The sequence below is a fragment of the Bubalus kerabau genome, chromosome 6 (genome assembly GCF_029407905.1).
Source record: "Bubalus kerabau isolate K-KA32 ecotype Philippines breed swamp buffalo chromosome 6, PCC_UOA_SB_1v2, whole genome shotgun sequence".
NCBI classification, from domain to species: Eukaryota; Metazoa; Chordata; class Mammalia; order Artiodactyla; family Bovidae; genus Bubalus; species Bubalus kerabau.
Genome location: NC_073629.1, coordinates 86,408,589 through 86,480,677, shown reverse-complemented (window position 1 = coordinate 86,480,677; position 72,089 = coordinate 86,408,589). Strand labels below are relative to the sequence as shown.

General features: G+C 42.4%; 1 protein-coding gene and 1 pseudogene across 1 annotated transcript; both read right to left on the bottom strand.

Annotated features, from left to right (window-relative positions):
- Positions 1-26,822: 26,822 nt before the first annotated feature.
- Positions 26,823-48,907, bottom strand: LOC129656218 (cytochrome P450 2J2-like). Its single transcript, XM_055586940.1, is given in 10 exon segments — positions 26,823-27,169; positions 31,913-32,051; positions 35,579-35,703; positions 35,706-35,765; positions 36,118-36,259; positions 37,918-38,094; positions 39,845-40,005; positions 40,390-40,539; positions 42,695-42,857; positions 48,680-48,907. Coding segments are annotated over 10 exon segments (1,395 nt in total). The 5' UTR covers positions 48,890-48,907; the 3' UTR covers positions 26,823-27,101.
- A 9,561-nt stretch (positions 48,908-58,468) lies between these two features.
- Positions 58,469-61,946, bottom strand: LOC129656470 (cytochrome P450 2J2-like; annotated as a pseudogene).
- Positions 61,947-72,089: the final 10,143 nt, after the last annotated feature.

The following is a 72,089-nucleotide window of genomic DNA, read 5'->3' as shown; positions in this document are numbered from 1 at the left end:
AAGTTGACTCAAAATGGATCACAGACTTATGTGTAAAATTGAAAACAGAAACTCCTAGGAGATAACATAGGAAAATATTGAGATGACATCCAGCACTTGTCAATGATTTTTGATAAATACCAAATGCATGTTCTATGAAACAAAAAAGTAATTTAGACTTTATTAAGATTTAAAAAATCCTACTTATCTGCAAGTGCAATTTTGAATAGAGAAGGAAGTGTATTCCATATTTCCTTCAGAGCACAACTGTTCAGATAACTGTGGTTAAGAACTCCATTCCCTGTGGTCTATAGGAAGGACAGTAATTGCTCTGTGAACCCAGTGAGGAAGAGATCAAATGGCATAGAAAAAGAAATAACTAGAAATAACTAGAGGCTAAGTCTGAGAAAGTATTCAGTTCAGTTCAGTTTAGTCACTCAGTCGTGTCCGACTCTTTGTGATCCCATGAACTGCAGCATGCCAGGCCTCCCTGTCCATCACCAACTCCCGGAGCTCACTCAAACTCACGTCCATCTAGTCGGTGATGCCATCCAGCCATCTCATCCTCTGTCATCCCCTTCTCCTCCTGCCCCCAATCTCTCCCAGCATCAGAATCTTTTGCAGTGAGTCAACTCTTCCCATGAGGTGGCCAAAGTACTGGAGTTTCAGCTTTAGCATCATTCCTTCCAAAGAAATCCCAGGGCTGATCTCCTTTAGAATGGACTGCTTGGATCTCTTTGCAGTCCAAGGGACTCTCAAGAGTCTTCTCCAACACCACAGTTCAAAACCATCAATTCTTCAGCACTCAGCTCTCTTCACAGTTCGACTCTTATATCCATACATGACCACTGGAAAAACCATAGTCTTGACTAGACAGACCTATTTTGGCAAAGTAATGTCTCTGTTTTTCAATATGCTATCTAAGTTGGTCATAACTTTCCTTCCAAGGAGTAAGCGTCTTTTAATTTCATGGCTGCAATCACCATCTGCAGTGATTTTGGAGCCCCCCAAAATAAAGTCTGACACTGTTTCCACTCTTTCCCCATCTAGTTGCCATGAAGTGATGGGACCAGATGCCATGATCTTCATTTTCTAAATGTTGAGCTTTAAGCCAACTTTTTCACTCTCCTCTTTCATGTTCATCAAGAGGCTCTTTAGTTCCTCTTCACTTTCTGCCATAAGGGTGGTGTATCTGTGTATCTGAGGTTATTGATATTTCTCCTGGCAATCTTGATTCCAGCTTGTGCTTCTTCCAGCCCAGCATTTCTCATGATGTACTCTGCATATAAGTTAAATAAGCAGGGTGACAATATACAGCCTTGATGTACTCCTTTTCCTATTTGGAACCAGTCTGTTGTTCCATGTCCAGTTCTAACTGTTGCTTCCTGACCTGCATATAAGTTTCTCAAGAGGCAGGTCAGGTGGTCTGGTAGAAAGTATTACAGCATTATAATTACACTTTATTTACTTTTTAAATTTATTTATTTATTTATTTTCCCTCTCCATCCCACCCCTTCCGGGTTGATAACAGAGCCCCTGTTCGAGTTTTCTGAGTCATACAGCAAATGACCATTGGCTGTCTATTTTGCATAAGGTAATATAAGCTTCCATGTTACTCTTTCCATACATCTCACCCTCTTCTCCCATCTCCCCATGCCCATAAGTCTATTCTCTATATCTGTTTCTCCATTGCCACCCCGTAAATATATTCTTCAGTACCATTTTTCTAGATTCCGTATATATGTGTTAGAATATGATATTTATCTTTCTCTTTCTGACTCACTTCACTCCGTATAATAGGTTCTAGGTTCATCCACCTCATCAGAACTGACTCAAACGTGTTCCTTTCTATGGCTGAGTAATATTCCATTGTGTATACGTACCACACTTTTTTTATCCATTCATCTGTCAATGGACATCTAGGTGCTTCCATGTTCTAGCTATTGTAAATTATGCTGCAATGAACAATGGGATACAGGTGTCTTTTTCAATTTTGATTTCCTCAAGGTATATGCCTCGGAGTAGGATTTCTGGGTCATGGTGGTTTTACTCCTAGATTTTTTTTTTTTTTTTAAGGAATCTCCACACGGTCTTCCATAGTGGCTATATCAATTTACATTCCCACCAACAATGCAAGAGTGTTCCCTTTTCTCCAAACTCTCTTCAGCAGTTATTGTTTGTAGACCTTTTGTTGATGGCCATTCTGACTGGTGTGAGGTGATATCTCATTGTGGTTTTGATTTGCATTTCTCTAATAATCAGCGATGTTGAGAATCTTTTCATGTGCTTGTTAGCCATCTGTATGTCTTCTTTGGAGAAATGTCTGGTTCGATCTTTTTCCCGCTTTTTGACCGGGTTGTTCGTTTTTCTGGCTTTGAGTTATATGACCTGCTTGTATATTTTGGAAATAAATTACTTGTCAGCTGCTTCATTTGCTATTATTTTCTCCCATTCTGAGGGTTGTATTTTCACCTGGCTTATAGTTTCCTTTGCTGTGCAAAAGTTTTAAATTTAATCAGGTCCCACTTGTTTACTTTTGTTTTTATTTCTGTTACTCTAGGAGGTGGGTCCTAGAGGATCTTGCTTTGATTTATGTCATTGAGTGTTCTGCCTATGTTTTCCTCTAAGAGTTTTATAGTTTCTGGTATTACATTTAGGTCTTTAATCCATTTTGAGTTTATTTTGGTGTGTGGTGTTAGGAACTGTTCTGATTTCATTCTTTTGCACGTAGCTGTCCAGTTTTCCCAGCACCATTTATTGAAGAGGCTATCTTTGCCCCATTGTATATTCTTGCATCTTATGTCAAAAATAAGGTACCCATAGGTGCTTGCATTTATTTCTGGGCTTTCGATCTTGTTGCATTGGTCTATATTTCTGTTTTTGTGCCAGTACCATACTGTCTGGATGACTGTAGATTTGTAGTATAATATGACGTCAGGAAGGTTGATTCCTCCAGCTCCATTCTTCCTTCAGTCTTTCTCAAGAGTGCTTTGGCTATTCGGGGTCTTTTGTGTTTCCATATGAATTGTGAGATTTTTTTGTTCTAGTTCTGTGAAAAATGGCATTGGCAATTTGATAGGGATCCCATTGAATCTGTAGATTGCATTTGGTAGTATAGACATTTTCACAATATTGATTCTTCCTTCCCAGGAAAATGGAATATCTCTCCATCTGTTTATGTCATCTTTGGTTTCTTTCATTAGTGTCTTATAATTTTCTGTGTACAGTTCTTTTGTCTCCTGAGGTAAGTTTATTCCTAGATATTTAATTGTTTTTGTTGCAATGGTGAGTGGCATTGATTCCTTAATTTCTCTTTGATTTTTCATTGTTAGTACATAGAAATGCAAGTGATTTCTGTGTATTGGTTTTGTATCCTGCAACTTTGCTAAATTCGCTGAATAGCTCTAGTAATTTTCTGATACTCTCTATAGGGTTTTCTATGTACAGTATCATGTCATCTGCAAACAGTGAGAGCTTGCCTTCTTTTCCAATCTGGATTCCTTTTATTTCTTCTTCTCTGATTGGTGTAGCTGGGACTTCCAGAACTATGTTGATTAATAGTGGTGGGAGTGGACACCGTTGTCTTGTTCCTGATCTTAGGGGGACTGCTTTCATTTTTTCATCATTGAGAATAATGTTTAATGTAGGCATATTGTATATGGCCTTTACTATGTTGAGGTAGTATGCCTTCTATGCCCATTTTTTGAAGAGTTTTAATCAAATGGGTGCTGAATTTTGTCAAAGGTTTTTTTCTGCATCTTCTGAGATGATCATATGGCTTTTACCTTTCAATTTGTTAATATGGTGTATCACATCAATTGATTTGTGTATATTGGAGAATCTTTGCATTCCTGGAATAAACCCAACTTGATCATGATGTGTGAGCTTTTTGATGTGTTGCTGAATTCTGTTTGCTAAAATTTTGTTGAGGATTTTTGCATCTATGTTCATCAGTGATATTGGCCTGTAGTTTTCTTTTTTTTGTGTTGTCTTTGTCTGGTTTTGGTATCAGGGTGATGGTGGCCTCATAGAATGAGTTTGGAAGTGTTCTTTTCTCTGCAATTTTTTTGAAAGAGTTTTAGAAGGACAGGCATTAGGTCTTCTCTAAATGTTTGATAGAATTCTCCTGTGAAGCCATCTGGTCCTGGGCTTCTGTTTTGGGGGAGATTTTTCATCACAGCTTCAGTTTCAGTGCTTGTAATTGGGTTGTTCTTAATTTCTATTTCTTGCTGGTTTAGTCTTGGAAGATTGAACTTTTCTAAGAATCTGTCCATTTTTTCCAGGTTATCTATTTTATTGCCATAGAGTTGTTCATAATAGTCTCTTCTAATCTTTTGTATTTATGCATTGTCTGTTGTAACCTCTCCTTTTTCATTTCTGATTTTGTTGATTTGATTCTTCTCTTTTTCTTGATGAGTCTGCCTAAAGGTTTGTCAATTTTGTTTATCTTCTCAAATAACCAGCTTTTAGTTTTATTAATCTTTATTATTGTTTCTTTCATTTCTTTTTCATTTATTTCTGCTTGAATTTTTATGATTTCTTTCCTATATTTATTTTTAACTAGATAATTGCGTTATAATGTTGTGTTGGTTTATGTCAGACTACAACATGTATCAGCTATAATTATACATATATCCTCTCCCTCTTGAGCCTCCCTCCTGCACCCCTGCATCTCACTCCTCTAGGGTTGTAACAGAGCACTGGCTGAGCTCCCTGTGCTATACAGCATCTTCCCAGTAACTATCTATTTTACACATGGTAGTGTATATATATCAATGGTACTCTCAGTTTGTTCCACTCTTCCCTTCCTCAACTGCGTCCACAAGTCCATTCAGTACATCTATGTCTCTATTCCTGTCCTGCAAATAGGTTTATCCACACCGTTTTTATAGATTCAATATATATGCATTAATATACAATATTTGTTTTTCTCTTGTGATTTACTGCACTCTGCTTCAGATTCATCCACCTCATTTCAATGGAATCAAATTATTCCTTTTATGGCTGAAAAAAGGAATTAAAAAGCTTCTTGATGAAAGTGAAAGAGGAGAGTGAAAAAGTTGGCTTAAAGCTCAACATTCAGAAAATGAAGATCATGGCATCTGGTCCCATCACTTCATGGCAACTAGATGGGGAAACAGTGGAAACAGTGTCAGACTTTATTTTTGGGGGCTCCAAAATCACTGCAGATGGTGACTGCAGCCATGAAATTAAAAGACACTTACTCCTTGGAAGGAAAGTTATGACCAACCTAGATAGCATATTGAAAAGCAGAGACATTACTTTGCCAACAAAGGTCCATCTAGTCAAGGCTATGGTTTTTCCAGTGGTCATGTATGGCTGTGAGAGTCAGACTATGAAGAAAGCTGAGCGCCAAAGAATTGATGCTTTTGAACTGTGGTGTTGGAGAAGACTCTTGAGAGTCCCTTGGACTGCAAGGAGATCCAAGCAGTCCATTCTGAAGGAGATCAGCCCTGGGCGTTCTTTGGAAGGAATGATGGTGAAGCTGAAACTCCAGTACTTTGGCCACCTCATGCGAAGAGTTGACTCATTGGAAAAGACTCTGATGCTGGGAGGGATTGGGGGCAGGAGGAGAAGGGGACAACAGAGGATGAGATGGCTGGATGGCAGCACCAACTCGATGGATGTGAGTTTGAGTGAACTCCGGGAGTTGGTGATGGACAGGGAGGCCTGGTGTGCTGCGATTCATGGGGTAGCAAAGAGTTGGACACGACTGAGCGACTGAACCGAACTGAACGGAATATTCCATTGTATATATGTACCGCAACTTCTTTACCATTCATCTGTTGATGAACATCTAGATTGTTTCCATGGCCTGGCTATTGTAAATAGTGTTGTAATGAACATTATGGTACATGTGTCTTATTGAATTATGTTTTTTTCAGAGTATATGCCCAGGAGTGGGATTGCTGGGTTATTGTTATTGTTCAGTCGATAAGTCTTGTCTGACTCTTTGCAACCCCATGGACTGCAGCATACCAGGTTTTCCTGTCCTTTGCTATCTCCCAGAATTTTCTCAAACTCATGTCCATTGAGTTGATGATGCCATCCAACCTTCTCATCCTCCTCACCCCCTTCTCCTCCTGCCCACAATCTTTCCCACCACCAGGGTCTTTTCCAATGAATCAGCTCTTAGCATCATGTGGCCAAAGTATTGGAGCTTCAGCTTCATGATCAGTCCTTCCAATGAATATTCAGGATTGATTTCCTTTAGGATTGACTAAAGGAGATCCTTTAGTCAGACTAAAGGAGATCCTTTTTGATCTCCTTGCTGTCCAACGGATTCTCAAGAGTCTTCTCCAGCACTGCAGTCCTAAATAATCAATTCTTCAGTGCTCAGCCTTTTTTATGGTCCAATTCTCAAATCCGTACAGGACTACTGGAAAAAGCATAGCTTTGACTATATGAATATTTGTCAGCAAAATGATGTCTCTGCTTCTTAATATACCATCTAGGTTTATCATAACTTTTCTTCCCAGGAGGAAGCATCTTTTAATTTCATGGCTGCAGTCATTGTCTTCAGTAATTTTGGAGCCCAAGAAAATGAAGTCTGTCACTGTTTCCATTTTCCCCTTGTCTATTTGCCATGAAGTGATGGAACTGGATGCCACGATCTTAGTGTTTCGAATGTTGAGTTTTAAGTCATAATGTAGTTTTATTCCTAGTCCCCGCCCCCACCCCCCTCAAGGAATCCCCATATTGTTCTCCTTAGTGTTTGTATTAATTTACATTCCCGCCAGCAATGCCAGAGGCTTCCCTTTTCTCCACACCCTCTCCAGCATTTATTGTTTGTAGATTTTTTGATGATGGCCCTTCTGACCCGTGTTAGTTGACACCTTATTGTAGTTTTGATTTGCATTTCTCTAGTAATAAGCAATGTTGAGCTTTATTTTCATGTGTTTATTTGCCATTTGTGTGTCTTCTTAGGAGAAATGTCTGCTTAGGTCTTCTGTCCATTTTTTGATTGCATTGTTTGTTTCCCTGATACTGGGTTGCCTGAGTTGCTTGTATATTTTGGAGATTAATCCTTTGTCAGTTGCTTCATTTGTAATCATTTTCTCCCATTCTGAGGGTTATCTTTCATCTTATTTATAACTTCCTTTATTGTGCAAAGGCTTTCAGGTTTAATTAGGTCCATTTGTTTGCTTTTGTTTCTATTTCCATTACTCTTTGAGGTAGGTCAAAAAGGATCTTACTGCTCTTTATGTCAAAGAGTGTTCTATGTTTTCCTCTAGGAATTTCATAGTTTCTGTCCTTACATTTAGATCTTTAATTCACTTTGAATTTATTTTTGTGTATGGTGTTAGTACATGTTCTACTTCCATCCTTTTACATGTAGCTATACAGTTTTACTGGCACCACTTATTGAAGAAGCTGCCTTTTCTTTATTGTATATTCTTGCCTCCTTTGTCAAAGATAAGTTGCCCATAGGTATGTGGGTTTATCTCTGAGCATTCTATCCTGTTCACTGAGGTACATTTCTATTTTCATGCCATAGTATCTTGATGACTGTAGTTTTGTAGGATAGCCTAAAGTCATGGAACCTGATTCCTCCAGCTCAATTTTTCTTTCTCAAAATTGCTTTGGGTATTTGGAGTCTTCTGTGTTTCCACACAAATGGTAAAATTGTATTCTAGTTCTGTGGAAAATGCCATTGGTAATTTGATAGAGATTGCATTGAATCTGTAGATTGCTTTGGGTAGTATAGTCATTTTCACAATATTGATTCTTTCAACCCAAGAACATACTATATCTTTCCATCTGTTTATGTCATCATTAATTTCTGTCATCAATATCTTGTAATTTTCAGCATACAGGTCTTTTTTCTCCTTAGGTTTATTCCTAGGTATTTTATTCTTTTTGTTGACATGGTAATTGGGATTGTTTCCTCAATTTCTCTTTCTGATTTTTCATTTTTAGTGTATAGGAATGCAAGGGATTTCTGTGTGTTAATTTTGTATCCTGCAGTGTTACTAAATTCATTGATTAGTTCTAATAATTTTCTGACGGCATCTTTAGAGTTTTCTTTGTATAGCATCATGTCATCTGCAACCAGTTAGAGTTTTACTTCTTTTTCAATCTGTATTCATTTCATATCTTTTCCTTCTCTGATTCCTATGGCTAGGGCTTCTGAATCTATACTTAATAACAGTGGTGAGAGTGGGCAACCTTGTCTTATTCCTGATCTTAGAGGAAATGCTTTCAGTTTTTCACCTTTGAGAATAATGTTTGTTGTAGGTTTATCGTATAGGGACTTTATTATGTTGAGGTAGGTTCCTTCTATGCCCATATTCTGGAGAGTTTTTCTCATAAGTGAATGCTGAATTTTGTCAAACATATTTTCTGCATCTGTTGAAATTATTATATGGTTTTTATTATTCAGTTTCTTAATATGGTATATCACATTGATTGCTTTTTATATTTTGAAGAATCCTTGCATCTCTGGGATAAACCCCACTTGATCACGGTATATGATCCTTTTAATGTGTTGTTGGATTCTGTTTGCTAGTATTTTATTGAGGATTTTGGACATATGTTTATCAGTGATATTGGCCTTTAATTTTCTTTTTTGGTGGTATCATTGTCTTGTTTTGGTATCAGGGTGATCATGGCCTCATATTAATTGAATGAGTTTGGGAATATTCCTCCCTCTGCAATTTTTTTGGAAGAGTTTGAGCAGAATATATGTTAGCTCTTCTCTAAACATTTGATAGAATTTGCCTGTGAAGCGATCCGGCCTTGGGTTTTTGTTTTCTGGAAGATTTTTGAATGCAGTTTCAATTCCAGTGCTTGTGATTGGTCTCTATATAATTTCTATTTCTTTCTGGTTCATACTTGGTGGGTTGTACGTTTCTAATATTACAATTACACTTTAATGTATTATATGCAAAGTAAACTGTAACTTGATTTAATATAGATATATTACATATATATTTATACCACAAAAATGTTTATATAATATATAATTTAAATCTAATATATATTTTATATATATATAAATATTTAATATATTAAACAAAATATGTTAAATATGAACCATAAGGGGCTCCCTGGAAGACTGACTTGAATCTTTTACAAGAATGAGAGAATTTGCAACATAGTAGTGTCATCTTGCTAAGAAGAGAAAATACATTGGAATTTGGGATGACTGACATGGACCAATGTCCCTGGACACTCATCCTCAGTGTCCTTCTCCTTCCTTCTTGGTAGCTTAGCAATAAGCAAGTTTGAGTTAGATCACAGGGAGAAGAGCTTGTCATGGAGGTAGGCTCTCAGGTTCCCAGGGCAAAGATAGAAACTCACCTAGGACACTGTCCTTGTTTCTTAGGCATCTGCCAGCTCCTGCCTCCTGTCTGTAAACACACAGGGGCGTGGGAAGTGGCTCCTCTGCTAGACCCCCTCCTTGGTGCATGTCCTGCAGTCATGCCTGACCTGAATATGTTTCTATACAACTCAGGATATCCTGAGTGCCCTGCTCCTCATCTACTTATAAAAGGCCAGCCTCCAACCTGACTTTAACACAGAAGCCTGTTCATGTCAGTGTCTCTAAGGGAGGACGAGGGTGAAGGGAATATTCACAGCCTGGGTGCTTTCCAGTAAAATCTGCATCTCATCCACGATGTCACAGAACATGTCAAATGCTGGCATGCTATGTGTCAGATACAGACACAAAGGAAGAGGGAACGATGACCTGGAGCTTCCAAAATAGATGAGGAATAAGAGTTACAAAAGGACAGAAAACAAAATCCTTGTGTAATGCTTTTACAGTAGAGAATTCATATTTTAGGGTTTCCCTCGAAATATGAGCTTTGAGGAAAAAAGGAGACATTGTGCAAGTTCAGAAATTCAGCTACTCCCAGCCCTGTGTCCTGTAGCTTTCTGGTTAATTGTGATCACATGCTACTTGGGTCTGGGTCCCACAGCATCAATTAGGGCAGGATGAGTGTCCATGAGTTTTCCATTGATTCCACAGGGAGTAGGTAAATGCCTGCCCTACCGACTCTAGTAAACATGATTCTAGTAAATCACGGAAAATGCGCAGCAGAGCATGAATGGACCTTGGAGATGATTCAACAGAGTTAATTTAACAGTTGAGACTGAGTAGATAAGGGAAAATATTTTGGCCAATTTTCAGTCTCCTATGAGGATGATCTGACTGCAGAAACAGAGTGGATGACAAGGTCTCAGATACTCAGGAAGTTCAAGGTCTGGTTTGATTGGTTTCATTTCAGAAATGTCATTTAAGGTGTTTTCTAGAGATGCAACTTTTCAAGAGGTTACAAAGAAAGTGCACTCTGGTGGGCAGCTGGGGTTCTCATTTTCTACTCTAGTGCAAATCATCTCCCTGCCCTTCAGGACACGCAACCATTTCTCCCAGACTTACTCTTGACTCGGACAGGCTCAGGCTAGCTCCAGCCAGACGCTCTCACTCCTTCTCTCTTGCCTCCTCTTCCTACTTCTGATTCCCTTTCTAATGGTGCCATGATTTAGCTTTTCTCTAAATCCCAAGCAACAGGGATGAAAAGGCCCATGTCCTAAAGTGTCATTTTGTTCTGAGATATTTATATTTTTTAATTCTAACACTTGAGAAAAATAAACTACAAGGTTTAGTCCAGTTTACCAGGTTTGCTGGTGTTTGTCTGCATGGGGATTGGCATCAAAACCCCATGGACTCTTAGTGGGACATGGCCTTCCCGATGATGCCATTTTTGCCCCTCAGTGACCACACACAGGAGGGCTAACAAGATTCTGTCATTTCTGTTTCCTTCTATACTATACTTTACCAGAGCTCATCAGTTGTGTTTAGGCTGGGAATATTTGTCAGTCAAAAGCTGACAATCAATATATAAGAAAGATCACAACTACCATGTTATTAACACCAATAAGGGGGATGGGAATAAATGCATGAGAGGATTTAAGGTAAGGAGGCACAATATAATGACAAAATATTTCCACGTTTGTTTCTCCATAAATTGATTTCCATGTTTGGTTATATGTAGTGATGTTCTTCTTGGCTCTAGTGTCCAAAGCCAAGGCAGTGTATTCTTAGGTAAACCAGAGAAACTGCTTCTCCATAGAAACCTGTCTATAAATCAAGAATCTCCCTGCCCTATTGATTTCCCAGGGGCCAGTCTGATGCAGAAGCAGGATAAGTTTGCCCAGTGCTGCCAAGTGTGAGGGCCTTCCTGATTGACCTCCATGGCTGCCCCAGGGCCCAACTTCTAACTCTTATCCATCATTTGGCACCTCTTTGACCCAGGCCATCTCAACAGGCCAGAAGCAAATTTCCCTCTCAGGAACGGCATAGAAAAGCAGATCACGATGATAACTTTTATGATGTGCTTTACAATTTACAAACCACTTAAAGTCCATTATTTTCCCTGATCTATTTTGTTTAATGGAGCAAAATTGCTTTACAATGTCATGTTGGTTTCTGCTATACAACATCGTGAATCAGACATAAACACACACACACACACACACACACACACATATATATGGCTTCCCTGGTGGCTCAGATGGTAAAGAATCTGCCTGAAATGTAGGAGGCCTGGGTTTGATCCCTGGGCCAGGAAGATCCCCTGAAGAATGGAATGGCTACCCACTCCAGTTTTCTTGTCCAGGAAGTCCCAAGGATATACATATATCTACTCCCTCTTGAGCCTCAATCCTCCCACCCCATCCCACCCCTCTAGGAGGTCATAGAGCACCAGCTGAGCTCCCTGTGTTATACAGCAGCTTCCCAATATCTGTTTTTCACATGGTAGTGTATATATGGCAATGCTACTTCCTCAATTAGTTCTACCCTCTCTTTCCCCTCCTTTCTCCAAAAGTCTGTTCTCTGCTCCTCTGATCTTAACAGCAGTTTTTTGTTTAGCTAAGGAATTGCTGTCCACTTCAAATCTCCTAGTTGTTGTTATTCGTTGTTCAGTCACTCAGCTGTGTCTGACTCTTTGAGACTCCATGGATTTCAGCACACCAGACTTCCCTGTTGAAGGAAAGTTGCATGGCTCAAGGTAACCTGGAAGTAAAACTCCCCCTCCAGGTCCTCCCCACCTTTCTAGGCAAAAGAAAGAACTCTCTCACCAGAAGGAAAAATAGACATTAGGTTGATTATGCCCAGCTCCAAGCCAGCCCAGCCTCTGGCCGATCTCCAGAACTCCTTGTCCTAGCCGTTTAAGAGATAACTACTCCCAGCAACCTTGGAGAAGAACAGGCCCCCTTAAGACAGTAGCTTTCTACATACATGCCTATATATACTTACTCTTTTCTTAGATAAGTGCAGCAGCTCACTAATCTGACTTCTGCCCCTTCTTGCCTCATTAAAGGTGATCTGTTCCTGTAGAGTGCCAGTCTCATTCTTTTTCCAAACCTCGCCTACTCTAACTCCATACCTTACATTTTGGGTACTGAAACCAGGGAGGTTGAGGTTCCTTCTCCTTCCCCTTGGCCAGCTCTTCGGAGCGTGGAAGCCTGCTGAGCTCACTTTCCTGCCCGGGCTTTCAAGACCTCCTCGAGAGGATGCCCTGTGCCTTTGTGAGCGGTACAAGTCCTGTGTAAGGGCTTTATTGATTTTCCATGTACCCCAAGGGATACTGGCCTCTCTCTCTCTCTCTATTCCTGCTTTCTCTACACTTTCTTTTCTGTGAGACTGACCAACTCCAGGACAGAGGCCTTTTGCCATTTGACCATTTTACATGCAACACTATATTCAAGCCAGCCCCTAAATTAAGATAAGATCCAATCCGGACGGTTTTCTAGAGGTGCCCTAAAACTTAGTCCTCTCCAGGTTCCAGGGACCCCCATCCTAGGGCCATTCTGTAGGCAACAATGGGGGATGCTCCACCTCGACACAGAGCTCTCTTCTCATAACTCCTATTGCGACTACGGGTGATGACTGGAGCTCCCAACAGGAGCCTCTGATTGCCTTTCAATTATGGGGTCTGGCCAATCTGTCCCAAAGGATTCCCCTCTGGCCTGTGTTCTAAAAAATCTCAAGCCACTCTCTCTCACTGAACTCAAAGCTAACCACTTAAAACAACTCTGTATACAGATTTGGCCTCAATACCAATTAGACAGCCAAAACCACTGGCCTGAGTTCAGGACTTTTGATTTCAATATTTTATCAGATCTCACTAACTTCCTCAAACAGAATGGCAAAGGGTCAGAGGTCCTATATGCCCAAGCCTTTTGGGCCCTTGGGAGCAGGCCCTCCCTATGCAAGAACTGCTCTACCCATGAGGTCCTTCTATGCACCTTGCCTCCCCCCCAAAAAGGGCTCTTCTTCAACTAACCGTTGGTCATGACCTTCCGCACCCCCAGAGTTTGACCCAGCGGACGAGCCCCCACACTATCTGCCACCCCGCCAACTCTCGCCTTCCCCCTCATCCAATTCACCTACTGACCCCAAAACCTCTCCTGACTCCCCCTCAACCCTGCTACTCCATCTCCCTGACTCCCCCTCCCCTCTTCCCTCCCCTCTTGCCACAGGGTCACATACCCAATGTATGTTTCCCCTGAGAGAGGTATCGGGGCCAGAGGACCCCACCCGAGTCCATGTGTCATTTTCATTGTCAGATATGAGCCAGACAGAAGAAAAGTTAGGATCATTTTCTGAAAATCCTACCAGATACAGAAAAGAATTTCTGAGACTCTCCCAGGCCTATAACCTCACATGGAGTGACATATATTATATCCTAAATGCCACTTTCACACTTTCACTCTCATGAAAAAGACCATAACTGGCAAGTGGCAAAAGCCCATGCTGATCACTTACATAACCAAGACTGGGATAGCACAATTGCGGATGAGGTGGTGCCTCAATTAGATCCCCACTGGACTTACCAGCCCAATGACCCAGGTATCAAGAGACTCAATCATATGATTATTTGCCTTCTAGAAGGAATGCAGAAAAATACTAATATCCATGTCAATTATGATAAAATCAGAGAAATCACCCAAGGGGCAGATGAAAATCCAGCCTTATTCTTGGCACGCCTCATAGAGGCAGTCCAAAGCCAGATATCACCACCCCTGCTGGGTTACTCTACCTTCATGTTCAATTCATCAGCCAGTCCACCCCTGACATTAGACGCAAGCTTTGACAACTACAGAAGGGCCTTGATACCCCTCAAAGAGACCTTCTAGAAGTAGCCTTCAAGGTGTTCAATAATAGAGAGGAAGAAGCTAAGAGAGAAAAAGACCCTGAGAGAAAAGCTAAATATGCCCTTTTGGTGGCAGCAAATAAGGGAAGAGATCAGCCTGGCCCAAGTCATCCCAGACTGGGACTCAAGAGCCCCCCCCGCCCCGCCCCTGGACCCTGCTTCCGATGCAACCAGTCAGGACACTAAGCAAAGGCATGCCCAAATGCCGGGAGCCGGCATATTGCATATTGAGTGCATATTGCATATTGCATATTGAGTGCAGCACTTTCCACAGCATCATCTTTCAGGATCTGGAATAGCTCAACTGGAATTCTATCACTGCCGGGAGCCAGCGTGAGGAACTCCGCTGTGGCAAAGGTCATGAGGAAGGAGGCTCGGCATATGCAAAGGCGGGATCGAGCCTCAGGAGTCCCTCTGGAAATTCTCGAGCATCTACCCCCAAAACCAGAGTCTGCCTACTTTCTGCTTTGTGCTCTCACCTACACCTCTGACTTTACGGGGGCGGGGCTGTCTCCCACTATCTCTCTCTGAAAAAAGAGTTCACTTATAGCTCCAGTTAATAAAGTTCCTGGGTGTGACAGTGTTTCAACCTACAAACTCCTTTGGAAATCCTCTAGCCTGCCTGAATAGGTTTTTCCAGCCACATGTGATTGTTCAGAGCCTCCCAACTGTGAGAGGCAGGAGATGTTCTAAACTGTCTAAATACAGATTCCTTAGAGCAGTTAAAAGATTGATTAGAAATTGTATTGGTGAAGGGTTTTTCACTTGTTGGGCCAATGTTTGCTGCTAAGTCTCCATATCCCTTACCTGCTGTGTCCCTGGCAGTGTATTGATTAATATAATTGGTGTAAGTAGTAGCTTTAATGTTTGTAACCTTGGACCCTTGAGTTAATTATTTTTTGTTGTAGCCCACCACACCTTTGCCCTATAGGAATGCAGCTTTGTCCAATGCTTTTTGGAGGCTGGCGCCTGACTTTAGAACAATCACCTTTAGAGAAAAATAAGTTTCTTAAAATGTTAACAGGCCTCCAGGCCAGAAAATGATGCAAATCACCTAAACTTTTGCATATGATAAGTTTGCAGAAAGAAAGCCTGGCTTACTGCATGACTCTACCCCTTCCCCCATTATCCTCTATGCATAACTTAAGGTATAAAAACTACTTTGAAAAATAAAGTGCGGGCCTTGTTCACCGAAACTTGGTCTCCCCATGTCGTTCTTTCTCTCACCTTCTGGCTGAATTATTCAGCCTCTTTTCTCTACTGAATTTCCTCACTGAGCTATCCTCATTCTATTACTCTTTATATCTTTGATGAATATTTAAATAAATAGATCGCCGATGCCGTCTCTCCTTTGAATACACTGGATCAGCCAGGGCTGGACCCTGGCACCCAAATCCACAGCCCCCTACAAAAACATGCCTGACCTGTGGCCAGTGGGGACACTGGAAGATGGACTGTCCCCAGGGATGCCCTGACACCCCTGGAGAGGTCCCCACCTCCCAGACCTGGAGAATGGAATGTCCACAGAGACGCCCTGGTGCCCCTGGGGAGATCCCCACTTCTCCCCAAAACCCCAGCCCAACACTACAAGAGTTTGCTCAATGACAGGGCCCAGGTTCCAGGCCCCCAGCCCATGTCCTGGACATGAGCTCGGAACCTAGGGTAGACGGGGTAGTGGCCGGAAAAAAGACCTCCTTTAGAGTAGACACTGGAGCCACTTTCTCTCTCTTTACTTCCTATTCTGGCCTAACTCAAGATTCAGAACTCAAAATCAAGGGGGTCTCTGGAGTTCCCTTAAGGCCAAAAATCAGTCCTCCATTACTTTGTCAATTTAGAAAATCAACCCTCATACACTCATTCCTCATAATGCCTAAGTGCCCAACGGCACTCCTGGGGAGAGATCTATTATCTAAATTGGGAGTCTTTATTACCATTCCCCTCCTCGATACAGTCTCTATATTTGGCATGCAGATGACACCTGGACCATCCCTATCCCTCACCCCTGACCTTCCCTTGGATCTACCCACCTTAGACCCCTAAGTCTGGGACACTGATCACCCATCCATAGCCAAACATCATCCCCCAGTCCACATTACCCTAAAAGACCCCTCGACTATAATCACCCAACAACAGTACTCTCTCACCCCAGAGGCCCACAAGGGACTTAAGCCTATCATAGATCATCTTCTTCAAGCCTCTATCTTAATTCCTACCCATTTACCACACAACACGCCTATTCTGGCAGTAAGAAAGGGACCAAACTCTTGGAGACTGGTCCAGGACCTGAAAAATATCAATGAGGCAATTATGCCAACATTCCCAGTAGTCCCTAATCCTTACACCCTTCTGTCTGCCATACCCAAACTGCAAGCCACTTCACAGTATTAGATCTCAAAGATGCCTTTTCCACTATCTCCCTCCACCCACTCTCCCAGCCCCTTTTCACCTTCACCTGGCAAGACCCCAAGACTCACATTTCCCAACAACTAACATAGACAGTTCTCCCCCAGGGGTTCAGAGACAGCCCCCACATTTTTGGACAGGCTTTACAAAAGGACCTACAGACACTCGACCTAGCCCCAAGTCATCTCCTCCAATATGTAGATGACCTCTTCCTTTGTAGCCCAAACCAAAGACTCTGTCTCCAAAATACTGCCAAACTCCTTGGGGCCCTGGGATCTTGGGGTTATTGGGTGTCCTGATCCAAGGCCCAAGTAGTACAGACAAATGTCACCTACCTGGGGCTCTCCATATCCCACCAACAAAGAACTATTCCCCCAGATAGAATCCAGGCCTTGATTACTGTCCACTTCCAAAAACGAAAAGGGAACTCCTGTCTATCCTCGGCCTCCTCAACTTTTTCCGTATCTGGATCCCTAACTTTTCCGTCCTTGCAAAGCTGCTCTATGAGGCAACTAAAGGATGTCCAGATGAGCCCCTCTTTAATCCCTCCTCACTGGCCAATCCTATTCACCGGCTGACCCAGAGCCTCCCCGAGTGCCAACTCTCCACCTGCCAGATCACACCAGACCATTCTTTCTCTTTGCCCATTCCAACCAAGGACAGGCCCTGGGACTTCTTTGTCAGCAGGCTGGAGACACCTGGTCTCCTATAGCCTATCTGTCAAAACAGCTTGACATGGTGACCAAGGAGTGGCCTCCCTGCATACAGGCCATGGCTGCTATCGCAGCCCTCGTACCCGAAGCAAATAAACTCTCTAGACATGCCCCCTTAACAGTCTGTTCTCCACACACCTTCCGAGACTTACTATCACATCGGGCTTTCCTCTCCCTTCCCCCTTCCAGGGTACAGGTCCTACACGCATTTCTCCTCAACCCTCGGCTCTCATTCTCCCCCTGCTCTCCCCTTAACCCTGTCAGCTTATTGCCCACGTCCTCTACAACAGACTCTCTCCTACGTAGCTACAGCCTAACAGTACATCTTATTATTATTATTATTTTACTTTACAATATTGTATTGGTTTTGCCATACATCAACATGCATCCACCATGGGTGTACACGTGTTCCCAATCCTGAAACCCCCTCCCATCTCCCTCCCGATACCATCCCTCTGGGTCATCCCAGTGCACCAGCCCCAAGCATCCTGTATCCTGCATCAAACCTGGACTGGAGATTCGTTTCATATATGATATTATACATGTTTTAATGCCATTCTCCCAAATCATCTCCCCCCCACACACAGAATCCAAAAGACTGTTCTATACATCTGTGTCTCTTTTGCTGTCTCATATACAGGGTTGTCATTACCATCTTTCTAAATTCCATATATATGCATTAGTATACTGTATTGGTGTTTTTCTTTCTGGCTTACTTCACTCTGTATAATAGGCTCCAGTTTCATCCACTGCCGGGAGCCAGCATGGGAGTCCCCACCCATAACAAGGTTATGTGGGAGAGTTCTGGTGGGCAAGGCGAGCCAGAACTCAAGGGGTGCCCCTCTGGGCCTGCCTGAGCGTCTACCCCAAAACCAGAGTCTGCCTACTTTACTGCTTTGTGCTCTCACTTACACCTCTGACTTTATGGGGAGCTGTCCCCCACCACCATTCTCTTTCTCTGAAAAAGAATTAACTTACAGCTCCAGTTAATAAAGTTCCTGGGTGTGACAAGAGTGTTTTAGTTCACAAACCCCTCAGATGGCTCCCTAACTTGCCTGACAGGTTTACCCAGACTCCTACAGCTATGCATACGATTGTTTACGTTCTCCCAGCCTCCCTGAGAGGCATGGGAAGCTTAAGATATTCAAATAGTATAGAGCCTCTCGGAGAGTTAGAAATTGTCAGAATAGAACTAGTAGAAGATTTCATTGTTGAGCCAATGCTTGCTGCCAAGTTCCCACATCCCCTGTATTGTATCCTTGGAAGTGTATTAATTAATATAGTTGGTATGTAGAAAAAATAAGTAGTGGCCTTGGTGTTAACAACTTTAGACCCTTAAGGTAATAAATTCTTTTCTTTGTTGTAAACCCACTGCACCTTTGCCCTATAGGAATGCAACTTTATCTAACACCTTGGGAGGATGGCACCAAACTAAAATAATTAGAGAAAATAAGTCTTATGGTTGACAAACCTTTATCAGAGTCATAAAATGTTAACAGGCCTTCTGGCCAGAAGATGATGGAAATCACCTAAACCATTTGTATACGATAAATTTGCAGAAAAGAAAGCCTGGTCTCAATAAGGATCAAAGACTGCTGACTTTGCATGATTTCATACCCCCTATTATCCTCTATGTGCAACTTAGGGTATAAAAGCCCCTGTTGAAAATAAAGCTATGGGCCTTGCTCACAGAAGCTTGGTCTCCCCGTGTCATTTTGTTTGTTTGTTTGTTTCCTTTTCCTCCTTTTCTCTTCTGTTCTTCCTTCATGCCAAAATAATTGGAGTGCGGGGGTCCTCTGTGACCACTTATTTGTCTGGGCTTCTAAGACCCACTCGAGAAGGTGCCTAAGGTGGGGCACCTTCCGCTATTCGAGAGGGCACCTGCGACCTCCGTGGTCAGAGCAAGTTTGGTGTTACGAACTTTATTGATTTCCCGCGTAAACCAGTTATTATTGAGCATCTAATAAATCTCTGCTTTGCTATTCTAATCACCAATGCCATCATCCTGAGGGAATCCCTGGATCCAACTGGGGCTGGACCCCGAGAATCCACCTCATTAAAACTGATTCAAATGTATTCTTTTTAATGGCTGAGTAATACTCCATTGTGTATATGTACCACCGCTTTCTTATCCATTCATCTGCTGATGGACATCTAGGTTGCTTCCATGTCCTGGCTATTATAAACAGTGCTGCGATGAACATTGGGGTACACACGTCTCTTTCAATTCTGGTTTCCTCGGTGTGTATGCCCAGCAGGGGGATTGCTGGGTCATATGGCAGTTCTATTTCCAGTTTTTTAAGGACTCTCCACACTGTTCTCCATAGTGGCTGTATTAGTTTGCATTCCCACCAACAGTGTAAGAGGGTTCCCTTTTCTCCACATCCTCTCCAGCATTTATTGCTTGTAGACTTTTGGATTGCAGCCATTCTGACTGGCATGAAATGGTACCTCATTGTGGTTTTGATTTGCATTTCTCTGATAATGAGTGATGTTGAGCATCTTTTCATGTGTTTGTTAGCCATCTGTATGTCTTCTTTGGAGAAATGTCTATTTAGTTCTTTGGCCCATTTTTTTATTAGGTCGTTTATTTTTCTGGAATTGAGCTGCAGGAGTTGCTCATATATTTTTGAGATTAGTTGTTTGTCTGTTGCTTCATTTGCTATTATTTTCTCCCATTCTGAAGGCTGTCTTTTCACCTTGCTTATAGTTTCTTTTGTTGTGCAGAAGCTTTTAATTTGAATTAGATCCCATTTGTTTATTTTTGCTTTTATTTCCAGTATTCTGGGAGGTGGGTCATAGAGGATCCTGCTGTGATGTATGTTGGAGAGTGTTTTGCCTATGTTCTCCTCTAAGACTTTTATAGTTTCTGGTCTTATGTTTAGATCTTTAATCCATTTTGAGTTTATTTTTGTGTATGGTGTTAGAAAGTGTACTAGTTTCATTCTTTTACAAGTGGTTGACCAGTAGATCTTATCCAAAACTCCTTTCAACATTTAACAGCCCATCCTAGACCCAGACACTCCAGACATCAACTGGTTTGTTGATGGCAGCTCTCAAAAATCCGCCCCCCCTTCACAGCAGGATATGCCATTATCCAGGGGGACCTTTGTCACAATTACGAGACCCAGACAATTGAAGCTTCACCTCTGCCACCTCACACCACCTCCCAACAGGCAGAACTGATAGCTCTCACCAGAGCTTTTACTCTGGCTAAAAATCTAAGGGTTAACATCCACACCGACTCCAAATACGCCTATAACATACTTCACTCAAACATCCTAATACGGAGACAGAGGTTTCCAAACCCAAAAGGGATTATTAACTCAGACATGATCCACAAATTCTAGAAGCAGCACTCTTACCAAACAAAGCTGCCATCTTTCACTGTAGGGGACATCAAAAGAGAAGTCTCATATCAGCCTACAACAATGCTGCAGACCAGAAGATAAAAGAGATAGCCCTGTCCCATCCCTCCCTCCAGTCCCCTGTCATCTTAGCTCTGACTCCATCCGACCCTCCCACCACCAAAAAAATCCTCTCTTATCTACACTCACTCTTTCATCCCTCATCCAAGACACTCCAACAGTTCCTCCATAACTACTTCCCCATATTCACTGCTGACCAACAATATTTAGATAACCTTACCTGCTCCTGTCAAACATGTCAACGTATTAATCCCAATTCCAACCTTAAGCCTACCTCCTTTCCAACTCATCAAATGCAAGACAGCCTCCCAGCGCAAGATTGGCAGATAGACTTCACTCATATGTCCCCGGTTCGGCAATTCAGATACCTCCTGGTCCTTGTGGACACTTTTTCGGGATGGGTAGAAACATTTCCCACTACAAACAAAAAAGCCCACACTGTGGCCCAAATCCTCCTCACAAAAATTATCCCCAGGTTTGGCCTGCCTTCATCCCTACAAACTGATAAGGGCCCAAAATGTACGTCCAAGGTCACCCAACAACTTGTCCAATTCTTACAGATACCCTGAAAATTTCACTTTCCATATCGTCCCCAGTCCTCAGGAAAGGTAGAAAGGATGAATAGAATAATCAAAGAAACTCTTACCAAATTAACCCTCGAGGTACATCTGGATTGGAATAAAATTTTTGTCGATTGTTCTCCTCAGAATGCAGGCTTTGCCCAAAAAGCCCCTGGGGCTGAGCCCCTTTGAGGTGATGTATGGAAGGCCCATGCTCCTTCCTGGACTCCCTGCTGAAGCTCCTCCCATACCAAGCTTCCTACACTCCCCTCTGCTGGCAGAACTCCACAATGCCTGGAAATTCATCAACCACAACCTGCCTGCCCCTGACCCCCAAGCCCCCTTGCCCCCTTTACAAATTAGAGACATGGTCTATCTGTCAGATAATCCCCCAGGTGACCTAAACCCAAAGTGGCAGGTGCCAAGGTCCAGCCCCGGCTGATCCAGGGTATTCGAAGGGGAGACGGCTTCGGCGACTATTTAAATATTCATCAGAGCTATAAAGAGTAATAGAATGAGGATAGCTCAGTAGGAAAATTCAGTGGAGAAAAGAGGCTGAGTAGCTTGGTTTACACGGAAAATCAATATAACCTGTGACACCAGGTTAGCTCTGACCATGGAGGCCGCAGGCACCCTCTCGAATAGCGGAAGGTGCCCCACCTTAGACACCTTCTCGAGTGGGTCTTAGAAGCCCAGGCAAACAAATGGTCACAGAGGACCTCCGCACTCCAGATGGAGACTCAGCTAGAAATTGAGAAAAAGAATGACATGGGGAGACCAAGCTTTGGTAAGCAAGGCCCGTAGCTTTATTTTCAACAGGGGCTTTTATACCCTAAGTTACACATAGAGGATAATAGGGGATGCAAAGTCAGCAGTCTTTGATCCTTACCAAAAACTAGGGTTTCTTTCCTGCAAATTTATCGTATACAAATGGTTTAGGTGATTTACATCATTTTCTGGCCAGAAGGACTATTAACATATTATGACTCTTGACAAAGGTTTGTCAACCATAAGACTTATTTTCTCTAAGAGTAATTATTTTAAGGTTTGGCGCCATCTTCCAAAGGTGTTAGATAAAATTGCATTCCTATAGGGCAGATGTGTAATGGGTTTACAACAAAGGAAAGAATTTATTACCTTAAAGGTCTAAAGTTGCTAACACCAAGGCCACTACTTATTTTTTCTACATACCAACTATATTAATTAATACACATTCAAGGATACAATTCAGGGGATGTGGAAACTTGGCAGCAAGCATTGGCTCATCAATAAAATCTTTTACTAGTTTTATTCTGACAGTTTCTAACTCTCTGAGAGGCTCTAAGCTATTTGAATATCTTAAGCTTCCTGTGCCTCTTGAGGCTGGGAGACTGGAAACAATTGTATGCATAGCTGTAGGAGTCCGGGTAAACTTGTCAGGCGAGTTAGAGAGCTATCTGAGGGGTTTAGATTTAAAGACTCCTAATGCCCAGGAACTTTATTAATTGGAGCTGTAAGTTAACTCTTTGTCAGAGAGAGTGAGATGGTGGTGGGGGACAGCCCCCAGTAAAGTCAGAGGTGAGAGCACAAAGCAATAAAGTAGGCAGACTCTGTTTTTGGGGGGTAGATGCTCGAGAATATCCAGGGGGACTCCTGAGGCTCGATCCCACCTTTGCGTATGCCGAACCTCCTTTCTCATGACCTTTGTCATGAGTGGAGTGCCTCTCGCCAGCTCCCAGCAGGCAGGGACCATTCAAAATTATCCTGCTTATCCCAACTGCAGCTAAACTCGAGAAGGTCACTTCCTGGGTACACCTCTGTCGCCTAAAACGGGTCACTTCTGATCCTGCGCTGCCCTCCTTATCTGACCCCTATCAGGCCTCCCTCACAGGACCTACCTCCTTAAAAGTCACCCGCGACAGCCTCTGTCGACCGTCCAAGAAGACAATGAATGACCTGGACTCTCTTCAACCTACAGCTGTTCCTGACCCAACAGCTCCAACCCTGATATAATAGAAACATGCCTTGGCAAAAGCCTATAGTTAACTCTTATCACATTATCGAAACAGACAACCCACTTTGCCTGAGATGTCAGCCTTAGACAGATTAGTACAACTTCAAGCCAAAAAAAAAAAAAGAGGGCAAAGAGATCTTTTAAATCTTAAAGGAGAAAACTGTGAGATCTCTGTGTGCCTGGATACATGTATGTCTCAGTGTATGTCTTTGTCTCTGGATAATATTGCTGAGGTTAATTTATAAATGAGCTAAACAACAGTTCATGGCTTCTGAAAGAAAGATGCATGTTTTCACTAAAAAAGGTATAAGAAATAGAATTACATTTTATTAAGAGAAAAAGGAAGTATGGCTTATAGATTGGCTGTTCTATGAATGGACAAATAAAGTGATGAATACAGAAAGTGTAAAAAAGGTTTGTGGCAAGTAGAAGGAAATGGCAACCCACTCCAGTGTTCTTGCCTGGAGAATCCCAGGGACGGGGGAGCCTGGTGGGCTGCCATCTGTGGAGTTGCACAGAGTCGGACACGACTGAAGCGACTTAGCAGCAGCAGCAGCAAGTAGAAGAGAGTTTTGTGCATGATACAAGTTTCTTAAGACATTAAACTGCCTTTGCCAAAAAAAAAAAACACAAAAGCCCCATATATTTCTATCCCATTACCCACTGGAGTCACCTCCTGGGTAAACCTCTCTCACCTAAAATAGGTCACTTCTGATCCTGTGCTGCCCTCCTTAACTGACCCCTCTCAGGTCTCTCTCACTGGACCTACCTCCTTAAAAATCACCCGGCAACAACCTCTGTCAACCATCCAAGAATACACTGAATAACCTGGACACTCTTTAACCTACAGCTGTTCCTGACCCAACTACTACAAGACCTCTGGACCAGTGCCCTGACAGGAACCTCCTTCGAAGACCTGACCGTGCTAGTATCTCAACTGTGACTTCAGGGAACCTTCTACAACCTGACTCCAGAAGAAACTGATTTCTTTACTCTCATTCTCTACATCATTCTACATCCTAATGAACACTGTTCCTCCTCAGATTCAAGCAACCACCAACTTGGGACCTTCTGCCCCTCGCCCTGACTGGCCTCTTCCCGTCTCTTTCACTATAACTGCACTCTTAATCTTAGTCCTTGCTATAGGCCTAATAACTATCTCCCCTCAGGACTGGTCACTTATCCTTCGTCTTTCTGTTGGTATCGCCTACATTGTTAGCTGTGTTCTACTCATAGGGTATTATTTCCTCTGCACTGCCTAACTAACAGAATCATGGCTTCTCTGTTCCTTATCCTTGCTGTGCTTCCCAGCCTTCTGGTTAGTCCCTGCCCCTGCTTAGACATTTATTCCTGTGTTCATTCCTCATGTTATAATAGGGCTCCAAGACCATGCACCATGAACCTCGGGGGGAGATAGTCCAATATCCTATTCACTGTTAAAGTACAAAAGAGAGGAAGTTTCGTGAGTACCTGCCATAAGCCAAATGGAAAAAAACATATGTTTCTATCCCATTACCCACTGGGGGTACTCAGACGGGGGTGGGATACTAGATCAAAATAAAAAAAGAAAAGAAAAGAAAAAAAACCAAGTTATAAAGAACTTAATTTCCCAGTTACAGGTGACCCCTGAGCCTTATAAACGCCTCGACCTCCTTTCCCAATTACGGCCTCTCCTAAAACCTCCCTCTGGTAACCAACACCTTACCTGCCTTCTCAACTCTTCTTTCCAATTCTTCCAGTACACACAACAAACATCCCAGTGTTGGATATACATGTCACTGTCTCCCTCACCGCACATAGCAATTCCCTTATCCTCAACCTGGCTGTCACAGAACAACTATATCTCTCCTTCCCAACAAAAAAACCACACAACTCATTGGGCCAGTCTCTGACAATGTCCGACTCTCAGCCTCTTCAAACCTAACCTGTATCAACTACTCTTGTCCCAACTACACTGGTCTTACAAACTCCGCTCCCTCCTTCTGTTCCACTTGGGTTCTTTGGAACAGCACAAATAATTGCACCAATCCAGGAATCTTCATTCTCTGTGGAACCTATGCATATTCATGTCTCCCCCTTGACCCCCTTGGACCTTGCATCATGGTCTTCCTGACCCCAGGTCTAACATTCCTCAAAGAAGTAGAACAAATAGTCTACCCCCAAGGGGAACTTTCCCACAGAAAAAGACGAGCTGTCATAGCCCCTCCTGATTGGGACTGACATAGCAGCAGCCCTAGGCACTGGCATCGGGGGCATCTCAACCTCAGCCCATTTTTACTACAAACTGTCCCAAGAACTTAATGAGGATATAGAGCAAGCAGCAGAGTCCTTCGTTTCAGTCCAAAGACAAATTAACTCATTGGCTTCTGTGGCCCAACAAAATAGGTGAGCCCTGGACCTTCTCACCACAGAAAAGGGATGGACCTGCCTTTTTCTAGGGTAAGACTGCTGCTATTTTGTTAACGAAATAGGCATACTCCAGGGCAAAGTCAAAGAACTTAGAGACAGAATTGAACACTGCAAAAAAGAGTTAAAAAACCTTTACACTCCCCAAAACCTGTTCCAACAGGCCCTCCTTTGGTTACTCCCTTTCTTGGGACCATTGGTACTTATCATTTTATTCCTTTTATTTAGACCCTGTCTCTTCAATCTCTTTCAAAGGTTTCTCCAAGAACGGATTCGGGCCATCTCTTGAGACCAAGTCAAGACTGTTCTTTTGCTTGAAACCCTGATGGCGAGAATAAAAAATCAACACTATGGGACTTAGACTTCCTTCCTCCCAGACTACAAACCCCTGACTCTCATTTATCAGCACGAAGAAGCCCTGAACATTAACGGCGGCCACATCTCTTTCTCTTTTTATATATATTCCTTAAAGCCTGGAATGAAGGAAAGTTGCATGGCTCAAGGTAACCTGGAAGTAAAACTCCCCTCCAGGTCCTCCCCACCTTTCTAGGCAAAACAAAAAACTCTCTCACCCGAAGGAAAAATAGACATTAGGTTGATTACACCCAGCTCCAAGCTGGCCCAGCCTCTGGCCAATCTCCAGAACTCCTTGCCCAAGCTGTTTTAAGAGATAACTACTCCCAGCAACCTTGGAGAAGAACAGGTCCCCTTAAGGGGGCTTTCTACATACATGCCTGTATATACTTACTCTTTTCTTAGATGAGTGCAGCAGCTCGATAATCTGACTGCTGCCCCTTCTCACCTCATTAAAGGTAATCTGTTCCTGTAGAGTGCCAGTCTCATTCTTTTTCTGAACCTCACCTACTCTAACTCTGTACTTTACACCTGTCCCTCACCATCTCCCAGAGTTTGCCCAAGTTCATGTCCATTGAATTGGTGATGCCATCCAACCATCTCATCCTCTGTCGCCCTCTTCTCCTCCTGCCCTGACTCTTTCCCAGCACCAGGGTCTTTTCCAATGAATCAGTCGTTGGCATCAGGTGGCCAGAGTATTGGAGCTTCAGTTTCAGCATCAGTCCTTCCAAAGAGTGCTCAAGATTGATTAAATCTCCTAGATGAAATGACAAATCACTCACAAAGTAACTGATTTCCTAAGGCTCCACTGAAGATGACAAAGCTGGGGTTTGGATCCAGTTCCGTCTGAGTCCAGCTCCTGTGACCTGTCCTAGAGGCTCTGGATGTAGCTCCCTCATTTCCGAGCAGAGCCCCTGCCTTGGGGGGACACGCCCATTCTTCCAGCTTTCCTCCCCCTCCTTGCAACATCACGCCCTAGGAACAGCACAGAGGCGGTGGCTGAGTGGGGAGAGGGTCATGCTCATTCTGAACTTCAGGCTCAGCTTCGCATTCTCTGGAGGCCTGAAAGTAAATTTTTGCTAAAGTGAAGTGAAGAAAATAAACAATTCAGTCCTGGCCAACTGTTCTCCAAGGCACATCTGCTTTCCTAAAAGACAAAAATAGATGAGTTACCTCCTCAGATGGTATCTGTGCCCCAAAAGGATGGAAATCTTCCACCACATCTTGTAAAACCTGAGCAAAGTGAGGGCCTGCCTGGCCCTGGGCCTTTATGCACTGTTTATTTGATCACAACCACCTGGTGTAACCTAAGTCCAGGGAGCTCATTCCACAATCACACACTCCAGCGCCTTCAAGGATCAGACTGGTGAGGCACAGGACGAAGGTACAGAGTGTGGATGAAACAAACGAGGGGTTGGGTTGACCTAGAAATGTTGTCAAGTCAAAAGTCTTTCAAAAATCCATTAGCAAATGATAAGGACAAAAGCAGACAAAAAGCAAAATTTTGCATTTTTTTTTCAATTTTCAGAAGACGACTGATGAAAAGTATAAGCAAATGAATGTCAAAGTTTCTCAAGCAGGAGGCGCTTTTCCCTATGGCAGGTTTCCTGCCTTAATAACTGGGAATCTCACTGCCACAGGACCCCACCCCCACTGCCCATAGGATAGAAGTAAGACTCCACCTCATCCCACTGTGTTCACCTGCTCCAGGCTTCCCTCACCCCTTCCCCTTCATGATGTTTTCCTCCCTGACTTGGGCTACAGCACCCCACACAGGGCTCTACCACCATCTCTCTTGTGGATGTTTTCATAACTTACTTTCTCCCTAAGTAATGCATGTTTACTGGAAAAATGAAGAAAATGTATGAAAAATATAGAAGATGTCTGTAATTCTATAATCCAGACAAAACCCTTGTTAACATTTTGACATATGGCCTACCTGTCTTTGAAAAGATTCTGCTGTACACCCTCACTGGCACGACCCTCTGTAGTTAATTCTGGGTGCTGCTTTTTCATGTTTCCCCAAGTAATGAAATATTCTTGGAAAGCAGTAATGCAGCATGCTTCCATTGTGTCCTCTGCCTGAAACCACTTGTTGAGGAAATAAAATCAGAGAGTAGCTGCAAAAGTGTTTAATAAATCGAAATATGCTTCAGAATTATGTCATTTTTATATAATTCTGTTTCTGTGTTTCTCACCAGCACATGTCTAATCATTTCTGTTCCTCTCATTCTGATTTCTTTATCCATCACTAATGGAACAATGAAGGAATTGGTTCAAATGATACCAAATCAGTTGTATTGTAAATACCCAAGATTTTCCTACAAGAATTCAGATATTGTGACAAAATTGGACCCACAGAGTCAGGAAGCAGTGTTACAGTACTGGTTCTGTCAGGACCCAGCTCTGGGCTGTGAGTAAATCATTTTTCTCAGCAACATAAACAATTCTCACTTGTCAAACTTGTGAAGTAATCTTTCTCCTAACCACAGTATGTGGCTGGGAAAGGATACCAGTGAGACAGGAGACATAATTTATAAATCATGAAAAGTAGGGCTACTTTACTTCAAGTCTTCATCCTGGACTACGGGAAACATAGGCCTTCTCCTTGGTGCTTCCACTAGCTGGCCATCACTAACCAGGTCAGTTGCCTCACTAGGAATGAGAGAACTGGCCTAGGGCTTTGGAAAAAAGATCTTTCTAATCTTATCTCCTATGATCCAGTTATTTCTTTTTGAAAATGAGGATTCAGACTCATGTTTTTCAAGAAGTTGTTTGCTGTTTTGCTGGATCAAAGGGGAAAACCTTACATGAAGAAAATACAAGTTTGCAATGATAGTTGACTGTGCATACATCCTAATTCCACACCTGATCATCTTTCCAAGAGAAGGGAAGGAGCTTTCCACATCCCATTCCTTCAAGGAAGTTTTCTTTACCAAGTGCTGGATCAAGAATGAGGCAAAGCAACAGTGCCCGAAGATGGGAGTATGGTGTGAAAAACCTGACAGCTGTGTTGACTTTGTGACTCAGTGCATTTTTCAGGTTTCTATATTCTGCTGTGTTCAGCTAGCCCTCATTCTGTAATAGCTGAGAGTATCCCCCAAATGCTTGCTTTTTCTAGATTTGACTCTTAGGCAGAAAGACAGCTTGTGAGAACTCTTGATTGCAACAGTGGCTCCAAGTTCTACCCTCGCCCTGTACCCCCATCATTTGCAATGGGATTCATAGCTCTTTCCCCCAAATTCTGCTGTTCTCCCTTTCCTTTGAACTGGGGCTATAATCTGCATGGGCAGCAGAATGCAGTCGCAGTGATGGTCACTAGTTCCCAGCTAGGCCTTTTGGAGGCACTGCGTGCTTCTGTTCTCCCACCTGTGGTCATATTTTCCACAAGTACACCAGCTGGGCTAACCTGCTGGAAGGAAAAAACCTAGAAAAGAGCCCTGTTGTCCCAGCCAGGGTCATCTTAGATCAGCCTTCAGCCAGTTGACCTTCCAAACAGGCAAGGAAGCCCAGCTAAGATCAGTCGAGCTCCCAGGCTCAATTGTAGACTTGGGAGCAATAATACATATTATTTTAAGTAACTGAGTTCTTGACTTTATTATGTAGTAATATAATGATCAATATATATAAATATGAACTCAGTGAATCTTAAAATGGAAGTTACTTTAGGAAAATAAGTAACATTCTAATTGTGTTAGCAAGAGCACTAGATCAGAACTTAAATATAACCAACAAGGACCTACTGTATAGCACAGGGAACTATACTAAATATTTTGTAATAACCAGTAAGGGGAAAAAAAGTAGAAAAAAAGATATAAATGTATGTATAACAGAACCACTTTTCTGTACACTTGAAACTAATATTGTAAATCAACTATACATCAATAAAAATTTAAAAAGAAACCAGAATCTTGAGTCTTTGGCCCTTTTCTGCCAATTCCTTGGGCAGATGACCTTGGATGAGAAACAACTTTCTCTGAATCCTAATTTCCTTATATTGCAAGTTAGATACTGATCCCTTTATGTTTAACTGCTAATAATTGGGTTTTTGTAAGTAGTAAATCGGAGAAGGCAATGGCACCCCACTCCAGTACTCTTGCCTGGAAAATCCATGGACAGAGGAGCCTGGTAGGCTGCAGTCCATGAGGTCGTTAAGAGTCGGACACGAGTGAGCAACTTCACTTTCACTTTTCTCTTTCATGCATTGGAGAAGGAAATGGCAACCCACTCCAGTATTCTTGCCTGGAGAATCCCAGGGATGGCGGAGCCTGGTGGGCTGCCGTCTATGGGGTCACACAGAGTCGGACACGACTGAAGTGACTTAGCATTAGCAAAGTAGTAAATAAAACAATTTGCTTGCCAATGAAATCTATAATTAGAAGAGTGTGATACAACTTTGAATAAAAACAGCAATAACAACAAAACCAATGAGGCCAGAATAATTTCATACTTAAATAAAGCACCTGAAGCTTTGTACTATAATAGGAAATTGGAAGCTCTTGTAGACAGGAAGACTGAAAGGTTTTCCTACATCTCATGTCTGCTTTCATGTTGGAAAGTGACTTGTCAAAATGAGCAATGGTAGCATAGAATGAGAGTAAGAAAGACATAGAAGATCTAATTAGAATCAGTCTAGATACACGCAGGACAGAGTCCTACAGCAGGAAACCTGAGCTCTGCATCACATCTATGTGGGTTCAAATTCCAGTCCCTCCCTTACTGTGCCTTTGTGTCATGATCAGCAAAATTATACTGTTGCAGATAATCAATCTATATTTAATTTAATGATTAGAAAAACTACTCTGAATTTCAGAGTGTTAACTCACTAGCATTTAGTTATTTTTTAAAGAAGACACTGCTAGGAAGAGCACAGGCTTCAGTATTTGATAAACATGTTCAACACTGAGTTCTAGCTCTGCTTCTATGAGCTTTATTACTGTAGATACCACAGTTGGCCCTTCTAAGCTTCAGTTTCCTTCCTTAACCCCAATGTGGTGACAGGAATTTGAACCATGTAAGGTTACACTACAACACGTGGTCCATGAGAGTTGCATTGTTTTTCCCCCGCTACCTAATCACTGTCATATCCTCCAGGCTGAATGCTTGACACAAAATAGGTGCTTAGGAAACATTTATAGAATTAAGGATTTGGGAAATTATTTGAAACGATGTCAGCAACATACTTAACTCGTTATCTGGTACATATGGAGAATTTTGTTACTCATTTCACGTTGTTATGAGTTAAAACACCCTTTTTTAACAGGCAGGCTGGGAAACATGAGAGAAAGCATTTTCTCTGCATTCTCTTTTGTACATTTCAAGTTGTGCACCATGTAAATGTATTAACTAGATTTTTAAAGGGTTATTAGAATTTAAAAAGGCAAAGGGACCTCATCAGAAAACGGATAGAGTAGAACCTCATCTACTTAAGTCCATGGCACCCAGAGTCACTTGTGATGCCCATAATGATAAGGAAGCGGCCCCTTTACCGGAACCTCCTCCAACCTCTTTCTTAGAAAATAGCTTTATTTTTGTGAGTGGGCAGCCCTAAAAGGATCATGGAACTTAAAGCTCTATGAAGATGGTGAGGTTTTAACCTTCTTTGTGGGTAACAGGCAGAGGCTAAGCTTCTGTCTCTGGTGTTCTGGGGACAGAACAACTTGATGGTGAAATCTCCACCAGAGTCAAGGCAGGGCTTAGGAAGTAAGGGCATGAGTCCTCGTGATGCTCCACCCAGGGACTCCTAAGATGTAATTGCAGCAAGGGTGAGTCATGCTGGGCAGGGCAATCTAGAGACATTCCAACTAGAGCAAAGCCTCACAAGGAGAAGAGTAGGGAAGGGTAAAGAAAGAGACTCTGGGTTCCCGCACTCCTATTTTTTTCTACTCACCTATTGAAAAAGGCAGAAAGGATTCCCTTTTTTTAAACTGCCCATTCTCCAGAAAATGCTCTGGATTGAATGTGTCAGGGGTAGCCCACTCTGCAGGGTCCCTGTGCAGTACAGTCAGGTTGGTCGTGACCATGGTGCCCTGGAGAAGGCAGAAAAGACTCATGCAAGACATGACACACACAACACACGTGTGGAAAGGGGCAGCAGCCCCCCAGTCTCCTATATCAATGTTGACGGCACCCCAAATTCCCTCAAACTCCTCAAGCCAGTTACTTCAGAGCCCAACCCCTACGACTCAGCTCTTTGCCATGGGTCAGCTTAAAATTGTGGACTGGAATTGTGTGTTGGGAATTTGATCAGGGAAGTATGACTACTCTTAGTGCAGAATGCATCTCTGCACGGACCTTTCAGTGTTGATCTTGGGAGGGAACACATATGATTCAATGAACATGTATGCAACAGGTATGAACCATGTGACAGTGGGCAAGCAGTTCTGGACCAAAATCAACCCAGCTGCTCAGTGAAGTGGTAACTATGGCAGTTTATATAACAAAAATGTTTCATTCGTCTAAGTTTCTCCCTCCATTCTCTTCCCTCCATTATCTAGCACATTCCACAGAAGGTTTAATGATAGAATCAGGTCACCCAGTGGATGGAACCACTATCCTTTTTGGTACACAGCAAGAAACTCAGGAGTCCTCCTTAGTGCCTCCCTTTCCTCCTTTTTGCCTTCATCCAGTCCTTCAGGCAGGCTGGTCAATTTTACTTGAAATTTCTCTTGATTCTGTCACCTGCATTATGCCCACTGCCAGGTCCAAGGTACTACGTTGGTTGTCCACACATTCCTACAGTAGCTCTGACTACAACTCTATATCCTCTCTTCCCCTTCGATGTTCTCAACACAATGAAAGCAGAGTTAGCTCTGGACATGATTTAATCATGTTAGTCCTGTCCACCCACCATACCTGGCACTTGACAGACAGCCTTCAAGAGCTCCCATCACTCTCAGATTAAGGACACATCACCTGCCCTGTTGGAGCCACTGTCCTTCTACCTGCACTCCCACTACATCCAGCCTCTTTCAATTTCTCAATCTGTCATTTGTCCCCACTCCTTTCCATGCCATTTTGCATGGCAGCCTCTGGGTATCTTCATGCCAATGAGTACTTGCTGGAGTTACCAGTGTGTTTGTCCCTGCTGTGAGCCACAGCTCCCCCCGCCTTTCCAGGACACCCTCCAATACTAGCAGGTAGGTCTGGTCCAGCCTCTTACGAGGTCACTGCTTTTTTCTCCTGGGTCCTGGGGTGCACACCACCTTGTGTGTGCCCTCCAAGAGTGGCGCTTCTGTTACCCCCAGTCCTGTGGAATCCCAGCAATCAAACCCTGCTGGTCTTCAAAGCTAGGTTCTGTGGGGGCACTTCCTCCTGTTGTCAGGCCCCCAGGCTGGGGCACTTGACATGGGGCTCAGGGCTTCCACTTCTGTGGCAGAATTTCTGTGACGTAATTGGCTTCCTGTTTGCGCAACGCCCACCCAGTGAGTATGGGACTTGACTTTATCCTAATCGTGCCACTCCTGCCATCTTGCTGTGGCTTCTTCATCTTTGGATGTAGGTTATCTTTTCTGGTAGGTTTCTTTTTTTCTTTTTTTTTTTTTGGTCAGTGGTTGTTCAGAAGATATCTGTGGTTTTTGTGTTTGCATAAGAATGTTAAGTTCAAGTCCTTCTACTCCACCATTGTGAGCTAATCAACCAGGACCTAGCTTTCTGTGACTTAAGTTTTACCCAATTTGAGGAGCATTCTCATCGTGTATCCTTCAGCAAGTACCTGCCTTTCCTCAGCACCCAATGCCCTATCTTCTTTTCCTCTGCATTTAGTCTAGTATCACTTGCTCCTAGAGGGTTGCTTGCAGAGGCCTGGAAGCCAGTGCTTCAGAACTCCTCCGCTTGGGGCTGAGAGAAGCGTGGGGAAGCACTGCGCATGCCACCCCTCACGGTGATTATTCGAGCTGCTATTAAAACTCAGTTTTACTTGGCTTCCTGGGCCTGCAGAATGCTACATCAGAAAAGAAAACTTGTTATGACCAGTCTATTGACTTAGAATGGTTATTGGGAACTAAATTAATTGGTACGAATATACAAAGACAACCTGTGAAGTCATTTAGACTTCAGATTTCACCCACAAAATGGTCAATCAGCAAAAGAAGAGTAAACGCAATCATTGCAGGAATAGCTGCTTTTCCCAGCTCTGCAGGATGGGGACAAAGGGGAATGCAATGGGGAAGTTCCTACTGTTCTGCCTTGATATCAGCCCCAGGCTCCACACACAGAGGAACTCAGACAAACTGCAATGGATCCACAGAGATGGACCAAGGAGTGAGAAAGGAAAGAACTGTGAATGTGCAGTGTGCAGAGAGGGCACTCGGGGGCACAGGAGAGCTGTCTGCTGAGGTCCTAAGAGTGGTGGGCAGAATGAGAACAGAATTGCCTTTGTGAGGACAGGGCCCCACAGAGAATAATTGCAGGGAGGCTTTTTTAAAGGCAAAGTAAAGTAACCCTTGAGGAGAGAACTTGGTGTAGAACAGAAAAAGATGAGCCTGGGAATCAGAAAATCTGTTTCTGGAACCCAACTGTGGTCATTTTGTAGTTGAGAAGTCTTTAAAAGACTAGTAACTCTCTCAGCTTGAAGTTCAAATTTGTAAAATGAGGATAACAAAATTATTCTGAGGACCAATACAGATATTCTGAGAGAACCTGAGCAGCCAATGGCACATGGTATATGTGGGTTCGTTGCTCGGTCGTGTCCGACTCTTTGCAACCCCCATGGACTGTAGCCCGCCAGGCTACTCTCTCCATGGGATTCTCCTGGCAAGAACACTGGAGTGGGCTGTCATTCCCTTCTCCAGGGGATCTTCCCGACCCGGGGATCAAATGTGGGTCTCCTGCATTGCAGGCAGATTCTTTACAGTCTGAGCCACCAGGGAAAACCAATGCCACATAATTACTGCTTAAAAAGCACACGTTCCTTTCTCTCCTTTTCTGATATTTAGTACTACACGCACTTGGATTGTTTCCCCTTGAGATGCAGTCCCATCAAGAGGGTGTATGTACATCAGAGCTGGAAAAATACATTTGGGGATATTATGTTAGAAACATCACTTTAATGTGATTTTGGTTCAAATGGTTTCAAATATTTATTCATATTTCAATATTCTAAACCATCAGGATTGTGAAGCAGAATTTTCCAACATACATGTGGCAGGTCCATATCCTGTGAGAAGCTCTCCCAAGGCAAAGAAAAGGACCTCACGGCAAAGTCTGACTGAGAATTGCTGCCTGCTGTCTCCCCACAGGAATTAACAATGCACATCACATATTAAGACACTGAGATATCTCAAATCTAAAACAGCAAATCTTTGCCTAAACATGTTTGACCTAGGAATCCCCTTACTTTCCCACAACACCTATTAACGGTTTTTTGAACTAATGTTCTAAAAACCCCACAGGAAAAAAAAATTCTACTATTACATCAGCAATAATATTAATATATCTCTCTCCCTATTTAAGTGCTTCCCTAAGACAAGAAAACACATCACAGTTCCCATTGAGACTCCAACCATTTACATATATGAACTTGGAGACCTGAGGCTATGAGAGAGGCCCTAATTACCTTGGGCAGGTGGTATCCAGCTAGGGTGGTGTCCACTGCCACCTCCCGGGGCACGTTCAGAGGGATGATGTTTCCCATTCTCAGCACCTCGTGGATGACAGCGTTGGTGTAGGGCATGGACTCTGCGCGGCCATGCTTGGTTTCTGAGATCGGCCAAGCACCTTATCAATCTCAGCTTGGACTTTTTCTGGAAAATAAGAGGAGGTTGTATTATTCTAGTATTCCATAATTTTTCTTAAGCCTGGTTAAGCTAAGGAATGGAATAACCAGGATCAAAATGGCTATTTTAGGTTCTCCAGACTAGCTCTTTAGGGAGGTTATGTGAGTAGGAAGTAGGCCCTGGTGTGAGACAAATCTGGTGGCAAATTCTTGCTAGACAACATTCCTGCTGTGAGTTTCTGAAGCTCTTTGAGCCTCAGATTACTCTTCTTAATAGTGAGGATAAATCAAATAGCACCCTTTAGGAATACTGAGATTTACATGAACTAATTTAGGGAAGTATTCTGACCTGACCCAGGCCTACCCCCTGATGTGCTCACCTTGGATTTCAGGATACAAGGCCATGTAGAGCAGTCCCCACTGCAAGGTGGTTGAAGTTGTCTCTGTTCCAGCAAAGAAGAGGTCCAGGGTATTGTAGATAAGGTTTTCTTCATGGAAACATGAAGCAGCATTGCCCTTATGCTAGAAAGCACAGTGATTATTGGTTTATTGAGACGGTTCTTAGTTGCCACAACACAGAGGGGTTCATCCTAGACAGAACATGGGAGGAGAGACCACTCCCTCCCCAGGAGAAATGGCTTTCCCTTTGGTCATCTCAGGAGGCAGAGACTTATTACTCCAGTATAATTAGCATCCTCCTGCCCCAAGTGCTAGAATCTTCTGTTAGCTCTGGTGGATGAAAATTGAGACAATAAATTTATTTTACTTCTATAACTTGGGAGAATCTATTATTACATTTGAAAAACAGTCTTGAGTTCCAATATTAGCCACATCATTCACTATCTGTACAACTTGGCCAGGTTACTAAACCTCAAACTTATCAGCCTGTCTATGTTTCACTTTCCTGATTCATAAAATAGAAATAATAACACTCACCCCTTAAAGTTATATTGTAGATTATGTGAGTAGAAAGGGCACATAACAAATTTTCAACAACTGTTTGTATTGATACCAGAAAGAATAAAATGCATTTCTCTGAAGTACAATTCTCACATCGCCCCAGTTAAACTTCTCTGATTCAAACAGTCATTCCTCATGGCACCCCAGCGTCTTCACCACCGTCCTCCAAGAGCTTCAGTGTGTCCATGTGACTCTGTGTGTGATCCCACACCTGCACACCTCATAGCAAGTAAAGTCTCTTTCTCTCAGGAAGAATCAGTGCCTCTATCTACGTTGTAAGAGTAAGGTGAACTAAGAGAGGAGATGGGAAAAAAATGCACCATTCTTTTAACTCCAGGAGAAGGAATGAACAATCTAATGAGAAAAAAATTATAACACTGATGCAGTGATGAGTATTAACCAGGGGGTTCACTATGTTAAATGATATATATACAAACTAGCCTTTTTTTTGCTTCTCCTATATAATATTGGAAAGTGGATGAGATGAGGATGTGGGAAGAGGCACATGTCCCTCCACTTCAGGCTTAACTCTGGCCTCTGCCTCAGCTTCACTTGTGTTCTGTACTAGGGAGCTAAAGAAAGGGGCGAGAGACTGGGCATTGGCCCAAGCAATAGTGTAACAATGGTTCTTCATCCTTTTGTGCACAGGCACTTCAGACTCAGCTAGAAGACAGAGACTGAACAATGAAAAGGCAGTTGTTTGGGCTTTTCAAAGACCTCAAGTCAATTACTCTTACACTAATATTTTTATTTCTAATTGTATCATCAATTCTGAGCTAATGATATTTCTAATCTCTATATCCTTCCCCTGTGGTGGGCTGAAAAATGAGCCATAAAAATTGTCCATTTTTGTGGGGAGATTATCCTGGATTATCCCAGTGTTTCAATTATAATCACAAGAGTCTCTATAAGAGGAGGCAAGAAGAACATAAAGAGACCACATGAGGATGGTGGCAGAGAAGAAGATATATCAATGGTTTGGAAGAAGGAGGAAGGGGCCCTGAGTCATGGAGCACAAGCAGCCTCGAGACGCTGGAGAAGTCAGTCAATAGATTCTGCCCTAGAGCCACTGAAGGAGCCAGCCCTGCCAACACCTTGCCTTGATAAATGTGGGTCTATTTAAGCCCCTAAGTTTGATTTGTCACAGCAGCATAAGAAAGCAGAATCCTTTCACTTGTTCTTTAAGAACACTACTCAGGAAAACACTTAGGTTCTCTCACCTTTTCTATTTCCTGGAGATAAGCATCAATGAAGTCTCTTGCTTCTGCAGGATTCCAGTCTCTCATGTGGTTTTCAATCACACCAGCAATAAACATTTTCAGTTTCATCCATATCCTAAGGAGTGCGTGCTGGGGACCCGGAAGGAAACTCATTATCCTTGGAAAGATATTGTAGAGCTGACGGAGAAAACAAAACAGTCATGAAGACAAGGGGGTGCCAGTTTTCCACTCTTGAAGACTAAGAAACTATTGTATCTTTATATATATTTTCTTTGCTTACACTTAACCCTTTGAGTTACCCTTGGTTCATCTTCTCTGTCTCAATCCTCTTTTCTCTTGGCAAAGTATTTTAGCACTTCTTCCAAAATATAACCAATTTCAGACCACTTCTCACTACTCAATGTATTTGTCATTCTAGTACAAAGCACCAACATTTCTCACCTGGATGCTGTAAAGCCTCCACCATTTCCCTTGATTCTCTCCTTAACCCCCTTCCCAGTTGATTTTCCACTGAGGTGCCAGAGGGACCCTTTAACAGTTTAATAAATCATTTCATCATAAGCATCAACGAAGTCTCTTGCTTTAGCAGGATTCCAGTCTCTCTTGTGGTTTTCAATCACACCAGCAATAAACATTTTCAGTTTCTCCCATTTACTAAAGAGTGTATGCTGGGGACCCGGAAGGAAATTCATTATCCTTGGAAAGACACTGGAGAGCATAATCATTTCACTGCTTATCCCTCAATACTTCACTGACTTTCCATGACATTTCGACAAATTCTACGTTCTTCTGATCTGGACTCCACGTGAGCTGGCCTCTCACCCTCCTGTCCTCTCTTCTGCTATCACTTGCTGTCATCTTACTCTCTCTTAGTCTTTCTAGTGCAGCCCCTTTGGTCTCTGTGACAACCTGAAGGATGATAATGTTTAGTACTTTGCGTTGGCTATTCATACAATCAGATTGGTCTTCCTCTGAAATCTGTACAACACTAGCCCTGTACTTCATTCATGTCCACATAAGTGTCACTTACTTGGACCTGTCTTTCCTGGTATCCTCTAATCAGCAGCACCCTTGGGACCCTTCTCCTATTCCCTTATATTGTTTTACTATTTGTTCATGGCAATTGTCTCTAGTGTGTGTGTGTGTGTATGTGTATCTTTGAGTGTGCATAAAACAAGAATATTCATTGCAGCTTTATTCATAATATCCCTCAAATTAGAAATCCCTCTAATTAGAAATGTGTTTATCAATCAATCCCCCAAGCCATTATTCAAGAGAATAACAATCAGTGTCACATTCATGAAGTGGAAAACTATGCAGAGTAAAATAAGAGGAACTAACAAATGAATCAAAACAACGTACTGAGGGAGAGTCAGGCACAGAAACACACATCTGAGGATCACGGAGGTGTGGAGCTAGGGAGGAACGTGGAGAGGAGAGACTCAAAAGTGATGGCGATACTGTTTTTTAAGGAAAAAAACGTAAGTGCATACGTGTCTGTCATAACAAATTCTGTACTTTAAATGACCGTAAGAAATGTTTTTTATTGATAGTAAATATTTAATGTGTGTGTGTTAGTAGCTCAGTTGTGTCTGACTCTTTGCAACCCCTGGACTGTAGGTCCTCAGGTTCCTCTGTGCATGAATTCTCCAGGCAAGAATACTGGAGTGGGTTGCCATTCCCTTCTCCAGGGGATCTTCCCAACCCAGGGATGGAACCTAGGTCTTGCACATTGCCGGTAGAATTTTTACCATCTGAGCCACCAGGGACAAAAACACTAAAGTCAACAGATTTATTTTAAACAAGTTTGTGGTGAAGTCAATTTCAAAGGTTGCATTTTAGCCTAAAACAAAAGGAAGACCATCTCATCTGTATCTGACATTAGCCCACTGTCTTTATCCAAGAGACGAAGTGAGAAGGGGCTCACCTGGCAGCACGTTGATGACCTCAGATGCATCACCTCATCGAACAGCCTCAGTAGCTCCTGGAACTGATCATCCTGGTAGTCAAACCGCTCCCCAAAGGTGATGGAGCAAATAATATTGGAAATGGCATTGTTGATTGTGAAGTGAGGGTCAAAAGGCTGTCCTGGAGGCAGGAGAAGAGATAGAGCCTTCAGATTGGTCTTCTATTTTCCAGAGAACCTACTCTCTGTGACATACGGCACACTGACTACAGAACCACATCCTAGACTGTGTCCACAGCCCCTGCACAGGGTCTGACTCGGTACTTAGTCAATGTCTGGGAAATCGAAGTGATGACCAGGATTTAAAACCAATAGTAAGTTTTAATACCCCTCTTCTTCTTCTTAATTCTTGACCCCCACGAGGGCAGGTCATGGTTAGCTGTTCACTGTCATTCCCTCAGTGCCCCACAGTGCTGGGCACAGGACAGGCACATGAACTCTAACTGAGCATCTGACTAGTGAATGAGTAGACCACAGTCACCGCACCTGTCCTGGGACCTGATTACCGTTCTCCTCTCCTATTTCCTGGATGAGGTAGGCAGCCTCTTCCTGAATGCGTTCCTCTAAGCTCTTCTTTCCTAAACCAAAGTTCCTCAGAGTTGTCAGAGCAAATCTTCTTTGTTCTTTCCACACATGGCCATTGGACACGATCAATCCTGGGAAAAGAAAGCTAACATTAAAAAAAGCCAACAAGACCCATTAAGGATAATGTACCAGATGGAGGAAACGAGGCTTTAAGGTGCTTGAAAACTATTCAGAGAAATAATTCCAAAGCAATGATCCCTTGAATTTACTGATTGCTTGTCATGATGGACATGCTAGCATTTTTAATGCATTGTGTAATTTAATGTTCACAGAAACTCTCTGAGGTAGGTACAATCGTTAGGCCAAACCAACAGCCTAACTTTGACGATGAGAAAAATGAGACATGGGAGATAAAAGGAAATGCTGCTAGGTCACAGAGTGAGTAAGCAGCTGAACAGGCATTCAAATTCAAGTCTGCTTGACTCCAAAGCCTGTCGTTTGATTACTTGTCTCATAAGAATATTTAATTACTGGGACTGAAGCGACTTAGCAGCAGCAGCAGCAGTTACACTACATAGCAAGTATGAACTTATGGATTAGAAGGAGTCAATACCCATAAATAGAAAAAATCTTAAATATCTTAAAAAGATAAGAATCACCCTAGATAACAAACTGTGGACACTGTGCAGAAAGAACACCACAGGCAAAGGAAAACAATCTGTATGGTGTGTGCAGTTGAATTTCAGTGATTTTATAACACAGGAGAGGCCACCATCCTACCATTTCTTCATTCCAGAGCACTCTTCAACTCCTTCTAACGTCTCCTTTCACTTCCATCACCTTAGTGAAATGGCCCTCCCTGCTGTTCAATTCAGGATCCTTTTCAACCCCATCCTAATGAGTCAGCAGCATGAGATCCCTTCTTTCTGAAACATTCTCTGCCAGTGGAGCCCAGGACACCACACTCTCCATAATTTTCTGGTAATTCTATGACTTCAGAGAAATTATCATACCTTAGGTTAACTATCTTCTACTAGGTCTGAAGCCTCTCTTTACCCTATCCTCCATTTCTAGGAAATCTCAATTTCTAAAATTTCAAATCACATCTACTGACAGTAAACACCTATTTTCTGCCTCTCAGCTCTAGACACAGGTACAATTCTCTGCTTGACTCTCTTGGCTTCACATTCAGCATATTCATGACTGAATTCATGATTCGCTCTATACAACTCCCTACCCAGGCCAGCCAACACTTTGTCCTCCTCCACATCTCTCTTCTTTCCTTTACCTACCCACTTGGGTGTGTACCTCAGCACCTCATTCTCCCTCTGTCTAGGTCATCATGTCCTATTGGAGTTGCCTCCTGAGTAGCTTAAATCCATGTATCTTCACAGTCACTCTCCTGCTCTAACCTACTGGACTGACATTTCTTGCTATTCCCCTCTTCTAGGCCACCAACTGTTCTAATCTAAAAGGTTATAATAGTCTCTTGCTTCCTTTATTCCATTCTTGACACTGCAGCTTAGAGAAGTCTTTAAAATGTACCATATAAATATGATGGCTCCTTTCTCTACTTAAACCATTCAGAACCTCCACTGTTATTAGGATAAAAAGCAACATCCTTAAAAAGAACTTGCATGAACTATTTCTGGCCAAACTCAGCAGCTTCATCTTCATTTCATTATCTCCATTTAATCCCTGTGCTTCCCGCACTGGCCACCTTTCAATTCCTCAGTTCACTGTCTGTCTTCCCATCTTGGAAACTTTTACATTTTATTCCCTCTGCTGCATTGCTTCATCACTTTATTAAATGTCATTTACTTATATAAGTTTTTCCTGAGTCTCAGGACTAGATTAGATACCTGTAATAAGTGAACCCTGCTCTTATCTTCATAACACTGAGGCCTTAAATTATTAGTGTAATTGATACTGTTTTTCTTAATAGTATGTAAGTTATAGAACAATCAAGGATTTTGTATGTTCTCACTGTTCTGTCATTGGTGCCTAGCACTAGGTACACCTGGCTTTCATGGAGTGAATGGATGTAGAGTTAATAGATTAAATGTTTCAAAGAGAAACTGGGAAACATCTGAAAAAACATGGCTTCTCCCAAATCCCTGACATTAGGGCTGACCCTGCCAGGTTCCCTGAGGGGGTACCTTCAAAAAAATGTGGGGACTCAGCTTCCTAGAGGGGCAGGAATATGATAAGCCTGGTCCTTGGGATTATTGGAGACCCTTTCATGGACCATAGGAATATCAAACATACATTGTTCAAGAAACTTACCTTTATTGTTAAAGATATGTTTTTCAATAGGGATCAAGGGGCAGTTGGCAAAGTTTTGGTCTTGGTGGACAAGGGCTTCTTTGATTAAGGGCAATCCAGTTATAAGAATGGAACGAAATGTACCAAAATCGACGCTAAAAACATTTCCATATTTCTTCACGAACTGAAAAATAGAAGAGCCACAGTTGAATATGCATATGTCTCTGAATCCTGGAATGGAGGGTGTGTGGAGCTGGCAGGAGGCTTGTATTGAGGGGAGTCTCTGTGTTTGTCTGTGTACCTTGAGCTGTTGGAAATATGTCTACCTGTTTCCATGTTTTTTTGCTCTTATCTAGACTACACTATAGGACATAGACATTCATTATACACACTCATTTATATGTTCAATATACTTGAATTGGGTGAGCACATGTGTCCTGAGAATAAGGCATAAAGATAAAATAAACAAGGTCTCTAACCTCAAGCGTCTTTGAGTCTAATGAAAAGAGAGAATTCAGCCCATGTGACTCACCAGAGAAGGCAGAGATATGTTTAGTGAATTCTGGGGTAGGGAACAGGGACTTCCTAGCAAATCAAATCTACTCAACTAGGAGAGAATGTCCCCTTACTCAGCAGGCTGTAGGTGACAGAAGTTTCATTAGAGGAATTATGGAGAGCAGTACACTAGCTGTGGAGACATGTGGAAATCTTAACTCTGTGGTTGACTAGCTGTGAGCACTCAGGAAAGCTACTTCATTTTTTTATGAGCCTCACCTTCCCAGATATAAAAGGTTGAAAACTGTTCTTCCCTCAAAGTTTATGTCAGGGGGAATTCCCTGGTGGTTCAGTGGTCAGGACATCAGGACTCAGGCCTTCACTGCTGAGGACCCAGGTTCAATGCCTGGACGGGGAACAAAAGTCCCACAAGCAGCACTGTGTGTTCCCTTCCCTCCAAAGAAGCTTCTGTGAGGAAGAATGAGAACAGCAATGTGAAAGTCACTTTGTTCTCGGGTCCCTGGCAGACGGCCACGGGAGCCTCTGCGGAATGAATGGACTCTGTGTGCAAAGGGATGTGGAAGCCCTTGTTCAAAGGGACAGATAGGACTATCTTCTGTCTCAGTTTCCAAATGAATAAAATGAGGGCTATTACAAATTCCCATCTTTAAGATTCTGGTGATAGCAACCATAACACAATAAGAAAATTATTTTTATTGATATATTTGGGGGTGTATTTTAGCAAAAAGATTCTAATAAGGTATTGACAAAGAAATGGAGGGGCAGTGGCTAGAGAGTGGATGAATGAAGTCCATGAGGCAATCAGGTCAGATAAGTGATGCCACATTTATAATCAACAATTGGTTTTTCCTTGAGTTGGTTACCATACATTTTTGAAGAAAAGGGGAGGAGGGTAGATATAGAAGTAAGCATTGGTTATGTGCTAGTTTACCCTGGGGTAAACTGATATTCACAAACTTGTTTGGTTCCTATAACAACCCTATAATGTATTCCTAGTTTTCAGAAAATGAGGCACAGAGATTTAGTGCCTAGTCAGTGGGCATAAAGTAGAGCTCTAACTCGCTCTGTATGTCTCATCCTTAAATGAAAGCATGGAGAAAGCATATTCTCTCTCTTTTCTGCTGAGTGATGGAACTCCCTAAGGATTAACTGGCCACATTACTTTCCAATTAACTTCCAATGGGATGTGAGTAGTAGTGGTGATGTGTGCATCTTCTGGGTCATGTCCTTAAAGGAAAGCTGCTTCTCACCACCTCCCACTTTCCCCTTTTCATGGTACAGAAATCACACATGTTGAGGGTTGTGGGACCAGAGCAGCAAGATAGAAGCACTGAGTATTTGGATAACCTTGTGGAGCAAAGCAGCCTTGCTATCTTGGTCTTCCTGCCTACATCTCAGCTTATTTGTTTAGAGAAATAAATTTCAATATTCTCACACCACTGTATTTTGGGATCTTTTTGTTACAAGCAGCCTAATTTATATCCTCATAATACATTTATCCTCATTATCTATCACTTCTCATCCTTAGTCCAGTTAGATTTTTTTCGTTATTCACATTTATGTTTCTATAATAAGCCATATAGTTATGGTAGAGAATGTTTCAGAAATGGGGGAAATAAGGAAGGTTCCGCTTATGTCAAACAAATCAACCACTTTCTTCACTGACTTCTCACTTTGTTTTAGCTCATGTTACCTCCCAATTTAAAAATTTACTGTCCACTTTACTCCATATAGCCACTTGCCTCACAGTTCTTTCAAGTTCAAGCAAATTCATTTCAACATTCTACAGAGATTATCCCCATGGCTTCTAATTCACAGTGAACCCACCTAATAACACCTCATTTGGTTACCATAAATTTATACCACATACTTCATCATATACTCTCTTGTACTATGCCTGTCATATGATAAGCACCTCATAAATATCTATTGGATAAATGAAACCCTGAATAAATCAATTATCTACTATCTCAAGAAGTGTCAGGCAACATAAGTAGAGACTAGGGGTAGGAATCAAGTCTTGTTTTGCCATTATCAATTTTGAATAACTTACACAAATCACTTGACAGTTTTCAGTCAGTTTTCTCAGCCCAAAATGGAAACAACACTAGACGATGTAACAAGCTATATATGCATAGCCTGTAAGCTTCACAGGAAGCACTTAAAGCAGAATGCAAAGAGATGTACTCAAAAACACTACAGATACATTAAAATGGGGTTCTTACAAAATATTTAAGTGATTCACAGAAAGCCCAGAAATGAGAAATAGAGAAATAGAAAACAAAGTGAAAAATAGAAAATAAATAATAAAATGTCAGACTTAACTGTTCACACATCAGAAATTGTGCTAAATATAAAGGATCTAAGTTCACCAATAAAAGAGAGATTGGCAGAATGAAAAAAATGACCCACCTATATGTTATATATAAGAACTCATTTCAAATATAATCATATAAGTAGCTTAAAAATGAAAGACTGGAGAAGCATATGCTATGCAAATACTAATCAAAAGAGAGGCACTTAGCTATACTGTATCAGGTAAAGTTCAGGCAAAGGAAATCATCAGGGATAAACGGGCAGTTATGTAATAATTAAGAGCCAGTTCACCAAGATGACACAGCAATTTTAATGTGCATGTGCCAAATAAAAGAGATGTCAGATACATAAAGTAACATGACCCAAACTGACCAGACTGACCAGACTTGAATGTCCAAGTATAGTTGGAGACCTCAGTAAGCCACTCCTAGTAATTGACAGAATTAGTAGATACGAAGTCAACAGGAGACAGAAACACTAAACGATACACTCATTTCTTAAGGTCTGACACAGTACAGAATACTCCAAACAACAAGAGCAGAAGACATATTTTTCAAGTATCTGTCATGGGTCATAAAACCAACCTTTACATATTTGTTCAAAGTTGAAATCATACAATATATATCCTCCGACTCTAAATGGACTCCAACTATAAATCACTAACAGAAAGAAAACAGGAAAAGCTTCCAATACTTGGAAATTAAACAACACAGTTCTCAAAGAAAGGTACAGGTTTAGCATCTTAGCTTTAAAACTCTATATACTAATCCTGTCACTTAGTGCTACCAATTGGGTGTTTCTCGCAGAAAGTGATGAAGCCATCTTCATCTGAACTTGGGTTTGTAATACAGGCTTGTGTTGAAAGTGCTCCAGGCATTCTTAGGTAACTTGAACTATTCTGAGCACCAACATTAAGCTATATTAACATTGAACATTCCTTTTATTTAATCATCACAACCACTTACCACAGAGCTGTCTGTCAGGAAGGTACCTGTGCTGAGAGGCAGGGAAGCAGCTGATGATTCTTGAGATAGTGTTGAGTGATGAAAGGAATTTTATGGAAGACAGGGTGGCCACAGTTAGGGAGCCCTGAGGGGAGATGACTATAAAGTGGAAAGAGGCTACAAGAAGGGATCCATGTGGCTCCCTAAGGAATAAGAACTCTGGGAAGCAGCAGGAAGCACTAAGAAAATCTAGCCAGAGGAATGGTGTTTTAAAATGAGTACGTTATTGAGAGTGGATTGTAGAAGGAGGAGCCTGAAGATGAGGGGCTCTAACCTTGTGAGGATGGGAGCAATGTGGTTGACAAGTGGTGAGGATTTAGGTGGCTCAGACCGTAAAGAATCTGCTTTCAATGCAGAAGCCCTGGATTTCCTAGGTTGGGAAAATCCCATGGAGGAGGGACTGGCAACCCACTCCAGTATACTTGCCTGGAGAATTCCACGGCCAGAGGCGCCTGGAGGGCTACAGTCAGTGGGGTCACAAAGAGTCAGACATGACTGAGTGTCTAATACTTTCACTTCTTTTCTTCATAATCATTTTACACCAGGGAAACAGAACCTCCCAGGGAAAGTATAGCTTCCACTCTCTCTTTCCCCACCAAGGATAATAATGTTAAAAGGACAAAGTGGGAGATTTCCCTGGGGGCGCAGTGGATGAGAATGTGCCTGTCAATGCAGGGGACATGGGTTCTATCTCTGGTCTGGGAAAATTCCATATTCCACAAGCAACTAAGCATGAGCACCTCAACTACTGGGCCCATGATTTAGAGCCAGCAAAATGCAACCACTGAAGCCCCTGTGCCTAAAGCCTATTCTCCACAACAAGAGAAGTCACCACAATGAGAAGCCCACACACTGCCACCAACAGCAGTCCCCACTTGGAGCAACTAGAGAAGGCCCTAGCAAAAGCCAAAAATAAACCAATTAATGTAAAAAAAAAAAAAAAAGACAATGTGATCATACTATAAAAAGAATGTCCTGGTAATATGTAACAGAGAAGAGAGAAAGTTGCTCAGTCCTGTCTGACTCTTTGCGACCCCATGGACTATACAGTCCCTGGAATTCTCCAGACCAGAATACTGGAGTGGGTAGCCTTTCCCTTCTCCAGGGGATCTTCCCAACCCAGGGATTGAACCCAGGTCTCCTGCATTGCAGGCGGATTCTTTACCAATTGAGCTATCAGGGAAGCTCAATGTGTAATAAGACGCAACTAAATGACTTAAAACCGTATTGTGTCTGTCACCCTCAAGGCTCCAATAAAAGAAACGGAAGAGACAAAGGGCCACCTGGTCAGTCAAAAACATTTACTAAGCATGCAGAGTGGGTTCTGAACCATACTGTATCCAAGGATCCCTGACAGAAGAGAGAATATGCGGATGACTAAGCTCCTGGCAGCATGTGAAGGCTTCAGATGAGTGCTTGTCGTTACTGAATCCCTAATTGGTGTCGGACACTTAGCAGCCCCATGGACTATAGCCCACCAGGCTCCTCTGTCCTTGGGGGTGTCTCAGGCAAGAATATTGCAGTGGGTTGCCATTCCTCCTCCAGGGGATCTTCCAGACCCAGGGATCAAACAGGCATCTCCTGCTTGGCAGGCCGATTCTTACCACTGAGGCACCTGAAAAGCTACAGTTCAATAGTTAAACTTTTTCCCACAGCTAGATGGACTGAGAGGCACTTTTTGTTTTGTACAATAAACCTGCACCACCGCCACCAAAGTATATCTTTTCTAGCACACTCAACAGTGAACAGTTAACAATATTTCACACATAGAAAGCCCGGTGAATCATGACACTTGTTACAGTCAAGAGAGAGGTTCAAAGTGGGTGTACCAGGGTGCCTGCTTTAGCCTCAGAAAAGTGAAATTGTGAGTTGCTCCGTAGTGTCCAATTCCTTGCGACCCCATGGACTATAGCCCACCAGGCTCCCTGTTCATGGGCTTTTCCAGACAAGAATACTGGAGTGGGTTGCCATTTCCTTCTCCAGGGGATTTTCCACACCCAGGGATCAAACCTGGGGCTCCTGCACTGCAGGCAGATTCTTTACCGCCTGAGCCACCGGGGAAGCCTCCAGAGCGTGCCCCCTCCCAGGCCTCCCGTCCTCGGTACCCGGATTGGCCCCTGTCCCGCAGGTCAGGGTCAGGACACGCGCGGGCACCTTCGATCGCTCCTACCCGCTGAAGCGACAGGTGCGCCTTGTCGAAGTCCAGTTGGAAGAAGTTGCCTACGAAGGGCAGGGGCGGGGGCCCTGGAGGGCAGTTCTTTGGTCGCCGCCTTTTGAGAAAATCATCTAAGAAAAGAAAGACAACGGCCCCCAGCAGGACAGTGCCAGGACGGAGCGCGGCCCAGAGGGCAGCCGCCAGGGAGCCCAACGCATCCAACATGGCTACGCTGCCTGGTCCCCCCCTTCCGCGGTCCGAGTCTGCGGAGGTCCCTGCGGGGCTCTGCCTTCCAGCTGCCAGCACCGCCCTCCTTCCCCAGCGAGCCTGCTTCCCAGGCCCCGCCTCCCCGTCCCTCTGTGCACCCGGTCTTTTCCTTACTCTTTGAGGCTTTCCTGCCCCACCCCCTCCTGCTCTTCTTCTTCCCTCCTCCCGCAACTCAGCTTCGCCCCGCCCCTGGCGTGGCCTAGCTTCCAGTGACCAGGAGGGCCAGATCAGCCCTGGCTTTCCCCCAGGCCCCACCTCTTGGGCACCTCGCCCGCCCCCGCCAAATCTCCACCGCATCACTCCTTGCATCTGAAATCCGGCCTTCCTCCTGCCCACCAGCTGGCTCCATGGGATTCTGGAAAGAACACACACTTGGGTCTTGGTAAAGGCCAGGCTTGGAGTATTTTGTTGTTGTTGTTGTTGTTGCTATTTAGAGAGTTCGTCATTCTCTGAGACCAAGGGTGCCTTAAGGTTTTTGGTTTCATTGCATCTCAGAGAGCTCCACAGATCCTTGAGCTTTGTGTTTTTCAGTCACCTTCTCACCAAAGTATTGGAGCCCAGCATCTTGAACTTTGGGGAAAACAACAGCACCTGATATTTATTGTGAGCTACTCTGGAACATCACTTCATGGGAAATAGATGGGGAAACAGTGTCAGACTTTATTTTTTTGGGGGGGGGGGCTCCAAAATCATTGCAGATGGTGACTGCAGCCATGAAATTAAAAGACGCTTACTCCTTGGAAGGAAAGTTATGACCAACCTAGATAGCATATTCAAAAGCAGAGACATTACTTTGCCAACAAAGGTCCGTCTAGTCAAGGCTATGGTTTTTCCAGTGGTCATGTATGGATGAGAGAGTTGGACTGTGAAGAAAGCTGAGCGCCGAAGAATTGATGCCTTTGAACTGTGGTGTTGGAGAAGACTCTTGAGAGTCCCTTGGACTGCAAGGAGATCCAACCAGTCCATTCTAAAGGAGATCGACCCCGGGATTTCTTTGGAAGGAATGATGCTAAAGCTGAAATTCCAGTACTTTGGCCACCTCATGCGAAGAGTTGACTCATTGGAAAAGACTCTGATGCTGGGAGGGATTGGGGGCAGGAGGAGAAGGGGACAACAGAGGATGAGATGGCTGGATGGCATCACTGACTCGATGGACGTGAGTCTGAGTGAACTCTGGGAGCTGGTGATGGACAGGGAGGCCTGGCGTGCTGCAATTCATGGGGTCGCAAAGAGTTGGACACGACTGAGCAACTGAACTGAACTGAACTGTCCTAGACTCATGCAAAATGTGCAGCAGAGCAGGAAGGGATCTCAGAGATGTCTCAACAAAATTATATATCTTATAGTTTAGGAGACCGAGCACATAATGAAAAGCATTTTGGCCAGTTCTCAGTCTACTAGGGGGATGATCTGATTGGGGGAAACAAGAGTGGGATACAAGTTCTCACATGTTTGGGAAATTCAAGTTCTGTTTGATTCCTTTTGATCTCGAAGTCTCATTTGTCGTGCTTTCCAGAGATGCAGCTCTCCAGGAGATTACAAAGAAAGTGCATTTGGGTGGCAGCTGGGGCTCTCACTTTCTACTCTATCGCAAATCCTCCCCACGCAATTTAGGAAGCACAGCCATTCCTCCTGGACTTTCAATTGGCTCTGACAGACTCAGGCTACCTCCAGTCAGACTCTCTCCCTCTGTTTCTCTTGCTCTCCACCTCTACTTCTGTCTCTCTTTCTAATGGTGCCCACTGATTTAGCTTTTCTCTGAATCACAAGCGACAGGAATGAAAAGCCCCATGTCCTCATGACCCCGTTTATTCTGAGCTATTTAAATCCCTTAATTCTAACAGCCTTAGGAAAAAAGGCTTTCTGTAAGGTTTAGTGCAGTTTGTCAGGTTTCATTCTATGTCTAATTGGGGTTGGTATCCAAACCCCAGGGACTCTCAGTGGGAACTGGCCCTCTAGTTGGTGCCATTTTCTCCCCTCAGTGACCCCACAGCAGGGATGAGCACGATTCCTGCATCTGTTTAATTCTCTACTCTACCCGTGCTCGTCAGTTGTGTTTGGGCTGAGAATAGTGTGTGTGTGTGTGTTAGTCACTCAGTTGTGTCCAACTCTTTGCGACCCTACGGGCTGGAGCCTACCAGCTTAATACTTGTCAATAAAAAACTGACAATCAATTTTCAAGAAAAGATCACACCCACTGTGTTGTTAGCACCAATATGGGGGCTGGGAATAAATGCATGAGAGAGGATTTTAAATGAGTTCCTTAAGAACTCACCTCAAAGACAGAAAATATTTCCACATCTGTTTCCCCCAAACTGGCTTTCCATGTTTGGGTAAATGTGATGACATTCTTCTTGGCTGTGGAGTCTGAGGCCAAGGTAGTGTTTCCTTAGATAAACCAGAAAACCACTTCTCCATAAAACTGTGCCTATCAATCAGGAATCTACCTGCCTTGCTGACTTCCCAGGGGTCAGTCTGAGGCAGAAGCAGAATAAGCTTGCCTGGTGCTATCATGTGTGAGGGCCTTTCTGGGCGACCTCCCTACTGCCCCCGGGCCCAACTTCTAACTCTTATCCACTACTGGGTACCACTTTGTGGCCCAGTGGTAAAAAATCATCTTGACAGTACAGGAGATGCTGGTTTGATCCCTGGGTTGGAAAGATCCCCTGGAGAAGGAAATGGCAACCCACTCCAGTATTCTTGCCTGGAAAATCCCAAGGACAGAGGAGCCTGGTAGACTACAGTCCATGGAGTCACAAAGACATGATTGAGCACACAAGCAGGCAAGGTGACCCAGGCCATCACAACAGGCCAGAAGCAAATCTCCGTGTAAGGAAGGAAGCAGGAAGGAGCCAGATCACAGCTATGACTCCCATGATGTGCTTTATGATTTCCAAGCCACTTAAACCCCATTATTTCCTCTGATCTTTACAGTATTTTTCCCTTTAGAGATGGAATCATTGTCTACTTTAAATCCTCTGGATGAAAATGAAATCACTCACAACATAATTGATTTGTTCAAGGCCCCACTGGAGACGGTAAAGCTGGGGTTTAAATTCAGTTTCCTCTGAGCCCAGTTCCTATGACCTGTCTTAGAGGCACTGGATGCTGGTCCCTCACTTCTGAGCAGGCGCCCTGCCTTGGGTGGGTGGGAGCGGGGAGGAACAGGCCCATCCTTCCTGCTTTCCTTCCCCTCCTCCTCCTGACATCTCTGGCCTGAGGAACAGCACAGAGCCAGTGGCTGACTGGGGAGAGGGTCAGTTTCACTCTCAACTTCAGGCTCAGCTCCTTGTTGTCAGGCCAGTTCTCGCCAGTTGTTTTCCAAGGCACACCCACTTTCCTGAAAGACAAAAATATGAGTTACCTGTTCAGGTGGTGTCTGTAAAAGCAAGGAGTGAAACCTTCTACCTCTTCTTGCAAATCCTGAGCAAAGGGAGTGTCTGCCTAGCCCTGGGATTTTATGTACTTGACTTATTTGATCACAACCACCTGGGTTAACCTAAGCCCAGCGAGCTAAATACACAATCATACACTACATTGCTTCAGGGGTTAGGCTGCTGAGTCACAGGGTGAAGAAGGTACAGGCTGTGGATAGAACAAGAGAGGGGTTGGGTTGACCTACAAATGACATCTAAAGTCTTTCAAAAATCCATTAGCAAGCGATAATTATAAAAAGAGACAAAAAGCAGAATTCTGTTAATTTTTCTCAATCTTTAAAAGAAAAGTGTTGAGAAGTATAAGAAAGTGAACATCAGATCAAAGTTTCTCAGGTACAAGGAATCTTCTCTACATCACATTTCCTTCCTTCATGACTGGGAATCTCCCTGCCAGGGCTCCCCGTGCAGGGCTGACCCCCATCTAATCCCACCTGTGAGTCACCTGCTCCAGGCTTCCCCAAACCCCTCCCCTTCATGATGCCCTACTCCCCCACTTGGGCTACAACACCCCACACTGGGCTCTACCACCATCTCTCTTGTGGGTGTTTTATAATAACTTGGTTTCTCCCTAATTAATACATGTTCAAAGCAAAACTGAAAAAAGTTGTGAAAATTATAAAGATAATAAAAGATACTATGCTATGCTATGCTATGCAAAGTCGCTTCAGTCGTGTCCAACTCTGTGCGACCCCATAGACGACAGCCCACCAGGCTCCTCCGTCCCTGGGATTCTCCAGGCAAGAACACTGGAGTGGGTTGCCATTTCCTTCTCCAATGCAGGAAAGAGAAAAGTGAAAGTGAAGTCGCTCAGTTGTGTCCGACTCTTAGCGACCCCATGGACTGCAGCCTGCCAGGCTCCTCTGTCCATGGATTTTCCAGGCAAGGGTACTGGAGTGGGGTGCCATTGCCTTCTCCAAATAAAAGATACTTATAATCTGCAAATACAGCGAAAACCTTTGTTAACATGTGACATATTTCCTCACTGTCTCTATAAAGATTCTCCTATACACCATCACTGGGATTACTCTCTGTATTTAATTCTGGGTGCTGCTTTTGCTACTTTGTATTTCCCCGTGTAATGACATATTCTTGAAAAAATAGTTCATGTAGTCTGTCTCTATTTTGTCCTCTGCCTGTAACCAGTGTTGAGAAATAGAATTAGAGAATATCTGTAAAAGTGTTTAATAAATTGAAATATGTTTCAGAATTATGCCATTTTTATATAATTCTATGCCTGTCAGACTTTATTTTTTGGGGCTCCAAAATCACTGCAGATGGTGACTGCAGCCATGAAATTAAAGGACGCTTACTCCTTGAAAGAAAAGTTATGACCAACCTAGATAGCATATTGAAAAGCAGAGACATTACTTTGCCAACAAAGGTCCATCTCGTCAAGGCTATGGTTTTTCCAGTGGCCATGTATGGATGTGAGAGTTGGACTGTGCAGAAAGCTAAGCGCCAAAGAATTGATGCTTTTGAACTGTGGTGTTGGAAAAGACTCTTAAGAGTCCCTTGGACTGCAAGGAGATCCAACCAGTCCATTCTAAAGGAGATCAGCCCTGGGTGTTCTTTGGAAGGAATGATGCTAAAGCTGAAATTCCAGTACTTTGGCCACCTCATGCGAAGAGTTGACTCATTGGAAAAGTCTCTGATGCTGGGAGGGATTGGGGGCAGGAGGAAAAGGGAACAAAGGAGGATGAGATGGCTGAATGGCATCACTGACTCAACGGACATGAGTTTGAACTCCGTGAGATGGTGATGGACAGGGAGGCCTGGCGTGCTGCGATTCATGGGGTGACAAAGAGTCGGACATGACTGAGCGACTGAACTGAACTGAACTGATGCCTGTATTTCCCAGCAGCACAAGTTTAATTATCTCTGTTCCTCTCATTCTGACCTCTTTACCAGTTACTAATAGAACACTGAGAAAATTGGTTAACATTGCAGCAAATGAGGAAATTTGTTCAAATGGCACCAAACCAGCTGCATTGGAAATACCCCAAATTCTAGGAGAGTCCAGATATTGTGACAAAACTGGAGCCACAGAGTCAGGAACCAGTGCTGGAGTACTGCACCAGCTCTGGCCTGTAACTAAACAGCTTATTCTCCCCTAACAAAAACATTCTCCTTGTCAAATTGAAGAAATAATCTCTCTCCTATCTATGTTATGTGGCTGGGCAGGATACCAGTAAGACAGGAGATGAGAATTTGATCTTAAATCATGAAAAGCAGGGCTACCTTATTTCAAGGCTTCTGGATTATATGAAACATGAAGCTTCTCCTTGGTGCTTCCAGTAACTGGCCATCACTAGCAAACACATCAATTACCCCTCTAGGAATGAGAAAATTGACCTAGAGTTTTTTTAAAAAAGATCTTTCAAATCTTGTTGCTATGACCCAGTGACTTTAAAAAAAAAAAAATGAGGACTCAATCTCTTGCCTTTCATGAAACTGTCTGCTGCTTTGTTGGCTCAAAAGGGAAAAACTGAAATGAAGAAAAGAAAATATAAGTTTGCAATAACACCTTTGTCATCTGCCCTGACTGTGCATATGTCCTAATCCTATACCTGACTGTTTTTTCTAAGGAAAGGGAAGGAGCTATATACATGCCATTCCTTCAAGTAAGCTTTCTTTACAAAGTACTGGATCAAGAACGAGGGACAGCAATTGTGCTCCAAAGACGGGAGTGTGGTAGGAATAAACCTGCCAGAGGTGTTGACGCTGCGACTCAGTGGAGCTTTGGAGTTTCCATTTGCTGTTCTGTTTGGCTAGGCCTCATTCTCTCACGACTGATAGCATCCCCAAATTGCTTGCCTTCCCTGAATTTCACTCAGGCAGAAAGACAGACAGTGAGATCACCTGATTTCAACACTGGCTCCAATTTCCTCCCTCTCCCTGAATCCACATCATTTGCAATGTGATTTCATAGCTCTTCCCATAAAAATTGTGCTATTTTCCCTTTTCTTTGGACTGGGGCTCACAGTGTGACCTGCATGGGCCCAGAAAGCAGTGGGAGTGATGGTTACCTATTCCAAGCCTGACCCTTAGGAAGCACTGTGTGCTTTTCTTCCTCACGGGGTCTTATCGTCCAGATGTACACCAGCTGGGCTATTTTCCTGGAGAGGAAACTTGGAAAAGAGCCCCATTGTCCCAGCTGAGGTCATCCTAGATCAGCCTCAGCCAACTGACTCAGCCACACAGACAAGAGAGCCCAGCTAAGATCAATGGAGCTCCCAGCTCAACTGTAGACTAGTGAGCAATAATGCACACCTATTATATTGCTACATTACAAAGGTGGAAAACTCAGTGACTTAAAATAATAATCGATACATATGATATGAACTTGGTGAATGGTAAAATGGAGGGCTTTTAAATGGGAAAATGAGTTACATTCTTATTGTTTTAGAATACTTGGTTAGAACTTAATACATAAACAACAAGGACCTAGTCTATAGTACAGGGAACTATATTCAATATTTTGTAATAATCCAGATAAAGGATATATATGTATGTATAACTTAAACACTTTTATGTACATCCAAAATGAACATAACATTGTAAATCAACTACACTTCAAAAAAAGTTAAAACAAAACTTTAGCATTAGGCCATTTTCTGCCAGTTCCTTGGGCACATTACCTTGGATGAGAAATAACTTTCTTTTAACCCTAATTTCCTTACATTCAGAAAGGAGACTCTGATCCCTGTCCTCTTTAACTGTTAATAATTCAATTGCTCTAAGTATTAAATAAGATAACTTGCTTGCAAATAAAATCTATAATTAGAACTATGTGTAACACCTCTCAATAACCACAACAACAAAAGAAACAAGAATGATTATAATTCTTAAAACAACTGAAACTTTGTACTGTAACAGGAAATATGAAGCTTTTGTAGACAGGAAGACTGAAAGGTTTTCCTGCATCTCATATGGGCTTTCATGTTAGGAAGTGACTTGTCCAAGTGAGCAAAGGTGGCACAGAACCAGAGGAAGAAAGACACAGAAGATCTGATCAGAATCAGTCCAGATACCTGCTAAACAGTGTCCTACAGCAGGAAAACCTGGGCTCTGCATCATGTATGCTGCTGCTGCTGCTGCTAAGTCGCTTCAGTTGTGTCCGACTCTGTGCAACCCCATAGACGGCAGCCCACCAGGCTCCCCCGTCCCTGGGATTCTCCAAGCAAGAACACTGGAGTGGGTTGCCATTTCCTTCTCCAATGCATGAAAGTGAAAAGTGAAAGTGAAGTCGCTCAGTCGTGTCTGACTCTTAGCGACCCCATGGACTGCAGCCTACCAAGCTCCTCTGTCCATGGGATTTTCCAGGCAAGAGTACTGGAGTGGGGTGCCATTGCCTTCTCCCTGCATCATGTATACATGGGGTCAAATTCCATTGCCTCCCTTTCTGTGCCTTTTAGGCATGATTAGCAAAATGATATTGTCACCAAAAAATCAATCTATATTTAATTTAAATTAATTATAAGAAAACTATTATGAATTTCAAAGTGCCAACTCACTGTGGTATGTAGTCATTATTTTGGGGAGATATTACTAGGAAGGGCACACTTTTTGTTTTTGTACAGATTTTAAGTGAAAGGCAAAGCAAACTAAAATGAAATGAAAGCAATGATGCTGTAGCTGTTAATAGAGATCCTTTTAATTTAAAGTTGGAAACTGTTTCCTAAGGTTTATCTTAAATTACAGACTATACGGTAGACAATACAAACTGGACTGATGTAGAACAGACATAAGAGTAACATCAAACATAGATTACTCTCTGTCCTTTTAGAAATATTCTTCAAAATGAAAGAGGTATGTATAATCTTTCCATAGCACTTAACCTATACATCGTGTGGTCATCACTTTCACCATTGTTGATGGTAATTATGTACATAAATCTTACTTGTCTCCAATTTAACCTTCACCAGCACCAGTTATTTTCCTAAATGATGCATCTAATCATGTCACATTCTGAACTCAGGTTTTATATTTGATAAACCTGGTTAACATTGAGTTCTAACTCTGCCCCTGTGAGCTTTATGACTATAGGTACCATTCTTGACTCTGCTAAGCTTCAGAGTCCTTCCTTATCCCCAACGTGGTGACTGGAATTTGAACCTTGTAAGATTACACTACAATATATGGTCCATGAGAGTTGCATTGTTTTTTTTTTTTTTTTTTCCTATCTAATCATTGTCATATCCTCCAGGCTGAATACTTGACACATAATAGGTACTCAGGAAACATTTACAGAATCAAGGATTTGGGAAATTATTTGAAATAATCTCAAGAACATATTTAACTAATTATCTGGTATATATAAAGAATTTTTCTTATTTCATACTGTTAAGAGTTACACCCTTTTGCAACTGGAAGACTTGGAAATGTGAGAGAATATCTCTGCATTCTCCTTATGCATTTCCAGTTGCACACCCTGTAAATATATTAACTGGATTTTTTAAAGGTTATTAGAAATTAAAAAGGCAAAAAGACCTCTTCAGAAAGAATATATAGAATAGAATCTCATCTAGTAAGTCCATGGCACCTAGAGTCACTTGTGTTGCCCACAATGATAAAGAAGTAACCCCTTTACTGGTGCCTCATCCATCCCTTTCTTAGCAGTTAGCTTTAGTTTTGATCCCAACCCAGGGATTAAATCCAGGTCTCCTGCATTGCAGGAAGATTCTTTACCATCTGAGCCACCAGAGAAGCAAAGTGAAAGTGTCTGTCACTCAGTTGTGTCCGACTCCTTAGACCCCATGGACTGTAGCCTGCCGGTCTCCTCTGTCCATGGGATTTCCCAGGCAAGAATACTGGAATGGGTAGCCATTCCTGTCTCCAGGGGATCTTCCCTGATCCAGGGATTGAACCCAGGTCTCCTACACTGCAGGCAGATTCTTTATCATCTGCGCCACTCGGGAAGCCCTCGAGCCACTACAGAGTATGCCACCATAAAAAGATCTTGGATCCTTTAAAATTCTATAAAGATGGCAATGTTCCAACCTTCTCTGTGGGTAGCAAGCAGAGGCTAAGCTTCTGTTTCCAGTGTTCTGGGAGACAGAACAACTTGAAGCTGAAATCATCACCAGAATCAATCCAGAGCTTAGGAAGTAAGAGTACGGGTCCCAGTGATGCTCCACCCAAGGAATCCTGAGGTGCAACCACAGCAAGAGTGAGTCATGTTGGGCAGGGCTACCTGGAAATGTTCCAATGAAAGCAAAGCATCACAAGAAGAGTAGGCAAGGGCAGAGAGAGGGACTCTGGATTTTCAGATGCCTATATCTTGAACTCACCTATTGAGAAAGGCAGGAAGAATTCCCTTTTCTTAAACTGTCCATTCTCCAGAAAATGCTTTGGATTGAACGTGTCGGAGGTGGCCCACTCTGCGGGATCCCTGTGCAGTGCAGTCAGGTTGGTCAGCACCATGGTACCCTGGAGAAGGCAGAAGAGACTCACAAAGACTTGACACACACAACACGCATGTGCAAAGGGGCAGCAGTTCCCCAGGTTCCCACACCAAGACTGACAGCACCCTGAAGTCCCTCACCATCCCCAACCCTCCACCTTCTGAGCTCAACCCTAGGACCTTACTCTTTGCCATGGGAAAGCTTAAGATGATGGACTGGAATTAACTGCTGGGAATTTTATCAGGGGACTGTGATTACTTCTGAGTAAAGAATGGATCTCTGGAAGGACTTCGTGTAGATCTTGGGAGAGAACATGTATGTATCAATGAACGTGTATGAATAATGTTACAGTGGGCAGGCAGTTCTGGACCAAAATCAACTGAGCTGCTCAGTGAAGAGGTAACTATGGGAGCTTCTACAACATGAAATATATCTCATTCATCCAACTTTCTCCCATTAACTTCCATCCATTATCTAGCACACTCCATAGAAGGTTTAATAATAGAATCAGGTCACCCAGTAGAAGGAACCACTATCCTTCCTGAAATGCAGTAAGAAACCCAGGAGTCCTCCTAGGAGCCTCGCTTTCCCTCATTCTGCCTTCATTCTGGAGAAGGCAATGGCCTCCCACTCCAAGTACTTTGGCCTGCAAAATCCCATGGATGGAGGAGCCTGGTGGTCTACAGTCCATGGGGTCGCTCGAGTCGGACACGACTGAGCGACTTCACTTTCACTTTTCTCTTTCATGCATTGGAGAAGGAAATGGCAACCCACTCCAGTGTTCTTGCCTGGAGAATCCCAGGGATGGGGAAGCCTGGTGGGCTGCCGTCTCTGGGGTCGCACAGAGTCGGACACGATTGAAGCGACTTAGCAGCAGCAGCAGCAGCAGCAAAGCAGTCTAGCATCACCTAGCACCACTTTACCACTAGCACCACCAGGGAAGTTCTTACAATTCATATCACATAGTAAAAGCACTGGGAAATGTCATAGCAAAGAAAAGTCAATCTTTGCCTGAACAGGTTTGACCTAGGAATCTGCCTTCTTCACCACAACACATGTTAACATTAATTTGAACTAATTTTCTAAGGACACCAAATGAAGAAAAAAAGATCTGGTATCACATCAACAGTAATACATCTCTCTCTCTCCATTTAAGTGTTTCCCTAAGACAAGAATACATGTGACTTTTCTAGTTGAGATTCCTAGTATTTACAAATAGGAGCTTGAAGACTTTGGCTGTTAGTGAACCTCTAATTACTTTGGGCATGTGGTATCCAGCCAGAGTGGTGTCCAGTGCCACCTCCCAGGGCACATTCATGGGGATGATGTTTTCCATTCTCAGCACCTTGTGGATGACAGCATTGGTGTAGGCCATGGCGTCTGGAATGGCTGAGTTTGGCTGTTGTGATTGGCCAAGCATGTTGTCAATCTCAGCTTGGACTTTTTCTGAAAAAAGCAGAGGAGCTTCTATTATTCTATTTTCCCATAACGTTCATGCAGGCTGGTCAAACTAAAGAATGGAATAACCAGGATCATAATGGCTAAAGCTATAGTAAGCTTGCCAGACTAGCTCCTCAGGGAGGTATGTGAGTGGGAAGTGGGCCCTGGTGTGAGACAAATCTGGTGGCAAACTCTTGTTCCACAACATGTATGCTGTGAGATCCTAAAGCTCTTTGAGCCTCAGTTTCTTCTCATTATTAGTGATGGTGAATCCAATTTCCCTTTAGGAATATTGAGATTTATACGAACTGATTTATGGAAGCACACTGACCTGGGCCGGGTCCACCCACTGATGCACCGACCTTGGATTTCGGGGTTCAGGGCCATATAGAGAAGTCCCTAGCGCAGGGTGGTTGAAGTTGTCTCTGTTCCAGAAAAGAAGAGGTCCAGGGTGTTGTGGATGAGGTTTTCTTCATGCAAACTTGAATCAGCATTGCCCTTATGCTAGAAAGCACAGGGATTATTGGCTTATTCAGATGGTTCTTGGTTGCCACACAAAGGGAGCTTCATCCTAAAGAGAACAAGGAAGGAGATCCCTCCCCAGGAGAAATGACTTTCCCTTTGGCCATCTCAGGAGGCAGAGGCTTATTACTGAAGTGTCATTAGCATCCTCCTACCCAAATGCTGGAAGGTTTTGTTACCTTTGGTAGATGAAAATTGAGACAGTTATTTTTTTTTACTTCCATAATTTGGGAGAATCTATTATTACACTGGAACACAGCCTTTGGTTCCAATATTAGCCACACCATTCACTATGTGTACAACTTTATAGGAAGTGCTTAAAGCACTGTACAAAGAGACATACTCGAAAATATTACAGATAAATTAGAATAGAATTCTTACAGAATGTTCAAGTGACCCATAGGAAGACCAGAAAGGAGAAATAGAGGAATAAAAAAAGTGAAATAGAAAGTAAATAGTATAATGGCAGACATAATTGTTCAGACCTCAGAAATTGTGCTAAATATAAATGATCTAGATTTATGAATTAAAAGAGAGAGTGGCAGAATGAAAAAAATGACCCACCTATATGTTTCATTTGGCCACCTCATGCAAAGAGTTGACTCATTGGAAAGGACTCTGATGCTGGGAGGGATTGGAAGCGGGAGGAGAAGGGGATGACAGAGGATGAGATGGCTGGATGGCATCACTGACTCGATGGACGTGAGTCTGAGTGAACTCTGGGAGTTGGTGATGGACAGGGAGGCCTGGCGTGCTGCGATTCATGGGGTCGCAAAGAGTCGGACACGGCTGAGCAACTGAACTGAACTGAACTGATATGTTATATGTAAAAACACATTTAAAATATAACCATATAAGTAGGTTAAAAGTGAAAGAATGGAGAAGCATATGCTATGCAAATACTAATCAAAAGAGAGCTGCTGAGGCTAAATTATATTGAATAAAGTTCAGGCAAAGACAATCGTCAGGGATAAAGAAGGACATTATGCAATAATTAAAGAGCCAGTTCACCAAGATAATGTAACCATTTTAATGTGCATGTGCCAAATAAAAGAGCTGCCAAATACATAAAATAAAACTACCAGAACCTACTAGATACAGAAATAAGCCTCTAATTATAGTTAGAAACTTCAACACACCTCTCCCAGTAATTGATAGAAATAGTAGATAAGAAGTCAACAAGGGCATAGAAGCACTAACCAACAAACTCATCTCGTCAGTCTAACTGACATATAGTACAGAATGCTCCACACAGCAACAGCAGGAGACATATTTTTTTCAGGTATGCATGGACTCTATCTTGGGTCATAAAACCAACCTTAATATATTTGTTCAAAGTTGAAATCATATAGTTAAATGTCCTCTGACCCTAATGATCTCCAACTATAAATCATTAACAGGTAAAGAAAACAAGAAAAGCTTCTAATACTTGGAAATTAAACAACATATTTCTCAAAGAAGGGTATACAGGTTTAGGATCTTAGCTTTAAAATTCTATATACTAATCCTGTCACTTAGTGTTACCAACTGGGGTTTCTCCTAGAAAGTGATGAAGCCATCTTCTTCTGAACTTGAGTTTGTAATACAGGCATTTCTAGCGATCTAGAACTATTCTTTGCTGAGTACCAACAATAAGCTATATTAGCTTTGAACATTCCTTTTATTTAATCATCACAACCACCTACCAGTGCTGTTTGTCAGGAAGATACCTGTGCTGAGAGGCAGGGAAGAAGCTGATGATTCTTGAGAGTGTTGGGTGTTGAAGGGAATTTTAAAGAATTCAGAGTGGCCACAGTTATGGAACACTGAGGTAAGACTATCAAGTGGAAAGAGGCTACAAGAAGGGATCCATGTGGCTCCCTTAGGAATATGAACTCTGGGAAGCAGCAGGAAGCACTAAAAAAACCTAGTCAGAGGAACATTTTTAAATGAATACTTTAGTGAGAGTGGATTGTAGATGGAGTAGCCCCTCCTTCTCCTCCCCTCCCCACAACTGGCCCCTAACAGATCCTTTCCCTTTCTGGGCTGTAGCCCAGCCTGCCTGCTATCCACTAGATGTCAGGCATGGGATTCCCTGGAGAACATGCTTAGATATCAGAAAAAGGACAGGCTGGAAGTTTTTTGTTTCATCAACTTAAAGAATATTTACCACCTAAATATTTAAAGTTATGTTTTATTTGGTGGGGATTTTTAGGACTTCCCTGGTGGTTCAGATGGTAAAAGCATCTGCCTACAATGTTGGAGACCCAGGTTTGCTTTCTGGGCTGGGAAGATCCCCTGGAGAACGAAATGGCAACCCACTCCAGTACTCTTGCCTAGAAAATCCCATGGATGGATGGAAGAGGCAGCTAGGAGTCCATGGGGTAGCAAAGAGTCAGACATGACTGAGCGACTTCACTTTCACTTTACGACTTTAAGTCCAGAAGGCAGCATCTCAAGTAACAGTGAGAGAACTGCTCAGAGGAGGTGAAGATGGGAGCCAGGTTATTTAGAAGTTTTGCAACAAAGGTCAGGTAGTCTCAAAGGCAAAAGATTTTTGTTAATTAAAGGAAATCCAGATATCTCAAGAAATTTAGCACTTTTCTATGTATGGAAAGATGTAAGAGTCTGGGCTCACTGAAATCATTCCTTTGATAGGCACCTCACCTATCTGGGGCCAGTATCCTGTGTCTTCACATCCTGAGATTCCTCGGGGCTCAACATAGGGAGTGGCTGCAGTCTGATGGCTGCTAGGTGGCAGGTATTCTTTTCTTCCTGAGTTCCCTCAAGGTCAATCAGCTCACCGTCTCTGGTGACTGCAATCACTGATGACTCTGACATCCTTTGTTTACTGATACGGCAGGAAATATTCCATTTCTCATGTGTTGGTTCTTTTCCATTGGTTTGTTCGTCTCTCTAGAGAGTCTGTCATTCTCTGAGACCAAGGGGACACTAAGGTTTATGGTTTTATTGTATCTCAGAGAGCTCCAGAGACACTTGAGCTTCTCAATTTTCAATCACCTTCTCACCAAAGGATGGAACCCAGCCTGGTGAACCATCACAAAAACAGCAGCAGCTGACATTTCTTGTGAACTACTTTATAACAAGGCACTGAACTCTCCGCTTTATATAGATTGCTTCATTAAAAAAAATTTATGTGTATGCATTTTTTGTTCCATCTAGCAGTTAAGGAAAAATAAATATCTTCTCAAAGTCTGGGGGAATTTGTTGTTAGTAGACCTGCCTCACAAGAGATGATTAATAAGTTCTTCAGAAAGAAGGAAAGATATATAGAATACAAACACAGACCTAAACAAAGGACATTAAAGAAAAAAAATTAAATTATTAAATATTATTTGCTTTGACTTAATTGAGCTGATAAAAGTTTGTTCAAAATAATAATAGCAACAATATACTTGGTGATTTCAGCAAATGCAAAGATGATATGAAAGATAAAATGTTGGAAGGGATAGAATTAATTAGGAAAATTCTACTATAAGGTGCTCGCACTACCGATTAAGTAGACTAGTTCTAGCTGAAAGTGGATTTGAATCAGTTGGAAATATATACTGTGAACTGTAGAGCCACAACTGAAATTTTAAAAAAGAAATACAATTGACATGCTAAGACAAAGGGAAAATGGAATTACACAAAATACTCAGTTAAAAGGAGAGAAAAAAGTGAAAAACAAAAAGAAACAAAAATCAAAAGCAATGAACAGAAAACAGCAATGAATATGGTAGATAATAGTCTGTATCAATAACCACACTAAACATTAATATTCTAAACACACTAATGAAAAGACTGTCTGTCAGAGTCCATTAAAGAAAAAAACAAGACCTGTTTCAGATGGTTTTTTTATAAATGTACAGAAACACAACTGAGTTTTGTAGGTTTTGGATCCTGCAAATTTGCTGAATTAATTTGTTATTTCTAACAGCTTTTGTGTATGTGGTATCTTTGGTGTTTCTTACATATTAATATAAGGGCTTCTCTGGTGGCTCAGAGGTTAAAGCATCTGCCTCCAATGTGGGAGTCCCGGGTTTGGTCCCTGGGTTGGGAAGATCCCCTGGAGAAGGAAATGGTAACCCACTCCAGTATTCTTGCCTGGAGAATCCCATGGACAGAGAAGCCTGGTAAGCTACAGTCCATGGGGTTGCAAAGAGTCAGACACAACTGAGTGACTTCACTTCACTTCTTTACTTCACATATTAATATAGTATCATCTGCACACAGAGAAGGAGGGAACACAGCATCACCCTTCAACAGAAAATTGGATTAAAGATTTACTAAGCATGGCCCCTCCCAGCAATTCAGTTCAGTTTAGTCCCTCAGTCATGTCCAACTCTTTGCAGCCATGCACTGCAGCAGGCCAGGCTTCCCTGTCCATTACCAACTCCAGGAGTTTACCAAAACTCACGTCCATTGAGTCGGTGATGCCATCCAACCATCTCATCCTCTGCCGTCCCCTTCTCCTCCTGCCCCCAATCTTTCCCAGCATCAGGGTTTTTCTAATGAGTCAGATCTTCACATCAGGTGGCCAAAGTATTGGTGTTTCAGCTGTAGCATTAGTGCTTCCAATGAATTTCAAGACTGATTTCCTTTAGGATGGACTGGTTTGACTCCTTGTTGTCCAAGGGACTCTCAAGAGTCTTCTCCAACACCACAGTTCAAAAGCATAGGTTCTTCAGCACTCAGCTTTCTTTATAGTCCAACTCTCACATCCATACACGACTACTGGAAAAACCATAGCCTTGACTAGACAGACCTTGGTTGGCAAAGTAATGTCTCTGCTTTTTAACATGCTATCTAGGTTGGTCTGGACGGTTTGCCTTGGAAACGAACAGAGATCATTCTGTGGTTTTTGAGATTGCATCCAAGTACTGCATTTTGGACTCTTTTGTTGACCATGATGGCTACTCCATTTCTTCTAAGAGATTCCTGCCCACAGTAGTAGATATAATGGTCATCTGAGTTACGTTCACCCATTCCAGGCCATTTTAGTTCGCTGATTCCTAGAATGTCGACATTCACTCTTGCCATTTCCTGTTTGACCACTTCAAATTTGCCTTGATTCATGGACCTGACATTCCAGGTTCCTAAGCAATATTGCTCTTTACAGCATTGGATCTTGCTTCTATCACCAGTCACATCCACAACTGGGTATTGTTTTTGCTTTGGCTCCATCCCTTTTTTCTTTCTGGAGTTATTTCTCCACTGATCTCCAGTAGCTTATTGGGCACCTACAACCTGGGGAGTTCCTCTTTCAGTATCCTATCATTTTGCCTTTTCATACTGTTTATGGGGTTCTCAAGGCAAGAATATTGATGTGGTTTGCCATTCCCTTCTCCAGTGGACCACATTCTGTCCTTTTAGAACTAACACCCCCAAAAGATGTCCTTTTCATTAAAGGGAACTGGAATGCAAAAGTAGGAAGTCAAGAAACACCGGAGCAACAGGCAAATTTGGCCTTGGAATACGGAATGAAGCAGGGCAAAGGCTAATAGAGTTTTGCCAAGAGAACACACTGGTTATAATAAACACTCTCTTCCAACAACACAAGAGAAGACTCTACACATGGACATCACCAGATGGTCAACACCAAAAGCAGATAGATTATATTTTTGCAGCCAAAGATGGAGAAGCTCTATACAGTAAGCAAAAACAAGACTGGGAGCTGACTATGGCTCAGATCATAAATTCCTTATTACCAAATACAGACATAAATTGAAGAAAGTAGGGAAAACCAAGAGACCATTCAGTTCAGTTCAGTTCAGATCAGTCGCTCAGTCATGTCCGACTCTTTGTGACCACATGAACTGCAGCACGCCAGGCCTCCCTGTCCATCACCAACTCCTGGAGTTCACTCAAACTCATGTCCATCGAGTCGGTGATGCCATCCAGTCATCTCATCCTCTGTCATCCCCTTCTCCTCCTGCCCCCAATCCCTCCCTGCATCAGAGTCTTTTCCAATGAGTCAACTCTTTGCATGAGGTGGACAAAGTACTGGAGTTTCAGCTTTAGCGTCAGTCCTTCCAAAGAACACCCAGGACTGATCTCCTTTAGAATGGACTGGTTGGATCCCCTTGCAGTCCAAGGGACTCTCAAGTCTTCTCCAACACCACAGTTCAAAAGCATCAATTCTTCAGTGCTCAGCTTTCTTCACCGTCCAACTCTCACATCCATACATGACCACTGGAAAAACCATAGCCTTGACTAGATGGACCTTTGTTGGCAAAGTAATGTCTCTGATTTGAATGTGCTATCTAGGTTGGTCATAACCCTCATTCCAAGGAGTACGTGTCTTTTAATTCCATGCCTGCAATCACCATCTTCAGTGATTTTGGAGCCCAAAAAATAAAGTCTGACACTGTTTCCACTCTTTCCCCATCTTTTTGCCATGAAGTGATGGGACCAGATGCCATGATCTTAGTTTTCTGAATGTTGAGCTTTAAGCCAACTTTTTCAGTCTCCACTTTCACTTTCATCAAGAGGCTCTTTAGTTCTTCTTTACTTCCTGCCATAAGGGTGCTGTCATCTGGATATCTGAGGTTATTGATAATTCTCCTGGAAATCTTGATCCAACTTGTGATTCTTCCAGCCCAGTGTTTCTCATGATGTACTCTGAATAGAAGTTAAATAAGCAGGGTGACAATATACAGCCTTGACATACTCCTTTTCCTATTTGGAACCAGTCTGTTGTTCCATGTCCAGTTCTAACTGTTGCTTCCTGACCTGCATATAGGTTTCTCAAGAGGCAGGTCAGGTGGTCTGGTATTCCCATCTCTTAAAAAAATTTCCACAGGTTATTGTGATCCACAAATTCAAATGCTTTGGCATAGTAAATAAAGCAGAAATAGATGTTTTTCTGGAACTCTCTTGCTTTTTTGATGATCCAGTGGATGTTGGCAATTTGATCTCTGGTTCCTTTGCCTTTTCTAAAACCAGCTTGAACATCTGGAAGTTCACAGTTCACATATTGCTGAAGCCTGGCTTGGAGAATTTTGAGCATTACTTTACTAGTATGTGAGATGAGTGCAATTGTGCAGTAGTTCGAGCATTCTTTGGCATTGCCTTTCTTTGGGATTGGAATGAAAACTGACATTTTCCAGTCCTGTGGCCACTGCTGAGTTTCCCAAATTTGCTGGCCTATTGAGTGCAGCACTTTCACAGCATCATCTTTCAGGATTTGAAATAGCTCAACTGGAATTCCATCACCTCCACTAGCTTTGTTCGTAGTGATGCTTTCTAAGGCCCACTTGACTTCACATTCCAGGATATCTGGCTCTGGGTGAGTGATCACACCATCGTGATTATCTGGGTCATGAAGATCTTTTTTGTACAGTTCTTCTGTGTATTCTTGCCACCTCTTAATATCTTCTGCTTCTGTTAGGTCCATACTATTTCTGTCCTTTATCGAACCCATCTTTGCATGAAATGTTCCCTTGGTATCTCTAATTTCTTGAAGAGATCACTAGTCTTTCCCATTCTGTTGTTTTCCTCTATTTCTTTGCATTGATCACTGAGGAAGACTTTCTTATCTCTCCTCGCTATTCTTTGGAACTCTGCATTCAAATGCTTACATCTTTCCTTTTCTCCTTTGCTTTTCACTTGTCTTCTATTCACAGCTATTTGTAAGGCCTTCCCAGACAGCCATTTTGCTTTTTTACATTTCTTTTCCATGGGGATGGTCTTGATCCCTGTCTCCTGTACAATGTCATGAACCTCCATCTATAGTTCATCAGGCACACTATCTATCAGATCTAGTCCCTTAAATCTATTTCTCACTTCCACTGTATAATCATAAGGGATTTTATTTAGGTCATACCTGAATGGTCTAGTGGTTTTCCATACTTTATTCAATTTATGTCTGAATTTGGCAATAAGGAGTTCATGATCTAAGCCACAGTCAGCTCCCGGTTTTGTTTTTGCTGACTGTATGAGCATCTCCATCTTTGGCTGCAAAGAATGCAATCAATCTGATTTTGGTGTTGACCATCTGGTGATGTCCATGTGTAGAGTCTTCTCTTGTGTTGTTGGAAGAGAGTGTTTACTATGACCAGTGTGTTCTCTTGGCAAAACTCTATTAGCCTTTGCCCTGCTTCATTCCGAATTCCAAGGCCAAATTTGCCTGTTGCTCCAGGTGTTTCTTGACTTCCTACTTTTGCATTCCATTCCCCTTTAATGATATCTTTTTTGGGTGTTAGTTTTAAAAGATCTTGTAGGTCTTCATAGAACCATTCAACTTCAGCTTCTTCAGCATTACTGGTTGGGGCATAGACTTGGATTACTGTGATATTGAATGGTTTGCCTTGGAAACGAACAGAGATCATTATGGCAGAAACTGAAGAGTTACTAAAAAGCCTCTTGATGAAAGTGAAAGTGGAGAGTGAAAAAGTTGGCTTAAAGCTCAACATTCAGAAAACAAAGATCATGGCATCTGGTCCCATCACTTCATGGGAAATAGATGGGGAAACAGTGGAAACAGTGTCAGACTTTATTTTTCTGGGCTCCAAAATCACTGCAGATGGTGACTGCAGCCATGAAATTAAAAGACACTTACTCCTTGGAAGGAAAGTTATGACCAACCTAGATAGCATATTGAAAAGCAGAGACATTATTTTGCCAACAAAGGTCCATCTAGTCAAGGCTATTGTTTTTCCAGTGGTCATGTATGGATGTGAGAGTTGGACTGTGAAGAAAGCTGAGTGCCGAAGAATTGATGCTTTTGAACTGTGGTGTTGGAGCAGACTCTCGAGAGTCCCTTGGACTGCAAGGAGATCCAACCAGTCCATTCTGAAGGAGCTCAGCCCTGGGATTTCTTTGGAAGGAATGATGCTGAAGCTGAAACTCCAGTACTTTGGCCACCTCATGCAAAGAATTGACTCATTGCAAAAGACTCTGATGCTGGGAGGGATAGGGAGCAGGAGGAGAAGGGGATGACAGAGGATGAGATGGCTGGATGGCATCACTGACTCAATGGATGTGAGTCTGAGTGAACTCCGGGAGTTGGTGATGGACAGGGAGGCCTGGCGTGCTGCGATTCATGGGGTGGCAAAAAGTTGGACACTACTTTGCAACTGAACTGACTGAACTGACTGACTGAGGATTACTGGATCATAAGGTTGACGTATTTAAAATTTTGAGTAATCTTTATAATGTTTCCCTTAATGGTTGTGCCAATTTACTTATTCATCAACAGTGTACAAGGGTTTGTCCATGTACTTGCCAACACTTGATATCTTTTGATAATAGCCGGTGTGACAAGTATGAGGGGATAGCTCATTTTCATTTTCATTTTCCTAATGATAAATAATGTTGAGCACTCACTGGTAAGTTATTTCATTGCTATCACTGTTATAGTTAATTTTTTATAAGTCATATTTGAATATAATTGACAAAGGTATTTGACTAAAAAAACCCAGGTTCTTATTTTGGGTGTGCCATTCATTCTGTCTTGGTGAGCTTTGGCAAAACACTTCACTCTTTTGGGCCTTCTGTATAATGAGAATAATATTTTCACTTCCTACTGAGAGTTGTAAGAATTAAATCAGATTAAGGCAAAAGTTCTGAGATATCTGATATCTACTAGGCTTTTGGTGAATTTGGGAATCTTATCCATCCTAATCAGTTTCCTCTGGATACAGTCCAGTAGAAGTCCTCAACCACAGTTACCTTAACAGCTACTATCTGGAATAAATATGGCTAATTTTCGAAGTGCATTTTCAAATAAATGTTAATTTTTTAAATTTTAATGAAGTCCAGCTTACTTTTTTGTTTCATAAATCTTGCATTTGGTGTTACATGGAAAATCATGAGAAACTCTCAAGGTCATCTAGGTAGCTTCCTTGTTATCTTCTAGAGGTTTAATAGTTTCGAGTTTTACATTTATATCTGTGATCCATTTTGAGTCAACCTTTGTGAGAAGTGTAACATCTGTGTCCAGGTTCATTTTTTCCATAGGGATGTCCAGTTATTCCAGCAGAAGATATTACTTTTTCTCCATTGAATTGCATTTGCTCCTTTGTCAAGGACTGTGTTTTTCTGAATTTATTTCTGGGGCCTTTATTCTGTTCTACTGATCTATGTGTCTATTCTCCACCAATACCACACATCCTGATATGCAGCTTGTAGTAAGTCTTGAAGTCTGCTGGTGTCAGTCCTCCAAATTTGCTCTTCTCCTTCAATTTTGTGTTTATTATTCTGGATCTTTTGCCTTTCCATAAAAACTTTAGGAAGAGATCGTCAACTTTGTATTATAAATTTACATAAAATGAGTGATAAGTAAAGAAAGTTCCCATATTTAGTTGCATACGATACTAAGTTGTTAATTTCAAATTTCTATTGTTCTTTGCTTGTATTTAAAGAAATTAAATTTTCTGTGTTAATCTTTTTTTACTTAATACTTTGTAGTATAATCCAATGTTTTATCCTACTACATTACTACCATTGCTTATTAGTTCCAGAAGGCATTTTGTTAATTTCTTGTGATTCTCTACATAGACATTTTGTTTCTTTCTTGGTAATTTATATATATATATGTCTTTTATCTCATTTTCTTGTCATATTGCATTAGCTAGGACTTCTGGTACAATCTTGAATAAGAAGGATACCTATATCTTTTTACTGATCTTCTGGTGAAAAGCGTCTAGCTTCTCTCCATTAGCTATGATGTTAGTTAGCCATGAGTTCTCTGTAGATTTTTTTTTATCAAGTTGAGGAAGTCCTTCTCTATTCTTCATTTGCTAAGAGTTTTTATTATTAGTGCATGTTGGAGTTTGTCAAATGCTCCTTCTGCATCTGTTGATAAAGTTATATGAATATTCTTCTTTAGCCTGTTGATGTGATGGAGCTTCATTAACTGAATTTCAAACCCACTTTGCACCATAGAAAAAATTCCACTTGATCATGCTATATAACTGTGTAATCTCTGGATTGGATTTACTAATACTTGTTTGAAGATTTTTGCACTTATATCAGAGAGAGATTTATTTTTCCCTTTTTCTGATGTCTTTGGGTTTTTTTGTTTGTTTGTTTGTTTGTTTTTAGTGCTGGTCTCAAGGGCTGAATTATGAAGTATTTTTCTATGCTTTGATTTTCTGGAAGAGAATGTAGCAACTTGCTATAGTTTTCTTCTTAAAGTTTAGTAGAATAGATATTTGGAAGCTTCTGGATCTGGTGCTTTCACTTTTCAAAGTTTATTAATTATTTATTTTATTTCTTAAATGGATATAGGCCTATTGAGATATCTGTTTCTCCTTGTGAGTTTTTCTAGACTGTGTTTCAGTGAATTGGCTCATTTATCAAATTTGTGGGCACAGAGTTGTTCATAATATTCCTTTCTTACAATGTCCATGAGATGAGTAGTGATGTTGC